General features: G+C 47.0%; 1 long non-coding RNA gene and 1 pseudogene across 1 annotated transcript; one reads left to right on the forward strand and one right to left on the reverse strand.

Moving 5' to 3' along the window:
• Positions 1-5,233: 5,233 nt before the first annotated feature.
• On the reverse strand, positions 5,234-15,875 carry LOC128117682 (malignant T-cell-amplified sequence 1-like; annotated as a pseudogene).
• A 390-nt stretch (positions 15,876-16,265) lies between these two features.
• LOC128116001 (uncharacterized) lies at positions 16,266-18,450 on the forward strand. The gene is made up of 2 exons (XR_008220342.1): positions 16,266-16,446; positions 16,737-18,450. It is a non-coding gene; the product is annotated as an uncharacterized LOC128116001 (long non-coding RNA).
• Positions 18,451-70,099: the final 51,649 nt, after the last annotated feature.

The following is a 70,099-nucleotide window of genomic DNA, read 5'->3' on the forward strand; positions in this document are numbered from 1 at the left end:
CAGAGATTAGAAACTGGGCAGTGGTGTTATTCCCTTTGTGCCAATGAGAAAAAGGAAGTGTGAGTCTCAGGCCATTGAACCGAGTCAAACAAGGCCACATGGTAAATGTCTGAGAGAAATGGTTGTTCTTGGAGTCAAGTCCAGCTGCTGGGTGCATGGCAGACCAAATATGTCTAGGTGCTGTGGTAAGGAAGATGATTTTATTTGAAAAGCCAGCGGAACTAGAAAATGGAGACCTCTTTTTCAAAGTCCATTATGTTCCTTCAAGGCAGTGAAGAGGTTTTTTTAATTATTGTTTTTATTTTAAGTCCATTTGTGTTTTGCCTTTGTGTATGACTGTGCAGCATATGCATGCCTGGTGCCTGTGGAGGCCAGCAGAAGGTGTTGTAGCCCTTGAAACTGGAGTTATAAGTGGTTGTGAGCCACTATGTGGGTGCTGGGAATCAAACCCAGGTCCTCTGGATGACCAACAAGTGCTCTTAATCTCTGAGCCATCTCTCCAGACTCAAATGGCTTTTGTAAAAATGGTTTACAAAATGGTTACAGTTTAAGGAAGCGGGATCACATGGGTGGAAGTTTTAAACTGTAGGCCAAGGGCACTATAAAGGGCAGCTATATATGTTGGATGCCTTTTAGACTTTCTAAAGTTTCTATAACTCAGAACACATTCATGTGATTATAGATGGTCATCTCTTCTAGTCTCATTCTGTTGCTGTGATAAAATACTCTGACAAAAAGCAACTTGGGGAGGAAAGGAATTATTTGGCCTATAGTTTGAGGCTGCAGCATTTCAATAAACAGCATTTCTTCATGGTTTCTGCTTCAAGCTCCTGTCTTGACCTCCTGCCTCCACGTTCCTTGATGATGTACTCCAAATGTACTGTATGATGAAATGGACCCTTTCCTCCCCAAGTTGCTTGGTTATGCTGTGGAGCACACCAGCAGACACCTAACTAGGACAGAAGGCTACAGGAGCAGGCACTAGAGGAGGCCATGGGGTCACAAGCAGCCTCCTATGAGAAGAGGATTGGCTGTCTTTGCAGAGCACAGCTTCAGCACAGGTCTCTCAGGGGGAAGGCTACGAAGGGGTACTCAAGACTAGAGAGAATTTTGAGGGTTATTCAGGGGGCTTGTAGGTGTTACTCTCCCACTCTTTTGGGGTGTCCCTGAATTCAGAAACACAAGATTAATGTTATTTCACCAGGAGTGAGGCTAGAGGCCTGAACTTCTTAAGGAGGGAGTCCCAGCCCGTGGTCCAGGGGAACACTCCAGCTGAGCTGCCCAATAGCTCCTCACTGATGCCCATGGGAGAATGTGGCTAGGAACAGAGCCTCCAACTTCCACTAATGCCCACTTCAGTAGCCACATGGGGCCAGTGCCTGACCTATGGAAAGGACAGGCCCAGGGAGTCTGTGGAGGGCGGCACTCTGTAACGCTTTTGGCAGCTGGGTGCAGAGCTGGACGTGTACGTTTATGTTTCTGAGAAGAGTGCGCACCTTTGGTTAGATTCTGAAAAGCTGAAGGGCAGCGATGACACCCTCTTGTCACCAGTGCTCTGTCTCCTTTCTCATGGAGTCCCCTCCTCGCTGCAGGTGGCTTCCCTGTTGAATGCCCAGCCAAACAGCGGAGACCTGAGACCTCAGGCCCAAGAGCAGCTGTGAGCAGCCAGCCAAGGGGCACAATGGCTGCACCCAGGAAATCTGCCATGGAGGCCCCCTCCTTGTGCCCCCAGGACCCTCAGCCGCAAGAGTACAACACACGGTGGAAAGCCTCCCACCAGCGCTTCATGCAGTTCCAGTACGAAGAAGCAGCTGGGCCTCGAGAAGCCTTCTGCCAACTCTGGGAGCTTTGCTCTCAATGGCTGAGGCCACAGACACGGTCTGTGGAACAGATCCTGGCGGTGTTCGTGTTGGAGAAATTCCTGAAAATTCTACCCGCAGACACAGAGACCGGCAGGAGCATGCTCAGCCTGGAGACTAAAGAACGACTTTTCACCCTGGTAGAAAACCTGCCAAAAGACAACGGGGAGCCAGAGAACAAGGTGAGAACCGTGCTGGGGTTCGTTGTTCTCAGCCCGGAAGAAGTGCCCAGGCAGCTGGGTCAAGATGAGACATTCTGTCCCTGCGTCGATCCACAGCCCCTAGCCTTTCCCAGAGTCCTTTTCAACATTCTTCTTTTGTGGGAGTCAGCTGGAGTCGGCATAGGGGTCATAGGTTAGGGGTCATAGGTTCCCTGCTGTACCTGACCCCGTGCCCTCTCTCTAACACACAAATGACAACGCCTAGTTTATTATCAGTAAACGAAATTCTAGGCAGCATAACTTCTCCATATATATACTAATAAAAACATCACTACATTGCTCCAGGGCTTGCAGGACAATTCTGTCTGTGGGGTGTCTTTGTCTCAGGAGCTCACAATAGTTTTAACCCTGCCAATACTGGTTAGCTGGATGTACAGGCACATTCCTGTAGTTCTGATGCCCTGGTGGGTAAGACAGGAAGATCACTTGAGACTTGGAGTTTGAGATCAACCTGGGCAACAAGGTAAGCGTGCACATGGGAAAAATTGCTTTACATAAGAGGAGGAGAAGCAGAGCAACAGCAAATGTGACCTTTGAAACCAAAAATATTCACTATGTCACTTTACAGAAGAAGCTTGCCATCTTTGAGCCAACTGGAATCTAGGAGGGATATAAAGTGACACGCAGCATTTGTTATATTCTAGTAGTTGATTACGTATATGCACGGGTGGCGTGGGCTGCATTAACAGAAATCATGTCACCAGACATGTGCATCTGTGCTTAGAATCCTTCCCTGTTAATATGATGATCAAAATTCAGATTGATTCTGATGATGGAGCCACTAGCTACAGGTAGATACTGAATACCTAAAATGGAGCTCATGTCATCAAGAAAACTAATTTGGATCTGATGTAATTTTAAGTAATTTTAACTACACTTTATTTTCAATGTTAAGCAGGATGCTACTGACTACCATACTATACAGCACAGCTGGAGGTGTTGAGAGGTGGGATCCGTTTCTGAACCTTTGGTTATGACAGCTAGAAGATCCACAGAACCATAGCAGAAAGAAGAGGGTTACACTGTCCATTCTTTATCATTTCTACCCGAAATGAGACACTAGGACATCATGTTCTAAGACTTTCTCTTCATGTAGTGCAGTGGTTCTCAACCTTCCTAATGCTGTGACCCTTTAATACAATTGTTCCTCATGCTGTGCTGACTCCCAACCATAAAATTATTTTCATTGCTACTTTATAACTGCAATTTTGCTATGTTATGAATCATAATGTACATATCTGATATGCAGGCAATCTGATATGCAACCCCTGTGAAAGGGTTGTTCTAACCCACGGGGGATCGTGACCCACAGGTTGAGAACTACTGATTTAGACGCTTTAAGGAAGGGAAAGGGACAGCAAACTGTTCTTTTGTGAATGTGAAACACTTTTTTGTAAGTTCTCTTTTTCTTCTTATTTACCTCAAGGCAATGGATATAAAGTAGGAGGAACATGTGGCCTGGACCACACAAATATAAGCAACCTCCCACATCCTTCATTCCCTCCCACTCTAAATGTCTTGTTATTATGAAAAACACAAAACTTGTCCCTTTGCTCACTTATCCATGCATTCATTCTACCATTCATTCTTGCTTATCCCGAGTTAGGAAGAGACACTAGCAGTAACTCCTCTACATCAAATCTCAGCAAAGGTCTCTGTGTTCTTCCAAGTTGGGGTGAACCTGTATAATGGGAGCTAGCTGAATGGGCAACCCATACCTTAGTATTAGACAATGGTGATAGCAATATAAAGTGCCACCTTCTCCAGGAGAGCCAAAGCAAGTGGGAGCCTGGACTCAAATATTCAGCTGTCTTCTACTGCTGTATTCCCTCTGTCACCAGGCTGGCCCAGGCACAACTGACTTGGGCCTACATGCTTGCAGTGGCCTCCTTTGGGGGCTCTCTGGCTCCGTGCCAGAGTGTCTTTGAATTTTATGGACTGATGAACCCTTTGGGCAGAGAATAAGACCTATCAGCCTGGGTTCCTCTGGACAATATGACAAAGACAGACCTGCTGACGTGTGCTTTCAAGGTCGCCCTGAAATCCCAGGGAGAGACATGTTCAGCTTTGCAGTTGGTGTGTGCAGTCAGTACAGACTGCCACAGTCTTTTTCTCTGTAGCGCTGTATGACGTTTCAATGACCAGAAAACCAGAGCTTTCTTAAGAAACTTAGGAGGGTAAAGTAAGCTATAATCTTCCCTGAGACTGGTGTTCTAGGACCTAGTTATTAAGCACCATCGCTGCACACTGTGTGAGCAATGCCAAACTATACCAGGGATATGTAATTGTAGTGACCTGGAACTCACACACGGTCAGAAATATGTGTTGAATTGAAGGAACAGACAATGTGAAGAACCCGATTTGCCTCCTTTATTTGGGCATGCCAGGGCAGGTAGTGGGGTGTCAGAAACATCCCTAAAGACCAAGAGGCTGAAATTTTATACCAGATGGATTTGCCTCCTTTATTTGGGCATGCCAGGGCAGGTAGTGGGGTGTCAGAAACATCCCTAAAGACCAAGAGGCTGAAATTTTATACCAGATGGACCGGAAATTAAGGAGATGCTACTTGTCTCTTCTTCGGACCCCAGGATATCTGGAGAGCCTTGGCAGTCACTCCTCTGCCTCCCCATTACACGGAGCAGAAGACTTGGGACCACGTTCAAACCTCTATCATAGTCTTCCTGAAGTGCCCCAGAGAAATCCCTTCTGTGGGGGCATCAAATCACCTACAGCATTTCTAAGTTTAAGAAGAGACAATTTCGGGGCCATCAGGGTGGCTCAAACATGTTAAAGGCACTAGCTGCCAAGCCATGACCTGAGTTCAACCCCCAGGACCCACATAGTAGGAGAGAATTGAGTCCCCACAGGTTGTCCTCAGACTTCCACATGTGCTCATACATGCATGTGTGCACAGAAATAAATAAATACAATATAATGTAAAAAAGAAAGAAAGAGACAATTTCCATCTAAATGTGACTATCTGAAATTCTTTAGCACCCTCTGGCTGTCAGTGCATAGGATTATTTTTTAACATCCCAAACCATTTATTCAGCATAAGCACAAAGGCATTGTCTTCACACTGTCATACACAGACACAAGGACAGATATAGCACAATATTCATCATATTTAGCCCAAGCACATTCTTTTGAGGTTCACTTATATGTCTTCATATGCCACAGGCCATCATTTAAATAATGGATATGTTTTACTGTGTCACACTACAGCTTCCATGATGAGATTTTTCTTTTTCTTTTCTCTTAAATTTTATTTTATTTGTTTGTTTGAGGGGGTGTAAGGACAGAGGGGGAGATAAGAAGGAACTGGGAGATGAATGGGATCAGGATGCATGATGTGGATGGAATCCACAAAGAATAAATAAATAAATTTTAAATAGATATTTTTAATTCCAATTCCTTTGTTGATTTTCTCAGTATCTTCTGCAGACATCTCCATGACTCCAACACATAAATTAGCATGTTACTTCCCTTCTGCCGTGATTGCGACAATAGTATCTACAGCAGCCGGATAAAGCTTAGCTCCAGGAGAAGTTAAGCCAGGACATGTGATATTTGCTCCACTGAGTGCAAATTTGACGGCCCCTTTATCAACCTGCTAATATGGCAAGATAAGAGGATATTTATGAAATAATATTAGTGTTGGATAAAAAGGCTCTTCTCTCTGTCTAAACAAGGTCATTCTCCATCTACTCTAAGGATTTCTATGTGTTTGTGGCATTCAGCAATTTTCACAGTATCTTTCTCAGGCATGATTTGATTAAGCCATGGTTCAATACCAGAAATTGCTCTACCAATTGATTTTTAATACCCTTAATAAGCAAGGTTTTCAACTGGGCAGTTGGACAGATTTCATTTTTCAATACATTTCTTGAATGTGATCCAAGGTGAAGGAGGCAATGATAGTGAAGGGCCCAGGGTGACAAGGAAATTGAATTAGGAAGAGTCTGGCAGGGGCTCTTACACAGAGAAGGCTGGACCTGACAGTCAGGGATGCTGGCATTATCTGGAATGCACTGGATTACTGAAGTCACATTTCTCCCTGTAGTTCACGGTTGGATACACATGGAAGAGCAATGTCTTGGTTGGTTATGATTTTATTCATTGTCAGTAAGCTACTGTCCTTGTAGTCGTTTCTGCAAAAAAATAATTTTTATTCTAAGAAGACAATCACTTTTACAAGACAACATGAACAAGCAAATGTCTTGAGCAACAAAATTAGATTGCTCAAGGAAACTCAGTAGCTGTTGTGTTAAATACATTCAGTGCTAAAAACAGAAAGAAGCATTATAAAATGTAGCAAGTCTTTGGTCTTTACCAGATCAAAGAGAAGGAGGTGAAGGTCGAATGGAAAGATACCTACAGAGCAGTCCGATAGTTTGGCATTGCTGTTTGCCACCCACAGTACACACACACAGCACAGAAACTGTTGACATAGCCTCCTATGTGAAAATACAGGATCCCTCTTGTAAGCACAAATGCAAATCCTTCCGCTAAGGAACTCAGTGTCCAAGCTAACATCAGTCCCAAAGTCACAGCCCTAAGTGAGGAATCGGTTCATTCAATAAATAACTGAAATTGGAATAGCTATGTGGAGTTCATAGCTTCTGTACTTCTTTGATTTTGAGATTCAGAAACCCAAGGATTAAATTTAATCACCGTGAACACACAACATTACATACCAACTAAATCAATAAAAGAATCTCAGAAGCAAAAACAAAAAATGCTTGTCCAATATATCTGAAAGAATACTTCTTCCCCCTTGAGTCCCCAAATCTTAAAATACTGGAGGCGGGGAGGGAGCATTCATTTGGAATCACAGGATGATCATTGTTCAAGGTGAGATGATCCCAGATCCCCACAAGCATGTCTCCTGGGCCATGGGAGGAGGAGCATGATAATGCCTCCACCATAAAATCTCCTGGCCTGTCCCGAGGTTCAGCACCCAGCCCGAACAACCCGACTCCAGGCTCACAGCAGAGTACAGATTGTGACAGGCCTTCCCAGGGTTCTGTGAGTCATGTTTCACCTGCCTGACAGAGACGTTGAGAACTATTACCCATTGCTGTTCTTCTCTTAGGTCAGTGGTTCTCAACCTTCCTTATGCTGCGACTTTTAATACATTTCCTCATGTTGTGGTGACCCAACCACAAAACTATTTGTTGCTACTAAATTATTTAGTTGCTACTTCATACTATAATTCTGCTACTGTTTTAAATCATAATGTAAATATCTGATATGTAGGATAGTCTTAGGAGACCCTTGTGAAAGGGTCATTTGATCCCAGAGGGGTCTCGACCCACAGGTTGAGAACCACTGTTTTAAATGGATACGAAGCACACTTAGCTGTTGTATGGCTAAGAAGACCTACAACAAGCTCAGAAGGCCAAGATAAATCCCAAATGGTTAGGTGTGGGGATCTACAACAAGTGAGTAACTTTGCTGGCTAACTCTCTGTCAACACTGCCCGAGAGGAGGGAACCCCAAATGAGAAAACACGTCAGATGGGGCTCTAAGCAAGCCTGTAGGACATTTTCTTAGTTGGTGATTGATGGGGGGGGGGAGGGCGCAGAACATTTTGGGTGGTACCATCCCTGGGTTGGGTGTTCTTGGATTATACAAAAAAGCAAGCTAAGCAAACCATGGGGAGTAAGCCAGTAAGCAGCACCCATCCATGGCCTCTGCATCAGCTCCTGCCTCCAGGTTCCTGCCCTGTTTGAATTCCTGTCCTGACTTCCTTCAGTGATGAACAGTGATGTGGAAGTGTAAGCCAAAGAAGTCCTTTCCTCCCCAAGTTGCATTTTGGTCGTGGTATTTATTACAACGATAGAAACCCGACCGAGGACAGTAAAGTACAGTTTGTGTTACTGGAGTCTGTGCAATGTGCAGAAGGGCAGAGTTAAGTCCAAAGGGGCTCCGGATGACTTCAGTTGTTCACTAGGCACAATTGTATAGTATTTCTACCTTCTCTAAGAGAGCTGGGAATGAAGATTATGTACATATATATTTTTTTCAATAGGGCTCCATGTATCCCAGGCTAGCTTTGGTGTTGCTATGTAGCTGGACAATCTTGAACTTTTGATCTTCCTCCACCTCCTGAGTGCTGGGACTACAGTTATGTATGACCATACCTGGTTTGTGTCATGTTGGGTATAACAACCAATTTTTTTGTTGTTTTTAAATTTTCTATTTATTTATTTATTTTTCATTTTACATGCCAACCACAGCTCCCCCTCCCATTTTTTTAAGCATGCAACTCAAGTACTCTACCAACTGAACCGAGTCCTTAACCCCTGCATGAGTGTTCTTTAACATAGAATGCAAATACTGACCTTCTGTCAAATATACCATCAGGCCATGTGTATCAAGTCCCAGCCAATCAATCTTAGACGGTGAGAACAAACATCTGTTCATCCAGAGCAGTGGAGGACACTCGAAGCTGTGGCTCAGTCTGAGTGAAGGAGTGCTTGCCATGAGGGTGTAAGTCCTTGACTTCAATTCCAAAGAGGGAAAATGATCAGACACAGTATGGTGCATGTGTTAAGAAAGGCTTGGCATACGTGTGTTGATTTAAACTAGTGTGTCTAAGTGTGTGTGTGTGTGTGTGTGTGTGTGTGTGTGTGTGTGTGTGTGTCTGTGTGTGTCTAAAAATTTTATTGAGCCTAAAAATTCCATGTGTATAAAGTACATTCTGATTTGTGTAATCTCTATTCTCTGTAATTTCCCACACCTCTTCTTTCTACAAGTTTTTTCTTTAGGAAAATTTTATATTTTAGATTTATTTTTACATTTCAGTTAAAGCATCATTACATCCCTTCTCTTTCCTCCCTCTAACCCTTCTCTGTCTCCTCCCTCCATCTCTCTCTTATCCCCAACTCACTCAATAGACAATCTCACCCTAAATGATACACAGATCTACCCAGACAACAGAAGTCTGTGCATTGCATGCCAGACCACAGAAAGAGCAATTGATTATACTGGCTTCTTGTCCTGGGTGTTCCTTTTCAAAGTTACATTTGAGGAAATGCTCTGCATGTGTTTCACTTTGACCGGGAATCACCAGTTTTGAGGGGCAGAGAAAGCTATTAGATGAATGTGTATAATGAGTGGTACAAGGTAAAAGCAAATTCAAAGAAAATTCAGCAAGAAAGCCAATTCTTTCATTGAAAAGGGGATGCGATATACCCCTTGTCTTCCTTTAGAAAATTTGTAGTTGTAATTCTCTCTCTTCCTTCTTGCAAATAATGCAAATCTTTTTCAAACTCTAAGTACGTTTCTTTCGGGTTTTACAACCAGAAATATACAAAGACAGCTGCACACCCTACACATACCATGTCTCCTTTTATCTCGGAGGTTAAGCAGGGTTGGCCTGGTTAGTCCTTAGATGGGAAGACTGCATAAGGGTCATGCAGCAGAACTATGTAAGCTCTATGGGAACAAGGGAGAGAAAGAAGGAGCAACTTCAGCGATTGGAACCGGAACCTTAGCCAGATCCTTAGGCAGAGGGAACTCCCCCTTTTCACTGTGCTGTTATTGCTCTCCTCAGTGACATGAGAGCTGAGAGCACGGAGCACCTCTTGCTCCCCTGGCTTTTTGCACAGGACCAAGATTAGGCAAGGAATAAGGTTGACACAACACAGCCTCCACTAGCATAGGAGACCAGAATTCTCTGGAGAATGGGGAAATCAGGACTGTACCCATCATAAATGCTTCAGCTCTACAAGAGAGCCCTGTGTTCTCATAGCAGCCACAGCAGTACACAGTGCTATCTTCTGTCTCCCAACCTTGGTGACCCACAGGGACTGTAAAAGACAAGGAAGACAGGGACACTAACTTGAAGCCTAGTACTCCCTGAACCTTCTACCCCAAAGTTCCTTGAGCCAATTCTGCCTGAATTTTTCTTGTCCTGTGGAACAGCCTTACAATATTACTTGAACACGCAGGACTGCGGAGAATGGAAAGAACCATTGTGCTACTTATATAGCTTATTGTAGCTCCATCAACCACTGTCATAGCTCAGCAGCTGCACACTAAGGGGGAAATGGGGGAACTTAAATGGAGAGGGGGAAGGAGGGTAATACAGAGAATGAGGAAGCAGAGGTAAACAACACTAAGGATGTTTGGGAAAAGCCATAGAGAATCATCTTATTTTATAAGCTCATTTTAAAGTGTGTGTGTGTGTGTGTGTGTGTGTGTGTGTGTGTGTGTACTATAGACATATTGCTAAATGGAGTTATTTCATACAATAACTTGTGGTGGCCATACACCACAAGTTCTTAGTTTGTGAATCACGATCCCTCAGGGGTCACATATCAGATATTTACATTACAATTCGTAACACTAGCAAAATTACAGTTACGAAGTAGCAAAAAATAACTTTATGGTTAGGGGTCAGCACAATATGAAGAACTGTATTAAAGGGTCACAGCATTCAGAAGGTTGAGAACCACTGCTGTAGACTAACAAAAAAAAACAAAAACCAGTGCCAGACACAGGAAGCCTCCTGCTGAGCAGCTGGGGAGTGGCCCAAGAGACTCACACAATAATATATAGGCCATTGTCTTTGCCCATAGTTGACTCCCAGAACTTGAAGGCAAGACCCTAGTGCTAAGACATCACACAGGTCAGACAGAGGACTTAACAGAACCAAGCTGGTAATCTAGAAGTGAACTCCCAAAGGGTTCTTTATATAGCTTAAGAGCTTGTATAGCTCTTAATAATATGGGAAGGCACTATGCAAGCTACTAAAGGGGAAGAGTAATAAATATTCCTATCTACCTGAAAACTGTAAATCCTATGAACCACAACAGTGACTAGTCCAGCAAGATTACCTAATTTTGAAATAGTGGCACTGATATATCCTAGGGATAACCGACAGCTATCTAATTGTCCTAAGGCCCACTCAATAGAAGGGAATTAGTGCTATTTCTGTAAACTTAGTCAGCCACCCACAATTGGAGAGATCATAAGCACCAGAAGAGCGCTTACTACTGTCATTTTCCTAAATCATCATAGCTCACAACTCTATTCTAAATGCTTATCCTTATACCCACAGATTAAGTGTAGCTCAGACCCCTCATCAAGGAAGCTTCTTTTTATAGCAGACAGAGGCTGCTACAAAGATACGTAACTGGGTCAAAATGCATAGAATAAGTGACTGAGAATTGATGAACAGTTGGTACTTCTGCAATGCAACCCCTACACTTAAGGCTCAGGGAACATCATGGAAGAGGGGCAGAAAGACTGTAAGAGCCAGGGACGATGAATGCCTACAACGAAGCAGTGTTTTCTAGACACATCAGGGCAGTTGCACGCATGAACTAACAGTGCCTATGACCACATGGACAAGCTATACAAAATCAAGCCAGACAAGTTTCCAGCATGGAGAGGGGGAGGTGGTCAGAGCTTCCCGACCCTATGTGATGAGCTATTGGCAGCCGATGGCTTCTGTAAGTTTTCTTGAGGAATGCAGCTCCGGAGAGGTTACCCATGCTCTACCTCCATGCACATGTTGGCAGTACTAAAGGGGACTGTGTGTAAGGGCACTGTGTGTGTCTTCTTAAAGAGAACACATGACACTGAAAGAGAACAGCTCTGGTGGGGGAAGAGGAAGAGTTGGAGGGATCAGATTGGGGGTGAACTTGATCCAAACACATTATATGTGTGTATGAAATTCTCAATCAATAAAAAAAAGGCTAGCTGGGCAGTGGCGGCACACACCTTTAATGCTAGCACTCTGGAGGCAGATAAAGGTGGATCTCTATGAGTTTGAGGCCAGCCTGGTCTACAGTGTGAGTTCCAGGTCAGCCAGGGCTACACAGAGAAATCCTGTCTCAAACAATCAAAATCAATCAAACAAACAAACAAAAGCTAGGAGTGCCTATCATCTGAGCACTAGGGAGGTGGAGAGAGAAGGAGTCCTGTGGCTTCCTAGTCAACCAGTCTAGCCAAAATAGTGAGCTCCAGGTTCAGTGAGAGACCACCTCAAAAAAATAAGGTGAAGAATAATTAAGGACAACACCCATCAACCTTTGGCATCCACACCTATGTACACATATTTGCATGTGTACAAATATGTACACATCATATATATGGAAGAATTAATCAGCATACTGGCCAATAAGCAAACAATATATGCATATTCATAAATGAGAAATATGTTTTTTCTGGGACTAAGTATCAGGTTACTCTCTGGGATTTTTAAAGAGAGGCAAGAGTTTTCCTATAATTCTGTCCCTTGGGCACACAATATATGTCATACAATGTATGTATGAATATAAAGAGATGGGCATTGTCCATTTCTTATTCCTATATGCATGCATTTGAGTAATTAATGAACAGCCATCTGGAAGTGCTGAGGATAGTCTATGATGTAATATGTGAGGAGTAGCCTATTCAACCCTACCCCTCTCCTGGTGTGTCTAGAATACTTCTTTTTATTGTTTGTGCATACAGAAACCACACAGGTCCAAGAACACTTGGAAACAGACACCAAAGGCAAATTAAAACAAAAGCAATGTGTTAAAAATGCAATCATGCTTCAACAATAAAACTCTGGACTGTAGTTATATCTAGGTGGTATAGCATAAACCCAGCATATATAAGGCTCCAGGCTTGAATTCCAGTATGCAAAGAAAGTTAAAATAAATAAAACTGAAAATGTGATATGGGTGTCATTCACTTCCCAAGAGAGCAAAGCTGTGTGTTTCCTTCCTTTTAAATTGAAAAGTGCACATTATTTTCAAGGAAACTTAGTTTTAAAATTAGGACAGAAGTTGATTACATAATATGAATTTCAGCATGCAATTCAACTGAGAAATGAAATTTTAAACAATGACCAGTACTTCTGGGAATTTGCGGACATAGAACTGCTTTAGTTTTTGGTAAAGTTATGAAATCGTTTGTATAAGGACTAAAACTTCCATTTGGGGCTCATAACTCTCATTAAGCAATAATCACAAAGCCTATTACAACTATTTTTTTCTTTAGTTGGGCACTGAAGATAGCAAATCCTTTTTTTTTAATCACAAACTCCTAAAAGATCCAGGATCACATTTAATTGGATACCATTGTCGTAAATACACAAATCATTCATAAAATAAAAGCCCTCAGCTTAACACCCCAGTGCTGACAGATGGTTAAGAGCACCCACTGTTGTGAGGATCAGGACAAGTAAGTTCTACATTCGCAAATTAAAACGCCATCCAAACATTTGCTTCCAATGGCATTTAGGGAGCAGAAACAACACAAGTCGTCAGAGAAAACTGTGTCAAATGAAAACTCGAAATGTTAAATTAGAGACACTCAAATAAATACTAATTTCCTTTTGGCAAATGAACTTTGCACAAAGACTTTCCAAAAGCACTTCATGGAGGCCCAGGCGATACATAACTGAATGTAATGAAGATGAGCAGGTAAAATTAAAAGCCAGACTGGGCTCAGTCTTGGCTGGAGAAAGCCGTTAGGGGACGCGGATGGTGACCATAAAACTTCAAGTGGCCAGGCAAATAACTCATTTGAGATTATACACTCAGTAAACACTGGAAGGGACATTGATAAAAACAAGACCAAATCTAAATTAAACACATTCAAATGACTACAGTGTCACACACCCCCAAATGCCATTTTATTACAAAATAACATGAGCAATTAGACCTCTGTATACTTCCTCCCCTTCAGGGTCTTAAAGTCGCCAGCCCTTGCCAAGCAGTTCACTGTGTTCCATGTTCATAAAGTATAAGTAACAACAAACTTGTTCAAGAGCACTCTTGGCTGAAGACACAGACATTAAATATACAAGAACATTAAAATAAAAATTCAGGACTGCAGAGATGGCTTGTTGGTTAGCACTGGCCACTCTTCCTGACGATCTGGGTTTGATTCCCAAGATCTACACTCACAACACTCACAAATGGCTCTAACTCCAGGATATCAGGAGGTCTGATGCCCTCTTTTGGCCTCTGTGGACAATGCAGGCATGTGGTCCACAGACGTAAATGCAGGCATGTGGTCCACAGACGTAAATGCAGGTAAAACGTTCATTCACATAAAATCATAAAAATAAAATAAATCTTAAAAAATAAAATAAAAACAAAGATGAGAAATCACAAAGAATTCAATGATGTCTGCCAAGGCACTTGTACTTTTTGGAGCATGAGATGGGTGCCTGTTTCCTTATCTTCATATTGAAATTATAAGGAAACTTTTCTCTTAGAGAACCTTGCCAGGCGGTGGCGTATGCCCTTAATCCCAGCAAACGGGAGGCAGAGGCAGGTGGATCTCTGTGAGTTCGAGGCCAGCCTGGGCTACAGAGTGAGTTCCAGGACAGGCTCCAAAGCTACACAGAGAAACTCTGTCTCGAAAAACCAAGAGAGAGAGAGAGAGAGAGAGAGAGAGAGAGAGAGAGAGAGAGAGAGAGAGAGAGAGAGAGAGAGAGAGCAAGAGAGAGAGAGAGAACTTCATACTGTAAGAATTTAGCTGACCTTAACACCTAGAGAAACTTTATTGAATTCCAGGGAGGTGGCATTTCAAGTTCTGGCCAAACTATAATCGGGGCACAGGACCCAGTCACTCAGTGACCTGAGCTCAAAAGAATGAAGATTATATGTTTCAAGCTGGGGATAGGGAAGGAGGAAGGGAATTTGCTTGGGGCAGAATGGGGGAATTAGCTGTTTTCCTTAGACAAGCTGTTTTTCGAGTGAGGGTCTGTTGTTTATTTTTCCACACTGGGTGTCTCAGATCAAGGTTAGCAGCTTTTCCTCTGCAGTTTCCAAACAGCTGGCTTCCAGAACTTTGAGCTCTAGGACTTCGGTGTGTGTGTGTGGTTTTTTCTTTTTTTCTTTTTTTCTTTTTTTTGTGGGGACAGGGCGTGTTCTTTTGCAGGTTACTATCAAACACATGATCCTCTTGCCTTTGCCATCCAACAACTGGGATGTTGCAAGCTTTAAGAGGAAGGCTGGAGATCCAGAGGCTCTTAGAATGCTCCAAGAGGACATAAGCACAGATACAAGGCAGGGGTCTGGGGAAGGCAGTGATGGGAGGCTCAGGAAAAGCACGGAAGTCTGGGGAGAAGACAGGAGGCTTAGGGTGAAGGGAGCAGGCTACAGGAAGATCTGCAGTTCATGGGAGGGTAAAAGACATCAGGAGAAGACATACAAGAAGGCAAGAGGTTAGGAATGAGGATACCAGGCTCGGAGCAGGAAGGATGGCAGCTGGGAAGGAGGAGGAATCTGGGCAGCAGGGTAAGATGCCTCGAAGAAAGGTAGGAGGCTCCGAGCACTGAAGGCTGGTGAGATCACATGGCTAAAGGAGATGGTTAGAGGCTAGAGAAAGACAGAAGTCATGGGAGCAGGGCAAGAAGATAAGGCAGAGGAATGCAGGGGACAGATGAGATAAGTTGGGAAGGAATGCAGGCATCCAGGGGAGAACAGGGGAATCAGGGAATAGGGCAGGAGACTAAAGGCTGAGTCATTGATGAGCAAAAGGTCACAGAGCTGGGAGAAGGCATAAGGACAGTGGGAAGATGAGGTGGTTAAGGTAGATGTGAAGAGGCTGAAGAAAGGCAAAAGGCTGGAGACGAAGACCAGAGGATGGGTGAAAGCAGGAGAGTCAGGGGAAATGGAGAACAATAAGTTTGGAGAGGTAAGAAGGGTAGAGGGTTTTAGAAGGTGCTAGCACCCTGGCCCACCTGCTGCTTAGCCAAGCTTGGAAACTGAAAAGGTAGGCGAGGCTCTCCCGTGTTCCCTGCTGGTGGTTCCATGATTGGGTATTGGGCGGCCATGACATCTTGGAGGGCCAGCTCATCACCAACACACAGACAGGAAGCCCCTCCCACGCACCTTCCAGGTCTCAAGTCCGTTTTGTTTTTTTTTTTTGTAAAAGCCATCTGAGATGTAACCTGAACCCTGAATGGGAGAGGATTGGGCCAGTGAGCCACCAGGAAGGTCCCATGAGGGGTAAAGATTTGTCCATTGATCCTTACCTGTTGGGTGGTCAGAAAAAAAGGACAGTTCTTTTCCGAACCAAACCTCAGGTCTGTCCCCTTCTTTGCATGGAGACCCAAGGATAGTCTCTGCAGCTCTGAACAGCCCTTCTCCAAACTGCTCCTGCACTGTTGGGGATCGGGCAGGGTCTGTCCTCTGCCTGCTCCTCCTGCCCTCCCTCTTGCTCCCCTAACCCCGTCTGAGGGCATTCCTCAGGCTCTGCATCTGCAGACAGGAAAGAACAGGAACTATTCCTCCCTGTCTGCCCAGGCTCCCTGCAGCACCTGCGATCACACTCTCCAGACCCAGAAGCCCATCTACCAGCCATGAGCAGCCTGGCAGCTGTGTACCACAGGATCTGGGGAAGTGGTAAGGACTCCAGGAGTTAGCCGGGCGGTGGTGGCACACGCCTTTAATCCCAGCACTCGGGAGGCAGAGCCAGGCAGATCTCTGTGAGTTCGAGGTCAGCCTGGTCTCCAAAGTGAGTTCCAGGACAGGCACCAAACTACACAGAGAAACCCTGTCTCAAAAAAACCAAAAAAACAAAAAACAAAACAAAACAAAAAAACCTCCAGGAGCAGGCAGCTGCTGTCAGGATAGGGTAGAGAAGGAGAGTGCACAGGAGGCCAGCTCTGAAGTCTCCCTCTTTTTTATTTCAGGTCTTGCTCTTCTAGGTGATGGCTCACCACTTCTGAGATCATTTCAAGATGGATCCCTACATAGAGATGCAGTTCCTGTAGCAGCCGGGGGAGCAGCCGAGTGAAGAGCCTACCTAGAAGAGGAAAGGCCCTTCTGGTAGAGGCCTAGAGGGGTGGCGTGGCTTGGGTCTTCTGGCCCTTCCATAGAAAAGATGCCAGTGTACCTTGGGCACTGATATCTCCTAGCAACACTGTGAGGGAGAGGTATTCTCCCACCTCAGGAACTCAGCAGGGCTCAATGCAAGGCGTGGGATTTGCCCTTGTTACACAGAATAGTGGGGAGCTCAGCCTGCCCTGGACCTCCATTCCCCCACCTCCTCTGCAGTCTTCTTTGTGACCTGGCAGGACATTGGGGTTGGGAGGGAGTAGAGAGCTGCCAGGGGACCTAGGGAGAAAGAGAGACCATGGGGTAGGGAAGCTGGGCATCTACCTTTCCTTGGAGTGGTCTAGAAGACAGGCCAGTAGTTGAGTTCATGAACAGAGAGGAAGGTTCGAGAACTTCCTGAAATGTCTAGTCCTCCCTGCCTCTCTGGTGCTTGACCAAGGGCTCCTGAGCAGTTGTGTGCTAGTGGACTGCAGATGTGGTTCATGGGAGGCTGAGGAACTACGGGCTGAAACCCATGGTTTATATGGCCCTGTTTCTCTGTTCCTAGGCTTGCAGCCCCATCCCTAGCATCACATGGGAAAAATCTCCTCCAGATAGGTGGAGGACAGTCTGTCCAGGAGGCCCTGCATAGGCTAGAGTCTCCAAATGCCCAAGGACAGCCCAAGGGATACTTTTACTACTTATCCAACACTCCCCCAGCTTTTCTGATGCTGGTATCTCAAAGTCTGTGCATTCCATTCCTGATGCAGAAACCTTCAGCATGCCAGCCAGCCCCAGGGACAGAGTGACTCATCTGCCTACTTGGAGTCAGAGACCCAAATGGAGATCTGTCTCAGCTGAAGGACACAAGCTGAAAAGTGGCTGCCACATGTTCTCCGCTCTTTGCCATAGCCCAGGACCCGATGGCTTCCTTCTGCCAAGTCTCGCTGAGTAGTCTGTATATGTATGTTTGAATGCATGTGTGCACGCCTGTGTGTAAACATGTGTGATGGAGATGGAGCTGTTGGGTAGCGACAAGAGCTCCTGGGAATCTCCTGTTTTCTGTGTACAGGAGGGATCATGGACTACTTGGAGAAATGGGTATGGAGTCTGAGGCCCTGCCTTCTTAGACCTCCCAGTCCAGGGACGTCCCTCCCTGCTCATGCTCAGGCATGGACTATGGTGTGAGGTCAGAGGCACTGGCATTGGACTGGATTCTGGGCCCAGTGGCGTCAGTCAGGAGACGGGGATAGAAGGAGGACTCAGCTTTGTGTTCCTGTCCCATTCTGGCCCTGAGTAGTCTGAGCTTCTGCGTCCCCCCCTCCCCCTGGGCTCCTTTTGTTCCTCCATGGTGCCCTCGCTGTGTGATGGGGTGGTGATGCACTTTATTTCCTTGCAGTCTGCATTGCAGGCTGCGGAGCTTCGATCAGTTCGGAGACTTGACCTGGATGAGCGTACATTTCCTTGTGTGATGAACTCCGCATTGCCAGTGTTGTCTGGTCAGAGATGCAGTTCCGATGTTGTCACTTGTTGTTGTCTCCCAAAGTTAGAAGAAAATCCTCGAGTTCAGTACACCAAATACTGCCTGCACGCCTCCTGTTTTTCTTGGGTGCCATACCGTACCTGGGTGGGGAAGTGGGTGGGGTACGGGACAGCAAGCTCCAAGCCCAGAGGGTCATCCAGAGCTGTGCAGGCAAAGTGCAGCTTCAGAGCTTCCGTCTAGACTGTCCTTGACAGGACCACCACCCTCTGCTCCCCCTGACCAAGGGGGGGTAACAGTCGAGCCGGCCCTGAAGGTGGCAGTTATTCCTGTCCAGTATTCAGGGAAAGAAGCTGAAGCAAAGGTTCTCTTTCTTTCCAGGTCTGGACTCAATGTGTTTAATTCCAGTTGAACCTCGAGAGTGAGGCGAAATGCAACAGCGCTCTGCAGGCCCCTCTGTGACGCCCAGAGACCGGTCCCTCTGCAGCAGCAGGCGGTAAAGCCCTCACTGCCTTTTAGGCAGCAGCTTGCTAGGGACTCATGAGAAGATGAACCACCCACCACATGCTGGAGCTGCATGCTGTCGAAACTGACATGTGAGCACTCCATGGTATGGGTAAGGTGACGGGTTTTTTTTTGTAGAAATGAGAGAGAACAGTCAGAGGCATCTGGAAGAGTCTGAGGCAGGAGAGAAAGAAGTAGACTGAACATGGCCAGCAGACTGTACCTGGTCAGGGCAAGAGAGGAAGAAAACTGGGGGATAGGGAATAGAGAAGGCTTAGCCAGAGAAGCAGGAACATACCATACAGACATAAAGAGAACACAGCAAGAACAGCAAGCCGCATTAAGAAAAGAATGGTGATGGGCCAGCGAAGCCATTGAACTGGAAGGAGTGTAAGCGAGGGGAGGCTGTGAGAAAGGCTTGGATGCTAGCATGGATTTAGAATGTGTATCAGGTACTTGTGATACCTGCGTGCACTTTGTGATACCAGCATACACTATTTAATATGCTGGTAGGAACTACAGGTAGCCACGTGTCCCTTCTGCCAGAGATAAGGGAAGGACTCCTTTCAGGGGAGGGGAACCGGCTTCACAAGTTCCTGAGGAATGCTGGATCTTATCTAACACCCAGAAATCCTCCTGTAGTCCAGGTTGAGCTCATTTCCAGACGTTTGGACTACCATGTGGAGTTTAGAGAATTCCCTTGGACCTGAAAGATGCCTGCTTTTCGCTCGTGGCTTTATCTCAATTCTCTCAGAGCTCCATTCTGAGGGGTCACCAGAGAACCCTAGAGCTGAGGTGAGGTGGGCCTTAGCAAGAAGACAGGAGGCTTAGTTGGGATGAGGCTGGGAGAGGTCCGACGGCAAGGCTGTAAGAGACTCCCCTGGGAGGGCTGGGAAAGAAGCAGTCAGGAGGCCAGGAAAGGAAATATGAAGCTCAGATGCACTGTGGGAGACTAGAGAAAGTCAGAAAGTTTTTCTGAGAAGGTTTAAAAAAAGCCAAAGAAGCAAAAGAGGGGACTCAGGGGTGCTGTAGAGCAGGACGGGGGTATCTGAAGTGTCGAGCAGGACAGGAGACTCTGGTGTGTTTAGAGCAGGACAGGGGGCTGTGGGGTGCTGTAGAGCAGGGCGGGGGGATCTGGGGTGTTGTAGAGAAGGAGAGGAGGCTTTGAGGGTACTGTAGAGCAGGATAGGTGACTGGAGTGCTGTAGAGCAGGACAGGGTGCTCTTAGGTGCTGTATAGCAGGACAGGAGAATCTGGGGTGCTGTAGAGCAGGACAGGGGCTCAGGGTGCTAGAGAGCAGGACAGGGGCTCTGGGGTGCTGGAGAGCAGGCCTAGGGGCTATGGGGTGCTGGAGAGCAGGACAGGGGGGCACAGGGGTGGTGTAAATCAAAACAGGAGATTCTTGGGTACTGTAGAGGAGGACAAAAGACTCTGGGGTGCTGTAGAGCAGGACATGGGTCTCTGGGGTGCTGTAGAGCAGGGCATGGGGCTCTGGGGTGCTGTAGAGTAGGACAGGGGTATCTGAAGTGTTGTAGAGCAGGACGGGGGTATCTGAAGTGTTGTAGAGCGGGACAGGAGACTCTGGTGTATTTAGAGCAGAACAGGGTGCTCTCGGGTGCTGGAGAGCAGGACAGGGGACTCTGGGGTGCTGGAGAGCAAGACGGGGGCTCTGGGGTGCTGGAGAGCAGGACAAGGGGCTCTGGGGTGCTGTAGAGCAGAACAGGAGGCTCTGGGGTGCTGTAGAGCAGGACGGGGGGCTCTGGGGTGTTGTAGAGCAGGACGGGGGGCTCTGGGGTGCTATAGAGCAGGACAGGGGCCTCTGGGGTCCTGGAGAGCAGGACGGAGCTCTGGGGTGCTGGAGAGCAAGACGGGTGTATCTGAAATGTTGTAGAGCAGGGCGGGCGGCTCCGGTGTGCTGTAGAGCAGGACAGGTGGTTCTGGGTTGCTGTAGAGCAGGACGGGGGCCTCTGGGGTGCTTTAGAGCAGGACATGGGGCTCAGGGGTGCTGTAGAGCAGGACAGGACAGTCCGGGGTGCTGTAGATCAGAATAGTAAACTTCAGGGTGCTGTAGAGCAGAACAGGGGATTCAGGGGTTCTGTAGAGCAGGACGGGGGTATCTGAAGTGTTGTAGAGTGGGACAGGAGACTCTGGTGTATTTAGAGCAGGACAGGGGGCTTTGGGGTGCTATAGAGCAGGATGGGGGCTCTGGGGTGTTGTAGAGAAGGATAGGGGCTTTGGGGTGTTGTAGAGGAGAGGGGGGTTTGGGGTACTGTAGAGCAGGATGGGGAGCTCTGGGGTGCTGTAGAGCAGGACATGGGGCTCACGGGTGATGTAGAGACAGGACAGGAGATTCTGGGATACTGTAGAGCAGGACAGGAGACTCTGGGGTGTTGTAGAGCAGGACAGGAGACTCACAGGTGATGGAGAGAAGGACACGAGACTCTGGGGTGTTGTAGAGGATGACAGGAAACTCTGGGGTGCTGGAGAGGAGGACAGGATACTCTGGAGTGCTGTAGAGATGGATAGAGGGCTCTGGGGTGCTCTAGAGCAGGCCAGGAGACTCTGTGGTGCTGTCAAGCAGGACAGGAGTCTTTTCGGAGCTGTGTAGCAGGACATGAGATTCTGGGGTTCTGTGGAGCAGTACAGAAGACTCTGGGGTGCTCTAGAACAGAACAGATACTCCAGACTGCTGTGAGGCAGGACTGGAGACTGCACAGTGCTGTAAAGCAGGACAGGAGACTCTGGGGTGCTGTAGAGCAGGGTAGTGGACTCATGGGTGATGTAGACCAGGCCGGGAGACTTTGGAATACTGTAGAGCAGGACAGGAGACTCACAGGTGATGGAGAGCAGGATAGGAGACTAGGGGTGCTGGAGAGGGAGACTGGAGACTATGGGATGCTGTAAAACAGGACAGGAGACTCCAGGTTGCTCTGTAGCTGGACAGGAGACTCTGTGGTGCTGTAGAACAGAAGAGATGGCTCTGGGGTGCTGTAGAGCAGGAGAGGAGACTCTTGGGTGCTATGAAGCAAGAAAGGAGGCTCTGGGGTGTTGTAGAGAAGGACAGGAGACTCTGGGATACTGTAGAGCAGGATGGAAGACTCTGGGGTGCTGTAGAGATGGACAGGAGTCTTTGGGGTGCTGTAGAGCAGGACAGGAGACTCGGGTGCTATGAAGCAAGAAAGGGAACTCTGGGGTTGTATAGAGCTGGACAGGAGACTGGGTAGTTGTAGAGCAGGATAGGAGCTCTTGGGTGCTGTCGAGATGAATAGCAGACTCTCTGGTGCTCTAGAGCAGGACAGGAGACTCTGGGGAGCTGTATAGCAGGAAAGGGGTTCATGGGTGCAGTAGAGCAGGATGGTGAGCTCTGGGGTACTGTAGAGCATGATGGGAGCTCTGGGGTGCTGTTGAGCAGGACAGGAGACTCATGGGGGTGTAGCGCTGGACAGAGGGCTCTGGGGTGCTATAGAGCAGGACAGTAAAGTCTTGGATGCTGTGAAGCAAGACAGGGGGCTCTTTGGTGCTCTAGAGCAGGATGGGAATGTCTGGAATACTGTAGAACAGGATAGGGGACTCTGGGTGCTATAGGGCAGGACAGGAGACTCTGGGGAGCTGTAGAGCAGGATAGAGGCTCTGGAGAGCTGTCAAGAAGGATAGGGCACTCTGGGGTGCTCTAGAGCAGGACAGGAGACTTTGGGATGATGTAGAGGAGGACAGGTGTCTCTGGGGTGCTGTAGAGCAGGACAGAAGTGTCTGGGGTGCCGTAAAGCAGGACAGGGGACTCCAGGGTGCTGTAGAGAAGGACAGGGCTCTGTGGTGCTGTAGAGCAGGATAGCGGGCTCTAGAGTGCTATGAAGCAAGATAGGGAGACCTGGGGTGCTATAGAGCAGGACAGGAGGCTCTGGGTAGTTTTTTTTTTTTAATTATATATACAGAAGAGGGTGCCAGATCTCATTTCAGATGGTTGTGAGCCACCATGTGGGTGCTGGGAATTGAACTCAGGACCTCTGGAATAACAGTCAGTTCTCCTAACCTCTGAGCCATCTCTCCAGCCCGACTCTTGGTAGTTTTAAAGTAGGATAGGAGCTCTGGGGTGCTGTCGAGTAGGAAATTGGGCTCTGTGGTGCTCTATAGCAGGACAGTAGATTCTGGGGTGCTGTCGAGCAGGATGGGGGGCTCTGTGGTGCTGTGCAACAGTACAGGAGACTCTGCGGTGCTATTAAGCAGGACTGGAGACTCCAGGGTGCTGTAAGCAGGACAGGAGACTCTGGGGTGTTGTAGAGCATGACAGGGGGCTCACAGGTGCTGTAGAGCTGGACAGGAGACTCTGGGGTGCTATAGAACAGGTCAGGAGACTCTGGGGTGCTGTTACAGCAGGACAGTGTGCTCATGGGTGATGTAGAGCAGGACAGGAGAATTAGGGTGCCGTAGAGGGAGTGTGGATACTCTGGGATGCTGTTAAAAAAAAAGGACAGCAGACTCTGGGGTGCTCTAGAGGAAGGCAGAAGTGTAGAGCAATGTCGGAGACTCTGGGGTTCTGTACAGCATCAAAGAAGGCTCAGGGGTGCTGTAGAGCAGGATGGGGGGCTCAGGGGTACTGTAGAACAGGGTAGGGCCTTTAGGAATGTTGTAGAGCAGGACAAGGACTCCGGAGTGTTGTTGAAAAGGACACGAACCTCTGGGGTGCTGTCGAGCAGGACAGGAACCTCTGAGGTGCTGTAGAGGAGGACTGGAGACTTTGGAGTGCTGTCGAGCAGGACAGAGGGCTCTGGGATGCTGTAGAGCAGGACAGGAGACTCTTTGGTGCTGTGAAACATGACAGGGGGCTCTGGGGTGCTTAGAGCAGGATAGGAGCCTCTGGGGTGCTGTAGAACAGGACAGAAGTCTCTGGGGTGCTGTGATGCAGGACTGGAGACTCCAGGATGCTGGAAATCAGGACAGGAGACTCTGGGGTGCTGTAGAGCAGGACAGGTTTCTTACGGCTGATGTAGAGCAGGACAGGAGACTCGGGGTTGTTGTAGAGCAGGAGAGGGGGCTCACAGGTGATGTAGAGCAGGATGGGAGACTCTGGGATACTGTAGAGCATAATAGGGGACTCTGGGGTGCTGTAGAGGGAGACTAGAGACTCTGGGATATTGTAAAATAGGACAGCAGACTCCAATGTATTGTAGAGCAGGACAGGAGACTCTGGGGTGCTGTAAAGCAGGACAGAAGTCTCTGAGTTACTATAAAGGAGGACAGGGGACTCCAGGATGCTATAGAGCAGGACAGGAGACTACGGGGTTTTGTAGAGCTGGACAGGGAAATCATAGGTGATGTAGAGGACAAGAGAGTAGGGATACTGAATAGGGAAACTGGAGACTCTGGGATGCTGTAAGACAGGACAGCAGAGCCCAGGGTGCTGTAGAGCAGGACAGGAGACTCTGGGGTGCTGTAGAGTAGGACAGAAGTGTCTGCGGTGCTGTAGAGCAAGATCGTGGGCTCTGGGGTACTGTAGAGCAGGATATTGTCCTCTGGAGTGCTGTAGAGCATGACTGAAGTCTCTGAGGTGCTATAAAGTATGACAGGGGACCTCAGGTTGCTGTAGAGCAAGACAGCAGACTCTAGGGTCCTGTAGAGCAGGACAGAAGACTCTGGGGTGCTGTAGAGCATGACAGGAGACTCTGGGGTGTTGTAGAGCAAGACAGGAGACTATGGGGTGCTGTTCAGCAGCACAAGAGGCTTTGGGGTGCTGTAGAACAGGTCGGGGGCTCTGGGGTACTGTAGAGCAGGACAGGGGACTCTGGGACACTTTAGAGCAAGACATCAGACTCTGGGGTGCTGTAGAGCAGGACAGGAGATTCTGGGGGTGCTGTAAAGGAGGACAGGGGTCTCTGGGGTGCTGTAGTGTAGTACAGGAGACTCTGTGGTGCTGCAGACCAGGACAGAGGACTCTGGGGTGCTGTGCACCAGGACAGAAGACTCATGGGTGCTGTTAAGCGAGACAGGGGCCTCTGGGGTGCTATAGAGCAGGACAGGAGACTCTGGGGTGTTGTAGAGCAGGATAGGGCTCTTGGGTGCTGTGAAGGAAGATAGCCAGCTCTGGGGTGCTCTAGAGCAGAACAGGAGACTCTAGGGTGCTGTTTAGCAGGATAGTGGGCTTTGGGGTGCTCTACAGCAGGACAAGAGAGTCTGAGGTACTGTAGAACAGGACAGGAGACTCTGGGGTGCTGTGAAACAGGACAGGAGACTCCAAGGTGATGTAGAGCAGGACAGGAGTCTCTGGGGTCTTACAGAGCGGGACAGGGCACTCTGGGATTCTTTAGAGCAGGGTAAGGGTCTCTGGGTTGCTGTAGAGGGAGACTGGAGATTCCGGGGAGCTGTATAAGAGGACAGCAGTCTCCAGGGTGCTGTAGAGCAGGACAGGAGACTCTGGGGTGCTGTAGAGCAGGGCAGGAGACTCTGGGGTGCTGTAGAGCAGGACAGGAGACTATGGGGTCCTGTAGAGCAGGACAGGGGGCTGTGGGATGCTGCATATCAGGACAGGATAGGCTAGGGTGCTGCAGAACCAGACAGAGGACTCTGGGGTACTGTAGAGCAGGATAGGAGACTCTTGGGTGCTATGAAGCAAGACAGGGAACTCTGGGGTCATATAGAGCAGAACAGGAGACTCTGGATAGTTGTAGAGCAGGATAGGGCCTGCTGTTGAGAAGGATAATAGGCTCTGTGGTGCTCCAGAGCAGAACAGGAGAATCTGGGGTACTGTAGAACAGTACAGGAGGCTCTGGGGTGCAGTCAAGCAAGACTGGAGAGTCTGGGGTGTTGTAGAGCAGGAGAGGAGACCCTGCTATTCTGTAGAGCAGAATAGGGGACTCTAGGTTGCTATAGAGGGAGACTGGAGACTCTGGGGTGCTGTAAAACAGGACAGCAGACTCCAGGGTGCTGTAGAGAGGACAGGAGACTGAGGTGCTGTACAGCAGGACAGGAGACTGGGGTGCTATACAGCAGGAGAGGGCACTCGGGTGCTATAGAGCAGGACAGATGGCTCTGGGGTATTGTAGAGCAGGACAAGAGACTCCTTGGTACTGTAGAGCGAAACAGGAGACTCTTGGGTGCTGTCAAGCAAGATTGGGTACTCTGGGGTGCTGTAGAGCAGGACAGGAGACTCTGGAGTGCTGTAGACCTTGGGGAATGTACAGGAATCCTGAGAAAGACAGAAAGTTCAAGAGATGCCCAAGAGTCTCTTGAGAACAGAAGGATGCTAGGGAGGCCTGAAGGCTGGGGAGGAGAGCAGAAGTCTGGAGTAGAAGGTAGGAAGCTCAGGGGATGTACAATTCTGGGAAGGGTAACAACAGACTGGGGAGATGGTAGGGTGGGGGATGATAGGTGGATTGGGGGATCCAGAAGACTGTACAATGGGCAGGAGTCTTGAGGAATGGTTGGGTTGTGAGGAGGGTCATAGAGAGGGTCTGAAGTCCAGAGAGGCAGGCAGGAGGCTGAAGGGAAAGCAGCAGGCCGAGCTAGGGGATAGTATGCTAGGGAGGGTAGAAGGCCTGGACTGAGGGCCATGCTCTTAAGGGAAGGTGGTGTCTGCAGAGCAACATGGAACACTGAGAAAGGTAAGCTGAAAGAAGCCAGCAGGGTCATTGGACTGGGCAGGGCAGAAGGCTGTGGGCTGCAGGACAGGCTGAAGGGGAGAGTGGGAAGCTGGGAGAGGGCAGAAGGGTTGGGAGGGTGGCAGGAAGCTGAGAAGGAACACAGTAGAGTAAGGGGAGTGGTGGGAGGCTAGTGAGGACAGCCTGGTGATGAGGAAGCCAGGTGTCATGGAGGCTATGAGGCTGGGTTGGGATAAGAAGAGGAGGGCTGGATGAAGGAGGGAAAAAGGCTGAAACTGAGGAGCAGGCTGACAGGACAGTTGGAAGCTGGGAAGGGCCTGGGGAGACTTGAACGGGGAGGGGCCAAGAGGCTGGGGGGAGAACAGAAGGTTATGGGGAGGGACAGGTGGGGAAGGAGGACAGAACAAGGAAGGATGTGAGAGGCAGAAGACTGGGTAGGGAAGGAGGAGACTTGGGAAGAGGCAAGGCCTCAGGCTGGTGAGGATAGTCAGAGGGTGGTAGAAGGGCAGAGGGTGGGTGGGGAGGGCAGGAGAAAGCTCTGGGAGAGCTGAAGGACACCAGGGGAAGAGAGAGGATTCGAGGGGATCTAGGAGCTAGGCAGGAGGCTGGTGTGTAGGGCAGGGGCTTCAGGGTGGAAGGTAGAGGGTAGGGGGACAGGACTCTGGGGAGGGGGAAAGGGGTTGGAGACAAAGAATGCTGGAGAAGAGAAGTGAGGACACAAGGGCTCTGGAAGACTGGGGAGGGTCACAGACAAAGCCAAATGGTAGGAAGTAGAGGGCCATGCCTGGAGAGGACAGTAGGAGGGAGACCGGGAAGTAGGATGAAGGTGGCCAGGGAGCAGGGCAGAAGACTGGGACAAACACTGGAGGATGAAGAGGAGGGCAGAGGAATGGAAAGACCATGAGTACTAGGAAGAGTCCAAGAGTCTGGGCAGAAGGACATCACCCTGGGGCAAAATGAAGAGGAGCCTGGGCAGTTTGGAAGGCTATAGGAGGATTAATATACATAGAGCAGACTGGAGAGGAGGGAGAGATGATGAGATGGATGGTTCCCCTCACTGGGGAAGAAGACAAGAGACTAGAATGAAGGTGAAGAAGAGAGAGAAGGAGGCACAGGAAGGGTATAATGGTGAGCAGGACAGCAAAAGGTTGAGGAAGAGAGCGGGAAGCTTGGGAAGTTCACTTCAGTAGAGGTGAAGGGAGGAGGCCAGAGATGAGGGTGGTGGGGATGCAGGTATCTTAGAAGGGAGTTAGAAGGTTGGGGAGGAAAGATGGGAGCTAAGGACAAGATGTTGGAGGGGAGAGGAGACTAGGGAGAAGGGACAAATGGAAATGTCCCGAGACATACCAACAGGTTACTATAGTGAGGAAAATGGACAGAGTATCCTAAGAGTAGAGGAGACTGGAAGGAAGTGAACTGCTTGCTACTTGACTAGTGAGTGGGACCCAGAGGCTCTGGAAACTGAGAAGCCTAGGGAAAAGAGGTTCATGGGAGAGAAGTGTGTTCCTGGGGAGAGTAGAATTCTGGGGAGCAGAAGCAGACCAGGGCACCTAGGTTCTGAGTACCAGGCCAGGAGGATCTAACTGAAACTGAGCAGATCGAGAACAGACAGATGGCAGCATGTCAGAATGCCAAGGACAGTGTAGACGACTGGGTAAAGCCCACTGTCTGGGTTGAGATGTCAAGAACTTGGTGGAAAGAGGGCAAATTATTGGGGAGGAAGGCAGGATTCTCAGGAATTTGGGGTTAGAGACTGGGGTAAATTAGAAATCTAGGTATCAGGGCTGTGTAGGGATACTGGAAAGGAGGGAGGAGTCTGAGGAGGATGGTGAGACTGAGCAGGAAGGCAGGAGGCTCAGGGTGTGCCTAGGAGAACAGAGGAAATCAGGAGTTTGGGAGGATGGGTGGTAGGCTAGGAAGAGGACATGATAGCCAGAGCGAGTCTATACTCCAGGAGTAGAGTGTCTGAGGTTTGGGATCGTCTGTGTGGAAGCACGGGACTTTGAGGTGAGTGTAGAAGCATGGGGTAATTCAGAGACTGCCCTGGGACACAGTGCTCTTGAGGAGGAGGGCAGGATACACGCCAAGAGAAAAAATACTTTGGGGTGTGGCAGGAGGTTCATGGAGACACAAGAAGGCTAGGAGGGCTTAGAAGGGCAGAGAGGACAGGACCCGGGAAGAGAACAGAAGGCTACGGAGACAGGAGGAGGCCGAGGAAGGAACAGAGTGAGGAAGAGGAAGGTCACATGCTTGGCAGGATAGCTGGACAGGGATGCAGCAGAGAGGAGAATCAAAAGGATTGGACAAATGACAACAGGAGAGTTCAAATCCTGCCCAAGGAGGTTGGGAGTGAGAGGAGGGCAAGCTGTGTGCTGCAGAGAGGCTCAGGTACCATAGAGGGTGGGCAATAGGCTGGGTTGTGTAAGAAGGGTGAAGACGAGGGGTGGAGAAGAAGGATGAAGACAGGGATACCTGTGTGCACCAAGAATCAATCAAAACCTGGCATCAGCAGGAAACATGGGATGCATCCAGCTTAATCTCTGCCAGAGCGGGACTGGCTCATATCTATGGCAAGATGGCTGGAAGGGGCAGAAAGCTAGGCAGGAGGACAGGACGATGTGCAGGCGATCAGGAGGCAATGTGTGAGGGAAGGAGAGTGAGGATGGAGGCAGGAGGATGAGGTTTGTGATAGGAGGCCTGGGTCTGACTGGAGGCTGAGGGAATCAGGTTGAACAGTGAAAAAGAAAATGCATCAGGCAGGGCCGTAGGCTCATAGAAAGGTGGGGCAGCTGTACAAGGGTGGGCTGGAAAACCGGCCTCAATTTCAGATAGGCCAGGAGAGTCGGGGGCTGAACAATCTGTCTCTGCACTCAGGACAAAGGTCTCCTCTTCCACAGTCCAGAGGTTCGATGCCACACTCCCACATGGGGTGCACAATGTCTGCAACTCCGTTCTTCTTCCCCATGCTGGGACCAGGGATGCAGTTGCTGCTCAGAACACACACACAGGCTTTCACAGAAAATTTGTAATGATTCTCGAGAGAGGGGTTTTACTAATAGGAAGAGTTTAGCCTACACCTGTGTTGGGTGGAGAACCGAGTACTGGGGGAGGTTCTGGTGAGGGTGGGATTCTAAATAGGGTTTAGAGGAGGATCTGGGGAGGTAGGAGTTGGAGTAGAGGGAAAGGAGTAAGGGGCAGGCTACAGTGCTATGGCAGGGGTAAAGGCTTAGACTAGGGAGGAGGGAAGGAGCCATAGAGCGGGCTTTCAGGGTCAGAGCATGAAGTGGAGTCTATGCAGTTGGGCAAAGAAGTCTTGTGTTGAGGTCAAGTTGTCTATTAGTAGGTCAAGAAGAAGTAGAGGGAGCTGGGATTGGTGGTGCATGTATTTTATCCCAGCATATTTGATGCAGAGGCAGGTGGATCTCTGAGTTACAGGCAGCTTGGTCTTCTGATCTAGTTTCATGGCAGCCAGGGCTGTTACACAAAGAAGCCCTCTCTAGATAAACAAAAGAAGAAAAAAGAAGAAGAGAGGAAAAGGGAAGAAGAAAAGGGGGGAGGCAAAATGGAGGAGGGAGAAAGGAGGACTAGGAAAGAGAAAGGACAAGAGAAGAGGAGGAAGGAGAAAAGAGAGAGGAGGTAAGGAGGAGGAGGAAAGAGAAGGGAGTCAGGAGAGGGAGAAAAGATGGAAGAGGAAGGAAGGAAGGGGATGGAGGAGAGAAGGAAAAGGAACAAATAGGAGGTAAGAAGGCGGAAGAGAGAGAGGAAGAGAGAAGAGGATGGAAGCAGAGATGAAGAAAGAAGATGGAAGGGGAAGAGGAGGAAGGGGAAGAAGGAAAAAGAAGGAGGAGTGAAGTATGGAAGAATGAGGCAGAGAGAAGAGGAAAGAGAGGAAAGAGGAAAGAGGATGGAAGGTGGAACAGGAGAAATGAGGGAAGAAAATGAAATAGGGAAGAGGTGGAAGACAAATGGTGTAGGATAGAAGAGGATGATGAGGCTGAAAGAAAAGAGGAGAGGAATGGTGGAAAGGAAGGTAGAAGAGAGGCAAGGGGATGGAGGAAGGGGAAAAGTAGGGAAGTGGAACGAAGAGGGGGATGGAACAGCATGGGGTAAGGAAGAGGATGGAGGAGAGAAGAAAAGGGGAAAGTTTTCAGGAGGGAGGAGGAAGGAAGAAGAGTATGGAAGGAAGGAAGAGGGAAGAGGATGGAGGAGAAAAGTTCAAGAGAATGTGAGAGTGGAAGGGAGAATGGGAGGAGTAAAGAGAGAAGAGCGGGAAATGTCGAGGGAAGAGGACGGAAGAAGGAAAGAGAAGAGGGGACTAAGAAAGAGTAAGAAGGCAGAAGGAAGGGTGAAATGTGGGGAGAGGATGATAAAGAAGAGAAAAGAGGAGGAAATGAGGGAAGGAGCAGTGAAAGGAAGAGTAGAGAGAAGAAAAGATGAGGGAAAGGGAAGAAAATGGTGGAGAAAAAAGGAAAAAGAATGGGAGAGGAGGAGAGAAGGAAAAGGATGGAGGAAGAAAGAAAGGAAGAGGAGAGAAGAGGAATAAGGAGAGAAGAGAATAGAAGAAAGTAAAAAAGAGGATATAAGAGAGAAGAGGAAAGAGGAGGGAAGAAGGATGAGGAGGACAGAGGAAAGAAGATGGAGGTGAGAGGAGGGAAGAGGGAGAAAGAGGGAAGACAGACAAGAAGGAAAGAGAGGGGAATAAGAGGGAAGAGGAGGATGAAGGAAAAGAGAGCTGAGAGAAGAGGAGGGGAGAGGAGAAAGTAGGGAGGAGCAAAGAGGAGGAAAGAAGGAAGAATGATGAGGGAAGAGGAGGAAAAGGGAATGGACAGAAGAGGTAAAAGAGAGGAGACAGAGGGAAGAAGAGGGATGAGAGATGATGAGGGAAGAGGAGGAAAGATGGAGTAGGGACAAAGAGGAGGAAGGACAGAGGGAAGAAGATGGAAGGAGGGAAGAATAGGGAGGATGGAGGAGGAGGGAAGATGATAGAGGAAGGAGGAGGAAATTGGATGGAGGAATGAACAGAAGGAAAGAAGAAAGGATGAGGAAGGAAGATGAGGAAAGATTAAGACAGAGGAGGGAAGATGGAAGCAAGCAGAGGAGGAAGGAGGGGAAGTTAATAGGATGAGGGATTGAGGAGAGTTAAAGGAAGAGAAAAGAGGAGTAGAAAAAGAAGTGAAAGGAGAGAAGTGGAAGGAAGAGGATGGAGAACAGAAGCAGGAAGAGGAGAGAGTAGGGCCGAAGAAGAAGTAGGGAAGAGGAGGGTGGAGGCACGAGGGGGAAAGGATGAGAAAGAGCAAGGAAGGAAGTGGAAGGAGGAGAGAAGAGGAGGGTGAAGAGAGGAGAGAAGAGGGAAGAAGAAAAGCAGAGGGGAGGGCTAGGAAGGAAGAGGAAGAGAGAGGGAAGGGTAGTAAAGAAGATGGAGGAGAGAATGGATGGTGAAGATGAGGGAAAAGGGAGTGAGAGGGAAGAAGAGGGAGAAGACTAGAGGAGTTAAAAGGAAGAGGAAAGGAAGGGAAAGTGGAAAGGAGGGAATAAAAGGGAAGAGGACTGAAGAGGATGGAAAAGGGAAGAGGAGGGAAGAAGGAAAGGAGGTAAGAGAATGGAAGCAGGGAGAGGGGGTACCGTGAAGGGAAAGGAGGAGGGAAGAAGCAAGAGCAGGGAGGAATAGAGGGAAGAGGAAGAAGGAGAGAAGAGGAAGAGGAAGGCAGAGGATAACAACAGGATGCGGAGGGAGGGGGAAGAGTTATAGGAAAAGGAGGGAAGAGGGAGGAGAAGAGAAAAGGAGAAGAAGGGAAGAATAGGAATAAATAAGATGAGAACAGGAGGGAGGAGAGAATGGAGGGCAGAGGAGGAAGGAGAGGAGGCAGGAATGAGGAGGAAACAGGAAGAGGAGGAAATAGAGAGGAGAAGAGAATAGAAAGACTAGAAGAGGATGGAGGAGGGAAGTGTAAGGAAGAGTAAAAAGGAAGAAAGAGGGAAAAGTGGAGGAAAAGAGGGGGAGGAAGGATAAAAACTAGAACAGAGAGAGGAGGAGAGAGAGGAAGAAAGAAAGATAGGGGAGATGGGAGTAGATAGAAGAGGAAAGAAAAGGAAGGAAAGAGGAGGGAACAGCATGGAGGTGAGAAGAGGAAGGGAGGGGGAAGAGGAAGGAGGGAGAAAGGAAGAGGGATGAGAGAAGAGGGGATAGGAAGGAGGAAGGGGAGAATTGGAGGTAGGGTGGAGGGGAACAGAGGAGGAAAGAGGAGGGTGGTGGGGAAATGAGGGTTTATGTAAAAGGAGGGAGGAGGGAATTGGAGGGAGATGGAAAGAGGGAAGAGGAGGGAGGAGGGAAGAAGATCAATGGGAAGAGAGAAAAGAAGGAAAACAGATGGAGTAAGTGTGTGGAGGAGAGTTGATGAAGGAGGGAGAAGGAGAGAGGCAGGAGAAAGGAAGGGAGGGGAAAGGAGAGAAGAGAGAAGAGGGAAAGAATAGAGGAGGGAGGAGTAGAGAAGAGGGAAAAGAGGGAAGAAGGGAAAAGAGGGAAGAGAGGGCAAGAAGGAAGAGGGGAAAGAGTAGAGTAAGGAAGTGGAAAGAGGAGGCAAGAGGGTGAGAAGGGCAGAGGGAGTAACAGGAAGAGAGAAGAAAAATGGAAGAGGAGGGAGGGGAAGATGTGGGAAGAGGAGGGAGAAAATATGAGATTGAGGGGAAGGGGATGGATGGGGAAGTGCAAAGAAAAGAAAGAAAAAGGAATGAAGAGAAAGAAGGGAAGAGCAGGAATGGGGAGGGAAGAGGGAAGTGAGAAGAGAAAAGGGTATGGAAGAGGGAGGAAGAAGGAAGAGGGAATCTGAGAAAAAGGAAAGAGGATGGAAGAAGAAAGACAGAAGAGGAAAGAGAAGGGAATGGGGGGAGGATGAAAGAAGAGGGAGAAGAGGGAAAAGGAGGGAGGAAGGAAGAGATAATAGGACAGAGAAGGGAAGAGGATGAAGGAGGGGGCTGGAAGAAGGAGGAGGAGAGAACAGAGGGGAGAGAACAAGAAGAAAAAGCATAGAGGAGAGAGGAGGAGGGCAGGAGAAAGAGAAGGGGGAGGGGAAAGAAGGGAAGTTGAAAGACAGCATGGAAAGATGAAGGAAGAGTAAAGAGGATGCAAGTTGGGGATGATGGAAATGGAGGGGAGAGTGAAGATGAGGGAAGAGGGATGGATATGGAAGAGGGAAGAAGAGAGGAAGGATGAGGGAGGGAAGGGGAGAGAAGAGAGATGAGGAAATAGAGTGGAACTGGGTAGAAGAGCAAGGAGGGAGGATTTGAGAAAGGGAGTAACAGAGAAGATGGAAGAGGAGGAGAGAGGGGCTAATAGGGACAGGAGTGGAAAGGAAAGAGGAGAAAGTAGGGAAAAGGAGGAAGGGGAAGAGGAGGGAAAAGGAGGGAGTTGGAGGGACTGGGGGTGGAAAGGAGGAAAGAGGGGCAAGGAGGGAAGAGTCAATCTGAGGAGAGAGGATTGTAGAGGAGAACAGAGGAAAAGAGCAGATAATCGGAAAGAGGAAGGAAGGGGGAAAGGAGCTAAGAGGGAAGGGGGAAGAGAGAAGAGGAGGGAAGTGGAAGATGGAGAGGACGAAGATTTACATGGAAAGAAGGACAGGAAGTAAGAGGGACAAGGTGGGGAAAGGGGAGACCAGGCCAGACAAGACAAGATGGAAGAGGAGGGGAGAAAGGAGAGAGAGGGGGATAAAGGGAAGAGGAGATAAGAGGGAAGGAGAGGGTTAAAGGAAGAGGACAGAGGAGGGAAGAAGGGAGAAAGGAATGTGGGAAGAAAGAAAGAGCAGGGAGGAATGAAGGGGAAGAGAAGAAGGGGAAGGAGGATGGGGGGATAAGGAAGAGGGAAGTAGATGTAAGAAGGAAGGGAAGGAGGAGGGAAGAAGACAGAGCAGGGAAGAGGGAAAGGGAGGGTCAAGGGAAGAGGAGGTATCTGGGAAGAAGGAAGGAGGAAGAGGAGAGCAGTGAGAAGAGAAGGGAGGGGGAACAGGAAACAAAGGAGGAGAGGGGAATAGGATGGAAGAGAAAGTGGAGGGAGGAGGGAACAGGATTGAGGAAGAAAGAGAAGGTAGAAGAACAAGGAGGGAATAAGAATGAGGATGGAAGAGTGAAGATGAGAAAAATGGAGGGGAGAGGGAAAAGAAAAGTCTTAAAGGAAAACTAGAAAGGAAAAGAGAAGAGTAAGGAAAAGGAGAGAGGAGAGAGGAAGGAATCAGAGGGAAGAGCATGGAAGAGGGAGGAAAGAACAGGAAAGGGGAAGGATGACAAGGAAGAAGAAAAGATGGACGAGAAAGGAGGAGGAAAGGGGGAGGAGGAAAGAGCAGGTAGGATGTAAGATGGGAGATGATGGAAGAAGAGCAAAAGGGGAAGAGGCTGAGGGAAGAGGTGGAAAAAAGAGGGGGAGGAAGGGAGGAAGAGGAGGGACACTAGAAGGGGAGGGGGAGGAAAGAGAAAAGAGGAGGGAATATGAGTGGGAAGGGATGAAGAGAAAAGGGGAAAGGTAGGGAAGAGGTGGGAAGAAAGCAGAGCAGAGAAAAGAGTAAGGAAGAAAGAATACGGAAAATAAAAGAGGAGGGAAGAGAAGAAATTCAGGAAGGGGAGAAAAGAAGAGTGAAGAAGAAGAAAGAAAAGAGAAGACAGAGGAGAAAAGGGGGAAGGGGAAAAAAGAGGGAGGAGGAAAGAGCAAGGAGGAGGGAAGGTGAGGGAAGAGGGCTGAAGAGGAAAAGGGAAGAATTTGGAGGGAAGAGTAAGGAGGGAGGAAGAGGGGAGGAGCAGAGAAGGGGAGGAAGAGGGGAGGAGCAGAGAAGGGGAGGAAGAGGGGAGAGTAGGGAAGAGGGGGAGAAAACAAGAGGTAAGAGGGAAGTGGATAAAATAGAGAAGAGAAGAGAGAACAGGATGGAGGGAAGACAGAGGATGGGTAAGGAAAAGAGAAAAGGGGAGAGAGGAGGGAAGAAGGAAGAGAACAGAAGAGGAGATGAAAGCCAGGAGAGAAATTGAGGGAAAGAAGAGGGAGGAGTGAAGGTGAAGGAGGGAAAGGGAAGAGGAAGGAGAAGACGACAGACAGTAGGAAGAGGAAGGAGAAGAAGACAGACAGTAGGAAGAGGAAGGAGAAGAAGACAGACAGTAGGAAGAGGAAGGAGAAGAAGACAGACAGTAGGAAGAGGAAGGAGAAGAAGACAGAGAGTAGGAAGAGGAAGGAGAAGAAGACAGACAGTAGGAAGAGGAAGGAGAAGAAGACAGACAGTAGGAAGAGGAAGGAGAAGAAGACAGACAGTAGGAAGAGGAAGGAGAAGAAGACAGACAGTAGGAAGAGGAAGGAGAAGAAGACAGAGAGTAGGAAGAGGAAGGAGAAGAAGACAGACAGTAGGAAGAGGAAGGAGAAGAAGACAGACAGTAGGAAGAGGAAGGAGAAGAAGACAGACAGTAGGAAGAGGAAGGAGAAGAAGACAGACAGTAGGAAGAGGAAGGAGAAGAAGACAGACAGTAGGAAGAGGAAGGAGAAGAAGACAGAGAGTAGGAAGAGGAAGGAGAAGAAGACAGACAGTAGGAAGAGGAAGGAGAAGAAGACAGACAGTAGGAAGAGGAAGGAGAAGAAGACAGAGAGTAGGAAGAGGAAGGAGAAGAAGACAGACAGTAGGAAGAGGAAGGAGAAGAAGACAGACAGTAGGAAGAGGAAGGAGAAGAAGACAGACAGTAGGAAGAGGAAGGAGAAGAAGACAGACAGTAGGAAGAGGAAGGAGAAGAAGACAGACAGTAGGAAGAGGAAGGAGAAGAAGACAGACAGTAGGAAGAGGAAGGAGAAGAAGACAGAGAGTAGGAAGAGGAAGGAGAAGAAGACAGACAGTAGGAAGAGGAAGGAGAAGAAGACAGACAGTAGGAAGAGGAAGGAGAAGACGACAGACAGTAGGAAGAGGAAGCAGTGAAGAAGAGGGAGAAAGATGGCAAGAAGAGGGAGGAGAGAAGGGGAGGAAATAGGGAAGAAGAGGGAGATTGGGGGAAGTGGGAAGAGTCCAGGGGCTGGAAAAGAAAGAAGGAAGGAAGTGAGGTATAGGGAAAAGGATGGTGTAGCTGTAGGAGAGAGGAGAGAGGAGAGGAGAGGGAGAAGTGTAGAGAAAGTTGGAAGTAAAGAGAGAAGATGTATGAGGTGAAGGAAGGAAAGAGGAGCAAACAGGGAAGAGGAGAGAGAAAATGAGGAAGGAGAAGAAAAGAGGGAACAGGAGAAAGGAGGAGGGAGTGAGGCAGAGGAGGGAGGAGGACAGGGAAGAGGAGTGTGGAGGAATGTTAGAGAGGAAAGGAGAAAGGATGGGAAAGAGAAAGGAGGGAAGAGGAGGAAGAAAGAGAGAAGGAAAAAGGAGGAGAGAGGCAAGAGGAGGGAAGGGGGCCAGGAGAGAAGATTAAGGAGAGAGGCAAAGGAAGGATCAGGGACGAGGGGGAGGGAGGAAGGGGAAAGGATAAAGGAGGGGAAAGGAGGGCCAAGGGGAGAAGATTGGGGGAAAAATGAAGAAGGGAAGAGGAAGGATGAGGGAGTTTAGGGAAGATGAGAAAGAAAAGAGGATGAAGAGGAGGTAAAGAGATGGGAAAGGGTATAGTAGGGAAGAGGTGAGAAAGAGGAATGCAAGGGAAGAGGAAGGAAGATGGCAGAGGGGGAAAGTGAGAAGAGGAGAAAGGAAAGAGGATGGAGAAGAGTAGAAAATGGGGGAAGACGATAGAGGTGGGAGGAAGAGGAAGGAGGGTGGAGAGAGAAAAGGGAAGTAAAGGGGCAGGGAAGAGGGCAGAAGGAGATCAGAGAAGACAAGAGGAAAGAGATGGTAAAGGGGACAGGGAAGAGGGCAGAACGAGATCAGAGAAGACAAGAGGAAAGAGATGGTAAAGGGGACAGGGAAGAGGGCAGAACGAGATCAGAGAAGACAAGAGGAAAGAGATGGTAAAGGGGACAGGGAAGAGGGCAGAACGAGATCAGAGAAGACAAGAGGAAAGAGATGGTAAAGGGGACAGGGAAGAGGGCAGAACGAGATCAGAGAAGACAAGAGGAAAGAGATGGTAAAGGGGCAGGGAAGAGGGCAGAACGAGATCAGAGAAGACAAGAGGAAAGAGATGGGAAAGGGGACAGGGAAGAGGGCAGAACGAGATCAGAGAAGACAAGAGGAAAGAGATGGTAAAGGGGACAGGGAAGAGGGAAGAGTGAGATCAGAGAAGACAAGAGGAAAGAGATGGTAAAGGGGACAGGGAAGAGGGCAGAACGAGATCAGAGAAGACAAGAGGAAAGAGATGGTAAAGGGGCAGGGAAGAGGGCAGAACGAGATCAGAGAAGACAAGAGGAAAGAGATGGTAAAGGGGACAGGGAAGAGGGCAGAAGGAGATCAGAGAAGACAAGAGGAAAGAGATGGTAAAGGGGACAGGGAAGAGGGCAGAACGAGATCAGAGAAGACAAGAGGAAAGAGATGGTAGAGGGGACAGGGAAGAGGGCAGAACGAGATCAGAGAAGACAAGAGGAAAGAGATGGTAAAGAGGACAGGGAAGAGGGCAGAAGGAGATCAGAGAAGACAAGAGGAAAGAGATGGTAAAGGGGACAGGGAAGAGGGCAGAACGAGATCAGAGAAGACAAGAGGAAAGAGATGGTAAAGGGGACAGGGAAGAGGGCAGAACGAGATCAGAGAAGACAAGAGGAAAGATATGGTAAAGGGGACAGGGAAGAGGGCAGAAGGAGATCAGAGAAGACAAGAGGAAAGAGATGGTAAAGGGGACAGGGAAGAGGGCAGAACGAGATCAGAGAAGACAAGAGGAAAGAGATGGTAAAGGGGACAGGGAAGAGGGCAGAAGGAGATCAGAGAAGACAAGAGGAAAGAGATGGTAAAGGGGACAGGGAAGAGGGCAGAGTGAGATCAGAGAAGACAAGAGGAAAGAGATGGTAAAGGGGACAGGGAAGAGGGCAGAAGGAGATCAGAGAAGACAAGAGGAAAGAGATGGTAAAGGGGACAGGGAAGAGGGCAGAACGAGATCAGAGAAGACAAGAGGAAAGAGATGGTAAAGGGGACAGGGAAGAGGGCAGAAGGAGATCAGAGAAGACAAGAGGAAAGAGATGGTAAAGGGGACAGGGAAGAGGGCAGAACGAGATCAGAGAAGACAAGAAGAAAGAGATGGTAAAGGGGACAGGGAAGAGGGCAGAAGGAGATCAGAGAAGACAAGAGGAAAGAGATGGTAAAGGGGACAGGGAAGAGGGCAGAACGAGATCAGAGAAGACAAGAGGAAAGAGATGGTAAAGGGGACAGGGAAGAGGGCAGAACGAGATCAGAGAAGACAAGAGGAAAGAGATGGTAAAGGGGACAGGGAAGAGGGCAGAACGAGATCAGAGAAGACAAGAGGAAAGAGATGGTAAAGGGGACAGGGAAGAGGGCAGAACGAGATCAGAGAAGACAAGAGGAAAGAGATGGTAAAGGGGCAGGGAAGAGGGCAGAACGAGATCAGAGAAGACAAGAGGAAAGAGATGGGAAAGGGGACAGGGAAGAGGGCAGAACGAGATCAGAGAAGACAAGAGGAAAGAGATGGTAAAGGGGACAGGGAAGAGGGAAGAGTGAGATCAGAGAAGACAAGAGGAAAGAGATGGTAAAGGGGACAGGGAAGAGGGCAGAACGAGATCAGAGAAGACAAGAGGAAAGAGATGGTAAAGGGGCAGGGAAGAGGGCAGAACGAGATCAGAGAAGACAAGAGGAAAGAGATGGTAAAGGGGACAGGGAAGAGGGCAGAAGGAGATCAGAGAAGACAAGAGGAAAGAGATGGTAAAGGGGACAGGGAAGAGGGCAGAACGAGATCAGAGAAGACAAGAGGAAAGAGATGGTAGAGGGGACAGGGAAGAGGGCAGAACGAGATCAGAGAAGACAAGAGGAAAGAGATGGTAAAGAGGACAGGGAAGAGGGCAGAACGAGATCAGAGAAGACAAGAGGAAAGAGATGGTAAAGGGGACAGGGAAGAGGGCAGAACGAGATCAGAGAAGACAAGAGGAAAGATATGGTAAAGGGGACAGGGAAGAGGGCAGAAGGAGATCAGAGAAGACAAGAGGAAAGATATGGTAAAGGGGACAGGGAAGAGGGCAGAAGGAGATCAGAGAAGACAAGAGGAAAGAGATGGTAAAGGGGACAGGGAAGAGGGCAGAACGAGATCAGAGAAGACAAGAGGAAAGAGATGGTAAAGGGGACAGGGAAGAGGGCAGAAGGAGATCAGAGAAGACAAGAGGAAAGAGATGGTAAAGGGGACAGGGAAGAGGGCAGAGTGAGATCAGAGAAGACAAGAGGAAAGAGATGGTAAAGGGGACAGGGAAGAGGGCAGAAGGAGATCAGAGAAGACAAGAGGAAAGAGATGGTAAAGGGGACAGGGAAGAGGGCAGAACGAGATCAGAGAAGACAAGAGGAAAGAGATGGTAAAGGGGACAGGGAAGAGGGCAGAAGGAGATCAGAGAAGACAAGAGGAAAGAGATGGTAAAGGGGACAGGGAAGAGGGCAGAACGAGATCAGAGAAGACAAGAAGAAAGAGATGGTAAAGGGGACAGGGAAGAGGGCAGAAGGAGATCAGAGAAGACAAGAGGAAAGAGATGGTAAAGGGGACAGGGAAGAGGGCAGAACTAGATCAGAGAAGACAAGAGGAAAGAGATGGTAAAGGGGACAGGGAAGGGGGCAGAACGAGATCAGAGAAGACAAGAGGAAAGAGATGGTAAAGGGGACAGGGAAGAGGGCAGAAGGAGATCAGAGAAGACAAGAAGAAAGAGATGGTAAAGGGGACAGGGAAGAGGGCAGAAGGAGATCAGAGAAGACAAGAGGAAAGAAATGGTAAAGGCGACAGGGAAGAGGGCAGAGTGAGATCAGAGAAGACAAGAGGAAAGAGATGGTAAAGGGGACAGGGAAGAGGGCAGAACGAGATCAGAGAAGACAAGAGGAAAGAGATGGTAAAGGGGACAGGGAAGAGGGCAGAAGGAGATCAGAGAAGACAAGAGGAAAGAGATGGTAGAGGGGACAGGGAAGAGGGCAGAGTGAGATCAGAGAAGACAAGAGGAAAGAGATGGTAGAGGGGACAGGGAAGAGGGCAGAACGAGATCAGAGAAGACAAGAGGAAAGAGATGGTAGAGGGGACAGGGAAGAGGGCAGAACGAGATCAGAGAAGACAAGAGGAAAGAGATGGTAAAGGGGACAGGGAAGAGGGCAGAACGAGATCAGAGAAGACAAGAGGAAAGAGATGGTAAAGGGGACAGGGAAGAGGGCAGAACGAGATCAGAGAAGACAAGAGGAAAGAGATGGTAAGGGGGACAGGGAAGAGGGCAGAACGAGATCAGAGAAGACAAGAGGAAAGAGATGGTAACGGGGACAGGGAAGAGGGCAGAACGAGATCAGAGAAGAAAAGAGGAAAGAGATGGTAAAGGGGACAGGGAAGAGGGCAGAACGAGATCAGAGAAGACAAGAGGAAAGAGATGGTAAGGGGGACAGGGAAGAGGGCAGAACGAGATCAGAGAAGACAAGAGGAAAGAGATGGTAAGGGGGACAGGGAAGAGGGCAGAAGGAGATCAGAGAAGACAAGAGGAAAGAGATGGTAAAGGGGACAGGGAAGAGGGCAGAACGAGATCAGAGAAGACAAGAGGAAAGAGATGGTAAAGGGGACAGGGAAGAGGGCAGAAGGAGATCAGAGAAGACAAGAGGAAAGAGATGGTAAAGGGGACAGGGAAGAGGGCAGAAGGAGATCAGAGAAGACAAGAGGAAAGATATGGTAAAGGGGACAGGGAAGAGGGCAGAACGAGATCAGAGAAGACAAGAGGAAAGAGATGGTAAAGGGGACAGGGAAGAGGGCAGAACGAGATCAGAAGACAAGAGGAAAGAGATGGTAAAGGGGACAGGGAAGAGGGCAGAACGAGATCAGAGAAGACAAGAGGAAAGAGATGGTAAAGGGGACAGGGAAGAGGGCAGAATGAGATCAGAGAAGACAAGAGGAAAGAGATGGTAGAGGGGACAGGGAAGAGGGCAGAACGAGATCAGAGAAGACAAGAGGAAAGAGATGGTAAAGGGGACAGGGAAGAGGGCAGAACGAGATCAGAGAAGACAAGAGGAAAGAGATGGTAAAGGGGCAGGGAAGAGGGCAGAACGAGATCAGAGAAGACAAGAGGAAAGAGATGGTAAAGGGGACAGGGAAGAGGGCAGAACGAGATCAGAGAAGACAAGAGGAAAGAGATGGTAAAGGGGACAGGGAAGAGGGCAGAAGGAGATCAGAGAAGACAAGAGGAAAGAGATGGTAAAGGGGACAGGGAAGAGGGCAGAACGAGATCAGAGAAGACAAGAGGAAAGAGATGGTAAAGGGGACAGGGAAGAGGGCAGAACGAGATCAGAGAAGACAAGAGGAAAGAGATGGTAAAGGGGACAGGGAAGAGGGCAGAAGGAGATCAGAGAAGACAAGAGGAAAGAGATGGTAAAGGGGACAGGGAAGAGGGCAGAAGGAGATCAGAGAAGACAAGAGGAAAGAGATGGTAAAGGGGACAGGGAAGAGGGCAGAGTGAGATCAGAGAAGACAAGAGGAAAGAGATGGTAAAGGGGACAGGGAAGAGGGCAGAACGAGATCAGAGAAGACAAGAGGAAAGAGATGGTAAAGGGGACAGGGAAGAGGGCAGAACGAGATCAGAGAAGACAAGAGGAAAGAGATGGTAAAGGGGACAGGGAAGAGGGCAGAAGGAGATCAGAGAAGACAAGAGGAAAGAGATGGTAAAGGGGACAGGGAAGAGGGCAGAAGGAGATCAGAGAAGACAAGAGGAAAGAAATGGTAAAGGCGACAGGGAAAGAGGGCAGAGTGAGATCAGAGAAGACAAGAGGAAAGAGATGGTAAAGGGGACAGGGAAGAGGGCAGAAGGAGAGCAGAGAAGACAAGAGGAAAGAAATGGTAAAGGCGACAGGGAAAGAGGGCAGAGTGAGATCAGAGAAGACAAGAGGAAAGAGATGGTAAAGGGGACAGGGAAGAGGGCAGAACGAGATCAGAGAAGACAAGAGGAAAGAGATGGTAAAGGGGACAGGGAAGAGGGCAGAAGGAGATCAGAGAAGACAAGAGGAAAGAGATGGTAGAGGGGACAGGGAAGAGGGCAGAGTGAGATCAGAGAAGACAAGAGGAAAGAGATGGTAGAGGGGACAGGGAAGAGGGCAGAACGAGATCAGAGAAGACAAGAGGAAAGAGATGGTAGAGGGGACAGGGAAGAGGGCAGAACGAGATCAGAGAAGACAAGAGGAAAGAGATGGGAAAGGGGACAGGGAAGAGGGCAGAACGAGATCAGAGAAGACAAGAGGAAAGAGATGGTAAAGGGGACAGGGAAGAGGGCAGAACGAGATCAGAGAAGACAAGAGGAAAGAGATGGTAAGGGGGACAGGGAAGAGGGCAGAACGAGATCAGAGAAGACAAGAGGAAAGAGATGGTAACGGGGACAGGGAAGAGGGCAGAAGGAGATCAGAGAAGACAAGAGGAAAGAGATGGTAAAGGGGACAGGGAAGAGGGCAGAACGAGATCAGAGAAGACAAGAGGAAAGAGATGGTAAGGGGGACAGGGAAGAGGGCAGAACGAGATCAGAGAAGACAAGAGGAAAGAGATGGTAAGGGGGACAGGGAAGAGGGCAGAAGGAGATCAGAGAAGACAAGAGGAAAGAGATGGTAAAGGGGACAGGGAAGAGGGCAGAGCGAGATCAGAGAAGACAAGAGGAAAGAGATGGTAAAGGGGACAGGGAAGAGGGCAGAAGGAGATCAGAGAAGACAAGAGGAAAGAGATGGTAAAGGGGACAGGGAAGAGGGCAGAACGAGATCAGAGAAGACAAGAGGAAAGAGATGGTAAAGGGGACAGGGAAGAGGGCAGAACGAGATCAGAGAAGACAAGAGGAAAGAGATGGTAAAGGGGACAGGGAAGAGGGCAGAAGGAGATCAGAGAAGACAAGAGGAAAGAGATGGTAAAGGGGACAGGGAAGAGGGCAGAGTGAGATCAGAGAAGACAAGAGGAAAGAGATGGTAAAGCGGACAGGGAAGAGGGCAGAAGGAGATCAGAGAAGACAAGAGGAAAGAGATGGTAAAGGGGACAGGGAAGAGGGCAGAACGAGATCAGAGAAGACAAGAGGAAAGAGATGGTAAAGGGGCAGGGAAGAGGGCAGAAGGAGATCAGAGAAGACAAGAGGAAAGAGATGGTAAAGGGGACAGGGAAGAGGGCAGAACGAGATCAGAGAAGACAAGAGGAAAGAGATGGTAAAGGGGACAGGGAAGAGGGCAGAACGAGATCAGAGAAGACAAGAGGAAAGAGATGGTAAAGGGGACAGGGAAGAGGGCAGAACGAGATCAGAGAAGACAAGAGGAAAGAGATGGTAAAGGGGACAGGGAAGAGGGCAGAAGGAGATCAGAGAAGACAAGAGGAAAGAGATGGTAAAGGGGACAGGGAAGAGGGCAGAACGAGATCAGAGAAGACAAGAGGAAAGAGATGGTAAAGGGGACAGGGAAGAGGGCAGAAGGAGATCAGAGAAGACAAGAGGAAAGAGATGGTAAAGGGGACAGGGAAGAGGGCAGAGTGAGATCAGAGAAGACAAGAGGAAAGAGATGGTAAAGGGGACAGGGAAGAGGGCAGAACGAGATCAGAGAAGACAAGAGGAAAGAGATGGTAAAGGGGACAGGAAGAGGGCAGAACGAGATCAGAGAAGACAAGAGGAAAGAGATGGTAAAGGGGACAGGGAAGAGGGCAGAAGGAGATCAGAGAAGACAAGAGGAAAGAGATGGTAAAGGGGACAGGGAAGAGGGCAGAAGGAGATCAGAGAAGACAAGAGGAAAGAAATGGTAAAGGCGACAGGGAAAGAGGGCAGAGTGAGATCAGAGAAGACAAGAGGAAAGAGATGGTAAAGCGGACAGGGAAGAGGGCAGAAGGAGATCAGAGAAGACAAGAGGAAAGAAATGGTAAAGGCGACAGGGAAAGAGGGCAGAGTGAGATCAGAGAAGACAAGAGGAAAGAGATGGTAAAGGGGATAGGGAAGAGGGCAGCACGAGATCAGAGAAGACAAGAGGAAAGAGATGGTAAAGGGGACAGGGAAGAGGGCAGAAGGAGATCAGAGAAGACAAGAGGAAAGAGATGGTAGAGGGGACAGGGAAGAGGGCAGAACGAGATCAGAGAAGACAAGAGGAAAGAGATGGGAAAGGGGACAGGGAAGAGGGCAGAACGAGATCAGAGAAGACAAGAGGAAAGAGATGGTAAAGGGGACAGGGAAGAGGGCAGAACGAGATCAGAGAAGACAAGAGGAAAGAGATGGTAAGGGGGACAGGGAAGAGGGCAGAAGGAGATCAGAGAAGACAAGAGGAAAGAGATGGTAACGGGGACAGGGAAGAGGGCAGAAGGAGATCAGAGAAGACAAGAGGAAAGAGATGGTAAAGGGGACAGGGAAGAGGGCAGAACGAGATCAGAGAAGACAAGAGGAAAGAGATGGTAAAGGGGACAGGGAAGAGGGCAGAACGAGATCAGAGAAGACAAGAGGAAAGAGATGGTAAGGGGGACAGGGAAGAGGGCAGAAGGAGATCAGAGAAGACAAGAGGAAAGAGATGGTAAAGGGGACTGGGAAGAGGGCAGAGCGAGATCAGAGAAGACAAGAGGAAAGAGATGGTAAAGGGGACAGGGAAGAGGGCAGAAGGAGATCAGAGAAGACAAGAGGAAAGAGATGGTAAAGGGGACAGGGAAGAGGGCAGAACGAGATCAGAGAAGACAAGAGGAAAGAGATGGTAAAGGGGACAGGGAAGAGGGCAGAACGAGATCAGAGAAGACAAGAGGAAAGAGATGGTAAAGGGGACAGGGAAGAGGGCAGAACGAGATCAGAGAAGACAAGAGGAAAGAGATGGTAAAGGGGACAGGGAAGAGGGCAGAACGAGATCAGAGAAAACAAGAGGAAAGAGATGGTAAAGGGGACAGGGAAGAGGGCAGAAGGAGATCAGAGAAGACAAGAGGAAAGAGATGGTAAAGGGGACAGGGAAGAGGGCAGAAGGAGATCAGAGAAGACAAGAGGAAAGAGATGGTAAAGGGGACAGGGAAGAGGGCAGAACGAGATCAGAGAAGACAAGAGGAAAGAGATGGTAAAGGGGACAGGGAAGAGGGCAGAAGGAGATCAGAGAAGACAAGAGGAAAGAGATGGTAAAGGGGACAGGGAAGAGGGCAGAAGGAGATCAGAGAAGACAAGAGGAAAGAGATGGTAAAGGGGACAGGGAAGAGGGCAGAACGAGATCAGAGAAGACAAGAGGAAAGAGATGGTAAAGGGGACAGGGAAGAGGGCAGAACGAGATCAGAGAAGACAAGAGGAAAGAGATGGTAAAGGGGACAGGGAAGAGGGCAGAACGAGATCAGAGAAGACAAGAGGAAAGAGATGGTAAAGGGGACAGGGAAGAGGGCAGAACGAGATCAGAGAAGACAAGAGGAAAGAGATGGTAAAGGGGACAGGGAAGAGGGCAGAACGAGATCAGAGAAGACAAGAGGAAAGAGATGGTAAAGGGGACAGGGAAGAGGGCAGAACGAGATCAGAGAAGACAAGAGGAAAGAGATGGTAAAGGGGACAGGGAAGAGGGCAGAACGAGATCAGAGAAGACAAGAGGAAAGAGATGGTAAAGGGGACAAAGAGGGAAGAGAGAAGTGGGAGGAAGAGAGAAGAGTAAGGAAGTGGAAAGGTGAAGGAGAGGCTAGAGCAAGAGAGAAGATAAGGGCAGCATACAGCAGAGGGAAGAGGAGTGACAAGAAGGGGGGAGAAGAGGAAAGGGGAGAAGGAGGAGGGAAGAAGAAGAAAAAGAAGGAAGATGGGGGAAGTGTGAGGACTAGGGAAGAGGAACAAAGAGGAAAGGGAAGAGGAGGAAAGAGGGACAAAATGAAAAGAAGAGAAAAGAATAAGAGCAGGAAAGGGAGAGAAGAGGGGAGACAAAAGTGGAAAGATAGGAGGGAAGAGGACCGGAAAAAGAAGAATGAAGGACAAGGTAAGAGCAGGGAGGAGGGAAGTGCAGGGGAGAAAGGCAAGCTGGATAAGAAGAGCAAGAGGGAGTAGGAAGGGAGAGGGAAGAGGAGGGAAAAGGGAAATGAGGAGGATGGAGCTAAAAAGAAAGAGAGGAGAGTGGGCAAGAGAAGGAAAGAAAGAAGAGGAGGGAAGAGGGAATAGGGAAGAAAGCGGAGGGGAAGTCAAGTGGATAAGATGGAAAGGAAGGAAAAAGAAAGAGGGGGAACAGGAAGAAATGGGGAGGAGAGGAGAGAGGAGAAGGGGAGGAAGGAGAGAAGACAGAAGAAGAGTTAATAAGAAGAAAGAGGGGAAGAGGGAGGAAGAGTTTACAGGGATGAAGAAGGAAGAGAGGCAATAGGGGAGGGAAAACAAGAAGGAAAAGGAGAGATGATAGAAGAGAGAAGACAAGGAAAGAGGAGGGAGAAGTTCAGAGGAGGAAAGGAGGGGAGATTAAGTGGGGGAAGAGGAAGAGCAGGAAGGAGGGGAGAGGAAGGAAGAAGAAGGAAGAGGGAAGAGTAGGTAATACGGAAGAGAAGGTAAGAGGTAAGGGTAGGAAGGGATGCAGACAGAGGAGGGAAAGAGAATAGAGAAGGAACAAGTGAAGAAGGGGTATGAGGGAAGAGCAGGGAAGAAGAAAGAAGAGGGGAGAGGAAAACCAGAAGGAAGACTAAACAGAAGGGAGGATGGAAGAGGAGGGAGATGGAAAAGTAGGGAATAGAAAAGTGACCGAAAAAAAGTGAAAAGGAAAGAGGGGGAGTGAAAAGAAGGAGGAGGGTGCTAGAAGAGGAAGCGAATATGAGGGAAGAGCTAGGAGCAGGTATGAGGAATGGAGAGGAGGAACAAAAAATAGAAGACAAAATGGAAGAGCAGGAAATAGGAAAAGTAGGGAAGACAGATGAGGAGGGAAGAAGGAAGAGGATAAAATAGGGAGGAAGAATAGAGGAGAAGAGAAAACAAGGGAGGAGGAGGAAGAATGGAAAATGAAAAGGAGGAAAGAAGGAGCAGTGAAATGAAGAAAAGAGAAGATAATAAAAAAAAGCAAGAGAGAAGAGGGGAGTGAAAAGTGGAGGGATGTGGAAAGGACAAAGAGAGAATATCATAGAGAAGAAACCAAGAAAGAAGTGGGGAGTAGAAAAAGGAGGGACATGGAAAGGTTAAAGAGAGAAGAACAGAGAGAAGAAAGCAAGATAGAAGAAGGGAGTGGAAGGTGGAGGGACACGGAAAAGACAAAGAGAGAAGATCAGAGAGAAGGCAAGAGAGAAGAGGGGAGTGGAAGATGGAAGGAGGGGGCAAGGAAAAAGAGAGAACATCATAGAGAAAGCAAGTGAAAAGAGGGAACAGGAAGGTGGAGGGAAGAGGAAAGGATAAATAGAGAAGATGATAGAGAAAAAAAAACAAGAGAAGAGGGAAGTGGAAAGTGGAGGAAAAAGAAAAAGATAAAGAGAAAAGATCATAGAAAAGAAAGAAAGAGAGAATTGGGGAGTGGAAAGTGGAGGATGTGGAAAGGACAAAGAGAGAAGATCATAGAGAAGAAAGCAAGAGTGAAGAGTTGAGTGGAAAGTACAGGGCCGTAGAAAGGATAAACAGAGAAGCCCATAGAGAAGAATACAAACAGAAGAGGGAATGGAAAGTGGAGGGACATTGAAAGGACAATGAGAGATCATAGAGAAGAAAGCAAGAAAGAAGAGGATAGGGGAATTAGGAGGGACTTGGAAGGACAAAGAGAGAAGATCATAGAGAAAAAACAAAGAGAAGAGGGGAGCGGAAAGTGGACGGACGTGGAAAGGACAAAGAGTGAAGTCATAGAAAAGAAAGCAAGAGGTAAGAGAGAGTGGAAGGTGGAGGGACATGGAAAGGATAAAGACAGAATATCATAGAGAAGAAAGCAAGAGAGAAGTGTGGAGTGGAAGATGGAGGGACATGGAAAAGATTAAGAGAGAAGATCATTCAGAAAAAAGGAAGAGAGAAGAGGGGAGGGGAAGGTGGAGGGTCATGGAAAGGACAAAGGGAGAAGAGCATGGAGAAGAAAATAAGAGAGAAGAATGGAGTGTAAGGGAGATGGCCATGGAAAGGATAAAGAAAGAAAATCATGGAGAAGAAATCAAGAGACAAGAGGGATGTAGAAGATGGAGGGGTCTGGAAAGGATAAAGAGAGAAGACTGTAGAGAAGAGAACAAGAGAGAAGAGGGGAGTAGAAAGTTGAGGAACGTGGAAAGTATAAAGAGAGATGATCATAGAAAAGAAAGCAAGAGAGAAGAGGAGTGTGGAAGGTGGAGAGACCTAAAAGGATTAAGAGAGAAGACAATAAAGAAGAGAGCAGGAGAGAATATGGGAGTAGAAAGAGGAGGAACATGGAAAGGATAAACAGAGAAGACCATAGAGAAGAAAGCAAGAGAGAAGAGGGGAGTGGAAGGTGGATGGAGATCACAAGGACAAAGAGAGTAGATCATAGAGAAGGCAAGTGAGAAGAGGTGAGAGGAAGTTGGAGGAACCTGGAAAGGATAAAGAGAGAAGATCATAGAGAAGAAAGCAAGTTAGAACAGGGGAGTGGAAGGTGGAGGGACATGGAAAGGAAAAAGAGGCACTATCATACAGAATGCAAGAGAGAAGTGGGGAGCGGAAAAATGAGGGATGTGGAAAGGATAAAGAGAGAAGATCATAGAGAAGAAAGCAAGAGAGAAGAGGGGAGTGGAAAGTTGAGGGACATGGAAAGGAACAGAGAGAAGATCATAGAGAAGAGAGCAAGATAGAAGAGGGTAGTGGAAAGTGGAGGTCCGTGAAAATGATCAACAGTGCAGTCCATAGAGAAGAATGCAAACCGAAGAGTTAGTGGAACATGGAGAGACTTTGACAGGAGGAAGAGAAGATCATAGAGAAGAAAGCAAGATAGAAGAGGGAGTGCAAAGTGGAAGGACATGGAAAGGATAAAGAGTGAAGATCATAGAGAAGAAAGGAAGAGAAAAGAGGTGAGTGGAAAGGGGAGGAACATGGAAAAGACAAAGAAAGAGGTTCATAGAAAAGAAAGCATGAAAAAAAAGGGAGAGGAAGGTGGATGGATGTGGAAAGGATAAAGAGAGAAGATCATAAAGAAGAAAGCAAGTAGAAGAGGGGAGTGGAAAGTGGAGGGATATGGAAAGGAAAAGAGGCAATATCATAGAGAAGGCAAGAGAGAAGTGGGGAGTGGAAAGAAGAGGGATGTAGAAAGGATAAAGAGAAGATCATAAGAAGAAAGCAAGAGAGAAGAGGGGAGTGTAATATGGAGGGACATTAAAAGGACAAAGAGAGAAGATCACAGAGAAGAAAGCAAGAGTGAAGAGGGGAGTAGAAAGTTGAAGAACATGGAAAGGAAATAAGACAAATTCAGAGAAGATGGCAAGAGAGAAGAGGGGAGAGGAAGGTGGAGGAACTTGGAAAGCACAAAGAGAGAAGATCATAGAGAAGAAAGCAAGAGAAGAGGGAAGTGGAAAGTGGAGGAACATGTAAAGGACAAAAAGAGACGATCATAGAGAAGAAAACAAGAGAGAAGAACGGATTGGAAGGTGGAGGGATGTGCAAAGGACAATAAGAGAAGATCATGGAAAAAAAACCAAGAGAGAAGAGGGGAGTGGAAAGTTGAGGGACATGGAAAGCATAAATTGAGAAGATCATAGAGAAGAAAGCAAGCAAGAAGAGGGTAGTGAAAACCTGAGCAAAGGGGGAAGGATAAAGAAATCAGATCATAGAGAAGAAAGCAAGAGGGAAGAGGGACTAGAAAATGGAGGGATGTGGAAAGGAAAAAGAGAGAAGATCATAGAAAAGAAAGCAAGAGAAGAGAGGGGATTGGAAAGTGTAGGAACTTGGAAAGGTTAAAGAGAAAAGATTTTGGAGAAGAAAGCAAGATAGAAGAGGGAAGTGGAAGTTGGATGGATGTGAAAAGGTCAAAGAGAGAAGATCATAGAGCAAAACTCAAGGGAGAAGACGGAAGTAGACAGTGGATAGACATGGAAAGGACAAAGAGAGAAGATCATAGAGAAGAAATCAAGAGAGAAGAGGGGAGTGGAAGGTGGAGGGACAATGAAAGGTAAATGAGGGAATATCATAGGGAAGGCAAGAGAGAAGAGAGGAATGGAAGGTGGAGGGAGGTGACAAGGACAAGCAGAGAAGATCATAGAAAAGGCAAGTGAGAAGATTGTAGAGGAAAGTGGAGGGACATGGAAAGGATTAAGAGGGAAGATCATAGAGAAGAAAGCAAGAGAGAAGAGAGCAGTGGAAGAAAGAAGGACATGGATAGGACAAAGAGAAAGGATCATAGAGAAGAAAACAATAGAGAAGAGGGGATTGGAAGGTGGAGGGATGTGGAAAGGTAAAGAGTGGTCATAGAGAAGAGAGCAAGAAAGAAGAGGGGAGTGGAAATTGGAGGGCCTTGGAAAGGATAAACAGAGAAGCCCATAGAGAAGACTACAAACAGAAGAGGGAATGGAAAGTGGAGGGACATTGAAAGGACAATGAGAGATCATAGAGAAGAAAGCAAGACAGAAGAGGAAAGGGGAATTTGGAGGGACTTGGAAAGGACAAAGAGAGAAGATCATAGAGAAAAAAGAAAGAGAAGAGGGGAGCGGAAAGTGGAGGGACATGGAAAGGACAAAGAGTGAAGTCATAGAAAAGAAAGCAAGAGGTAAGAGAGAGTGGAAGGTGGAGGGACATGGAAAGGATAAAGACAGAATATCATAGAGAAGAAAGCAAGAGAGAAGTGTGGAGTGAAAGATGGAGGGACATGGAAAGGATTAAGAGAGAAGATCATTCAGAAGAAAGGAAGAGAGAAGAGGGGAGGGGAAGGTGGAGGGTCGTGGAAAGGACAAAGGGAGAAGAGCATGGAGAAGAAAATAAGAGAGAAGAATGGAGTGTAAGGTGGATGGCCATGGAAAGGATAAAGAAAGAAAATCATGGAGAAGAAATCAAGAGACAAGAGGGGAGTAGAAGATGGAGGGATCTGGAAAGGATAAAGAGAGAAGACTATAGAGAAGAGAACAAGAGAGAAGAGGGGAGTAGAAAGTTGAGGAACGTGGAAAGGATAAAGAGAGATGATCATAGAAAAGAAAGCAAGAGAGAAGAGGTGAGTGGAAGGTGGAGAGACTTGGAAAGGATTAAGAGAGAAGACAATAGAGAAGAGAGCAGGAGAGAATATGGGAGCAGAAAGTGGAGGAACGTGGAAAGGATAAACAGAGAAGACCATAGAGAAGAAAGCAAGAGAGAAGAGGGGAGTGGAAGGCGGATGGAGGTCACAAGGACAAAGACAGTAGTTCATAGAAGAAGGCAAGTGTGAAGAGGGGAGAGGAAGGTGGAGGAACTTGGAAAAGCATAAAGAGAGAAGATCATAGAGAAGAAAGCAAGGTAGAAGAGGGGAGTGGAAAGTGGAGGGACATGTAAAGGAAAAAGAGAGCACGATCATAGAGAATGAAAACAAGAGAGAAGAACGGAGAGGAAAAACGAGGGATGTGGAAAGGACAAAGAGAGAAGATCATAGAGAAGAAAGCAAGAGAGAAGAGGGGAGTGGAAAGTTGAGGGACATGGAAAGCATAAATTGAGAAGATCATAGAGAAGAAAGCAAGCGAGAAGAGGGTAGTGGAAACCTGAGCAAAGGGGGAAGGACAAAGAAAGCAGATCATAGAGAAGAAAGCAAGAGGGAAGAGGGACTAGAAAATGGAGGGATGTGGAAAGGAAAAAGAGAGAAGATCATAGAAAAGAAAGCAAGAGAAGAGAGGGGATTGGAAAGTGTAGGAACTTGGAAAGGTTAAAGAGAAAAGATTTTAGAGAAGAAAGCAAGATAGAAGAGGGAAGTGGAAGTTGGATGGATGTGAAAAGGACAAAGAGAGAAGATCATAGAGCAAAACTCAAGGGAGAAGACGGAAGTAGAAAGTGGATAGACATGGAAAGGACAAAGAGAGAAGATCATAGAGAAGAAATCAAGAGAGAAGAGGGGAGTGGAAGGTGGAGGGACACTGAAAGGGAAATGAGGGAATATCATAGGGAAGGCAAGAGAGAAGAGAGGAATGGAAGGTGGAGGGATTGACAAGGACAAGCAGAGAAGATCATAGAAAAGGCAAGTGAGAAGATTGTAGAGGAAAGTGGAGGGACATGGAAAGGATTAAGAGGGAAGATCATAGAGAAGAAAGCAAGAGAGAAGAGTGGAATGGAAGAAAGAAGGACATGGATAGGACAAAGAGAGAGGATCATAGAGAAGAAAACAATAGAGAAGAGGGGATTGGAAGGTGGAGGGATGTGGAAAGGTAAAGAGAGGTCATAGAGAAGAGAGCAAGAAAGAAGAGGGGAGTGGAAAGTGGAGGGCCTTGGAAAGGATAAACAGAGAAGCCCATAGAGAAGACTACAAACAGAAGAGGGAATGGAAAGTGGAGGGACATTGAAAGGACAATGAGAGATCATAGAGAAGAAAGCAAGAAAGAAGAGGATAGGGGAATTTGGAGGGACTTGGAAGGACAAAGAGAGAAGATCATAGAGAAAAAAGAAAGAGAAGAGGGGAGCGGAAAGTGGAGGGATGTGGAAAAGACAAAGAGTGAAGTCATAGAAAAGAAAGCAAGAGGTAAGAGAGAGAGAAAGGTGGAGGGACATGGAAAGGATAAAGACAGAATATCATAGAGAAGAAAGCAAGAGAGAAGTGTGGAGTGGAAGATGGAGGGACATGGAAAGGCTTAAGAGAGAAGATCATTCAGAAGAAAGGAAGAGAGAAGAGGGGAGGGGAAGGTGGAGGGTCGTGGAAAGGACAAAGGGAGAAGAGCATGGAGAAGAAAATAAGAGAGAAGAATGGAGTGTAAGGTGGATGGCCATGGAAAGGATAAAGAAAGAAAATCATGGAGAAGAAATCAAGAGACCAGAGGGGAGTAGAAGATGGAGGGGTCTGGAAAGGATAAAGAAGAGAAGATTATAGAGAAGAGAACAAGAGAGGAGAGGGGAGTAGAAAGTTGAGGAACGTGGAAAGGATAAAGAGAGACGATCATAGAAAAGAAAGCAAGAGAGAAGAGGTTTGTGGAAGGTGGAGAGACCTGGAAAGGATTAAGAGAGAAGACAATAGAGAAGAGAGCAGGAGAGAATATGGGAGTAGAAAGTGGAGGAACGTGGAAAGGATAAACAGAGAAGACCATAGAGAAGAAAGCAAGAGAGAAGAGGGGTGTGGGAGGTGGATGGAGGTCACAAGGACAAAGAGAGTAGATCATAGAGAAGGCAAGTGAGAAGAGGTGAGAGGAAGTTGGAGGAACCTGGAAAGGATAAAGAGAGAAGATCATAGAGAAGAAAGCAAGGTAGAACGGGGGAGTGGAAGGTGGAGGGACATGGAAAGGAAAAAGAGGCACTATCATAGAGAATGCAAGAGAGAAGTGGGGAGCGGAAAAACGAGGGATGTGGAAAGGATAAAGAGAGAAGATCACAGAGAAGAAAGCAAGAGAGAAGAGGGGAGTGGATGGTGGAGGGATGTGGAAAGGTGAAAGGGAGAGTATCATAGATCAGAAAGCAAGAGAGAAGAGTGGAGTGGAAAGTAGAGGGTCATGGAAAGGAACAGAGAGAAGATCATAGAGAAGAGAGCAAGATAGAAGAGGGTAGTGGAAAGTGGAGGTCCGTGAAAATGATCAACAGTGCAGTCCATAGAGAAGAATGCAAACCGAAGAGTTAGTGGGACATGGAGAGACATTGACAGGAGGAAGAGAAGATCATAGAGAAGAAAGCAAGATAGAAGAGGGAGTGCAAAGTGGAAGGACATGGAAAGGATAAAGAGAGAAGATCATAGAGAAGAAAGGAAGAGAGAAGAGGTGAGTGGACAGGGGAGGAACATGGAAAAGACAAAGAAAGAGGTTCATAGAAAAGAAAGCATGAAAAAAGAAGGGAGAGGAAGGTGGATGGACGTGGAAAGGATAAAGAGAGAAGATCATAAAGAAGAAAGCAAGTAGAAGAGGGGAGTGGAAAGTGGAGGGATATGGAAAGGAAAAGAGGCAATATCATAGAGAAGGCAAGAGAGAAGTGGGGAGTGGAAAGAAGAGGGATGTAGAAAGGATAAAGAGAAGATCATAAGAAGAAAGCAAGAGAGAAGAGGGGAGTGTAATATGGAGGGACATTAAAAGGACAAAGAGAGAAGATCACAGAGAAGAAAGCAAGAGTGAAGAGGGGAGTAGAAAGTTGAAGAACATGGAAAGGAAATAAGACAAATTCAGAGAAGATGGCAAGAGAGAAGAGGGGAGAGGAAGGTGGAGGAACTTGGAAAGCACAAAGAGAGAAGACCATAGAGAAAAAAGCAAGAGAAGAGGGAAGTGGAAAGTGGAGGAACATGTAAAGGACAAAGAGAGACGATCATAGAGAAGAAAACAAGAGAGAAGAACGGATTGGAAGGTGGAGGGATGTGCAAAGGACAATAAGAGAAGATCATGGAAAAGAGACCAAGAGAGAAGAGGGGAGTGGAAAGTTGAGGGACATGGAAAGCATAAATTGAGAAGATCATAGAGAAGAAAGCAAGCGAGAAGAGGGTAGTGGAAACCTGAGCAAAGGGGGAAGGACAAAGAAAGCAGATCATAGAGAAGAAAGCAAGAGGGAAGAGGGACTAGAAAATGGAGGGATGTGGAAAGGAAAAAGAGAGAAGATCATAGAAAAGAAAGCAAGAGAAGAGAGGGGATTGGAAAGTGTAGGAACTTGGAAAGGTTAAAGAGAAAAGATTTTAGAGAAGAAAGCAAGATAGAAGAGGGAAGTGGAAGTTGGATGGATGTGAAAAGGACAAAGAGAGAAGATCATAGAGCAAAACTCAAGGGAGAAGACGGAAGTAGAAAGTGGATAGACATGGAAAGGACAAAGAGAGAAGATCATAGAGAAGAAATCAAGAGAGAAGAGGGGAGTGGAAGGTGGAGGGACACTGAAAGGGAAATGAGGGAATATCATAGGGAAGGCAAGAGAGAAGAGAGGAATGGAAGGTGGAGGGATTGACAAGGACAAGCAGAGAAGATCATAGAAAAGGCAAGTGAGAAGATTGTAGAGGAAAGTGGAGGGACATGGAAAGGATTAAGAGGGAAGATCATAGAGAAGAAAGCAAGAGAGAAGAGTGGAATGGAAGAAAGAAGGACATGGATAGGACAAAGAGAGAGGATCATAGAGAAGAAAACAATAGAGAAGAGGGGATTGGAAGGTGGAGGGATGTGGAAAGGTAAAGAGAGGTCATAGAGAAGAGAGCAAGAAAGAAGAGGGGAGTGGAAAGTGGAGGGCCTTGGAAAGGATAAACAGAGAAGCCCATAGAGAAGACTACAAACAGAAGAGGGAATGGAAAGTGGAGGGACATTGAAAGGACAATGAGAGATCATAGAGAAGAAAGCAAGAAAGAAGAGGATAGGGGAATTTGGAGGGACTTGGAAGGACAAAGAGAGAAGATCATAGAGAAAAAAGAAAGAGAAGAGGGGAGCGGAAAGTGGAGGGATGTGGAAAAGACAAAGAGTGAAGTCATAGAAAAGAAAGCAAGAGGTAAGAGAGAGAGAAAGGTGGAGGGACATGGAAAGGATAAAGACAGAATATCATAGAGAAGAAAGCAAGAGAGAAGTGTGGAGTGGAAGATGGAGGGACATGGAAAGGCTTAAGAGAGAAGATCATTCAGAAGAAAGGAAGAGAGAAGAGGGGAGGGGAAGGTGGAGGGTCGTGGAAAGGACAAAGGGAGAAGAGCATGGAGAAGAAAATAAGAGAGAAGAATGGAGTGTAAGGTGGATGGCCATGGAAAGGATAAAGAAAGAAAATCATGGAGAAGAAATCAAGAGACCAGAGGGGAGTAGAAGATGGAGGGGTCTGGAAAGGATAAAGAAGAGAAGATTATAGAGAAGAGAACAAGAGAGGAGAGGGGAGTAGAAAGTTGAGGAACGTGGAAAGGATAAAGAGAGACGATCATAGAAAAGAAAGCAAGAGAGAAGAGGTTTGTGGAAGGTGGAGAGACCTGGAAAGGATTAAGAGAGAAGACAATAGAGAAGAGAGCAGGAGAGAATATGGGAGTAGAAAGTGGAGGAACGTGGAAAGGATAAACAGAGAAGACCATAGAGAAGAAAGCAAGAGAGAAGAGGGGTGTGGGAGGTGGATGGAGGTCACAAGGACAAAGAGAGTAGATCATAGAGAAGGCAAGTGAGAAGAGGTGAGAGGAAGTTGGAGGAACCTGGAAAGGATAAAGAGAGAAGATCATAGAGAAGAAAGCAAGGTAGAACGGGGGAGTGGAAGGTGGAGGGACATGGAAAGGAAAAAGAGGCACTATCATAGAGAATGCAAGAGAGAAGTGGGGAGCGGAAAAACGAGGGATGTGGAAAGGATAAAGAGAGAAGATCACAGAGAAGAAAGCAAGAGAGAAGAGGGGAGTGGATGGTGGAGGGATGTGGAAAGGTGAAAGGGAGAGTATCATAGATCAGAAAGCAAGAGAGAAGAGTGGAGTGGAAAGTAGAGGGTCATGGAAAGGAACAGAGAGAAGATCATAGAGAAGAGAGCAAGATAGAAGAGGGTAGTGGAAAGTGGAGGTCCGTGAAAATGATCAACAGTGCAGTCCATAGAGAAGAATGCAAACCGAAGAGTTAGTGGGACATGGAGAGACATTGACAGGAGGAAGAGAAGATCATAGAGAAGAAAGCAAGATAGAAGAGGGAGTGCAAAGTGGAAGGACATGGAAAGGATAAAGAGAGAAGATCATAGAGAAGAAAGGAAGAGAGAAGAGGTGAGTGGACAGGGGAGGAACATGGAAAAGACAAAGAAAGAGGTTCATAGAAAAGAAAGCATGAAAAAAGAAGGGAGAGGAAGGTGGATGGACGTGGAAAGGATAAAGAGAGAAGATCATAAAGAAGAAAGCAAGTAGAAGAGGGGAGTGGAAAGTGGAGGGATATGGAAAGGAAAAGAGGCAATATCATAGAGAAGGCAAGAGAGAAGTGGGGAGTGGAAAGAAGAGGGATGTAGAAAGGATAAAGAGAAGATCATAAGAAGAAAGCAAGAGAGAAGAGGGGAGTGTAATATGGAGGGACATTAAAAGGACAAAGAGAGAAGATCACAGAGAAGAAAGCAAGAGTGAAGAGGGGAGTAGAAAGTTGAAGAACATGGAAAGGAAATAAGACAAATTCAGAGAAGATGGCAAGAGAGAAGAGGGGAGAGGAAGGTGGAGGAACTTGGAAAGCACAAAGAGAGAAGACCATAGAGAAAAAAGCAAGAGAAGAGGGAAGTGGAAAGTGGAGGAACATGTAAAGGACAAAGAGAGACGATCATAGAGAAGAAAACAAGAGAGAAGAACGGATTGGAAGGTGGAGGGATGTGCAAAGGACAATAAGAGAAGATCATGGAAAAGAGACCAAGAGAGAAGAGGGGAGTGGAAAGTTGAGGGACATGGAAAGCATAAATTGAGAAGATCATAGAGAAGAAAGCAAGCGAGAAGAGGGTAGTGGAAACCTGAGCAAAGGGGGAAGGACAAAGAAAGCAGATCATAGAGAAGAAAGCAAGAGGGAAGAGGGACTAGAAAATGGAGGGATGTGGAAAGGAAAAAGAGAGAAGATCATAGAAAAGAAAGCAAGAGAAGAGAGGGGATTGGAAAGTGTAGGAACTTGGAAAGGTTAAAGAGAAAAGATTTTAGAGAAGAAAGCAAGATAGAAGAGGGAAGTGGAAGTTGGATGGATGTGAAAAGGACAAAGAGAGAAGATCATAGAGCAAAACTCAAGGGAGAAGACGGAAGTAGAAAGTGGATAGACATGGAAAGGACAAAGAGAGAAGATCATAGAGAAGAAATCAAGAGAGAAGAGGGGAGTGGAAGGTGGAGGGACACTGAAAGGGAAATGAGGGAATATCATAGGGAAGGCAAGAGAGAAGAGAGGAATGGAAGGTGGAGGGATTGACAAGGACAAGCAGAGAAGATCATAGAAAAGGCAAGTGAGAAGATTGTAGAGGAAAGTGGAGGGACATGGAAAGGATTAAGAGGGAAGATCATAGAGAAGAAAGCAAGAGAGAAGAGTGGAATGGAAGAAAGAAGGACATGGATAGGACAAAGAGAGAGGATCATAGAGAAGAAAACAATAGAGAAGAGGGGATTGGAAGGTGGAGGGATGTGGAAAGGTAAAGAGAGGTCATAGAGAAGAGAGCAAGAAAGAAGAGGGGAGTGGAAAGTGGAGGGCCTTGGAAAGGATAAACAGAGAAGCCCATAGAGAAGACTACAAACAGAAGAGGGAATGGAAAGTGGAGGGACATTGAAAGGACAATGAGAGATCATAGAGAAGAAAGCAAGAAAGAAGAGGATAGGGGAATTTGGAGGGACTTGGAAGGACAAAGAGAGAAGATCATAGAGAAAAAAGAAAGAGAAGAGGGGAGCGGAAAGTGGAGGGATGTGGAAAAGACAAAGAGTGAAGTCATAGAAAAGAAAGCAAGAGGTAAGAGAGAGAGAAAGGTGGAGGGACATGGAAAGGATAAAGACAGAATATCATAGAGAAGAAAGCAAGAGAGAAGTGTGGAGTGGAAGATGGAGGGACATGGAAAGGCTTAAGAGAGAAGATCATTCAGAAGAAAGGAAGAGAGAAGAGGGGAGGGGAAGGTGGAGGGTCGTGGAAAGGACAAAGGGAGAAGAGCATGGAGAAGAAAATAAGAGAGAAGAATGGAGTGTAAGGTGGATGGCCATGGAAAGGATAAAGAAAGAAAATCATGGAGAAGAAATCAAGAGACCAGAGGGGAGTAGAAGATGGAGGGGTCTGGAAAGGATAAAGAAGAGAAGATTATAGAGAAGAGAACAAGAGAGGAGAGGGGAGTAGAAAGTTGAGGAACGTGGAAAGGATAAAGAGAGACGATCATAGAAAAGAAAGCAAGAGAGAAGAGGTTTGTGGAAGGTGGAGAGACCTGGAAAGGATTAAGAGAGAAGACAATAGAGAAGAGAGCAGGAGAGAATATGGGAGTAGAAAGTGGAGGAACGTGGAAAGGATAAACAGAGAAGACCATAGAGAAGAAAGCAAGAGAGAAGAGGGGTGTGGGAGGTGGATGGAGGTCACAAGGACAAAGAGAGTAGATCATAGAGAAGGCAAGTGAGAAGAGGTGAGAGGAAGTTGGAGGAACCTGGAAAGGATAAAGAGAGAAGATCATAGAGAAGAAAGCAAGGTAGAACGGGGGAGTGGAAGGTGGAGGGACATGGAAAGGAAAAAGAGGCACTATCATAGAGAATGCAAGAGAGAAGTGGGGAGCGGAAAAACGAGGGATGTGGAAAGGATAAAGAGAGAAGATCACAGAGAAGAAAGCAAGAGAGAAGAGGGGAGTGGATGGTGGAGGGATGTGGAAAGGTGAAAGGGAGAGTATCATAGATCAGAAAGCAAGAGAGAAGAGTGGAGTGGAAAGTAGAGGGTCATGGAAAGGAACAGAGAGAAGATCATAGAGAAGAGAGCAAGATAGAAGAGGGTAGTGGAAAGTGGAGGTCCGTGAAAATGATCAACAGTGCAGTCCATAGAGAAGAATGCAAACCGAAGAGTTAGTGGGACATGGAGAGACATTGACAGGAGGAAGAGAAGATCATAGAGAAGAAAGCAAGATAGAAGAGGGAGTGCAAAGTGGAAGGACATGGAAAGGATAAAGAGAGAAGATCATAGAGAAGAAAGGAAGAGAGAAGAGGTGAGTGGACAGGGGAGGAACATGGAAAAGACAAAGAAAGAGGTTCATAGAAAAGAAAGCATGAAAAAAGAAGGGAGAGGAAGGTGGATGGACGTGGAAAGGATAAAGAGAGAAGATCATAAAGAAGAAAGCAAGTAGAAGAGGGGAGTGGAAAGTGGAGGGATATGGAAAGGAAAAGAGGCAATATCATAGAGAAGGCAAGAGAGAAGTGGGGAGTGGAAAGAAGAGGGATGTAGAAAGGATAAAGAGAAGATCATAAGAAGAAAGCAAGAGAGAAGAGGGGAGTGTAATATGGAGGGACATTAAAAGGACAAAGAGAGAAGATCACAGAGAAGAAAGCAAGAGTGAAGAGGGGAGTAGAAAGTTGAAGAACATGGAAAGGAAATAAGACAAATTCAGAGAAGATGGCAAGAGAGAAGAGGGGAGAGGAAGGTGGAGGAACTTGGAAAGCACAAAGAGAGAAGACCATAGAGAAAAAAGCAAGAGAAGAGGGAAGTGGAAAGTGGAGGAACATGTAAAGGACAAAGAGAGACGATCATAGAGAAGAAAACAAGAGAGAAGAACGGATTGGAAGGTGGAGGGATGTGCAAAGGACAATAAGAGAAGATCATGGAAAAGAGACCAAGAGAGAAGAGGGGAGTGGAAAGTTGAGGGACATGGAAAGCATAAATTGAGAAGATCATAGAGAAGAAAGCAAGCGAGAAGAGGGTAGTGGAAACCTGAGCAAAGGGGGAAGGACAAAGAAAGCAGATCATAGAGAAGAAAGCAAGAGGGAAGAGGGACTAGAAAATGGAGGGATGTGGAAAGGAAAAAGAGAGAAGATCATAGAAAAGAAAGCAAGAGAAGAGAGGGGATTGGAAAGTGTAGGAACTTGGAAAGGTTAAAGAGAAAAGATTTTAGAGAAGAAAGCAAGATAGAAGAGGGAAGTGGAAGTTGGATGGATGTGAAAAGGACAAAGAGAGAAGATCATAGAGCAAAACTCAAGGGAGAAGACGGAAGTAGAAAGTGGATAGACATGGAAAGGACAAAGAGAGAAGATCATAGAGAAGAAATCAAGAGAGAAGAGGGGAGTGGAAGGTGGAGGGACACTGAAAGGGAAATGAGGGAATATCATAGGGAAGGCAAGAGAGAAGAGAGGAATGGAAGGTGGAGGGATTGACAAGGACAAGCAGAGAAGATCATAGAAAAGGCAAGTGAGAAGATTGTAGAGGAAAGTGGAGGGACATGGAAAGGATTAAGAGGGAAGATCATAGAGAAGAAAGCAAGAGAGAAGAGTGGAATGGAAGAAAGAAGGACATGGATAGGACAAAGAGAGAGGATCATAGAGAAGAAAACAATAGAGAAGAGGGGATTGGAAGGTGGAGGGATGTGGAAAGGTAAAGAGAGGTCATAGAGAAGAGAGCAAGAAAGAAGAGGGGAGTGGAAAGTGGAGGGCCTTGGAAAGGATAAACAGAGAAGCCCATAGAGAAGACTACAAACAGAAGAGGGAATGGAAAGTGGAGGGACATTGAAAGGACAATGAGAGATCATAGAGAAGAAAGCAAGAAAGAAGAGGATAGGGGAATTTGGAGGGACTTGGAAGGACAAAGAGAGAAGATCATAGAGAAAAAAGAAAGAGAAGAGGGGAGCGGAAAGTGGAGGGATGTGGAAAAGACAAAGAGTGAAGTCATAGAAAAGAAAGCAAGAGGTAAGAGAGAGAGAAAGGTGGAGGGACATGGAAAGGATAAAGACAGAATATCATAGAGAAGAAAGCAAGAGAGAAGTGTGGAGTGGAAGATGGAGGGACATGGAAAGGCTTAAGAGAGAAGATCATTCAGAAGAAAGGAAGAGAGAAGAGGGGAGGGGAAGGTGGAGGGTCGTGGAAAGGACAAAGGGAGAAGAGCATGGAGAAGAAAATAAGAGAGAAGAATGGAGTGTAAGGTGGATGGCCATGGAAAGGATAAAGAAAGAAAATCATGGAGAAGAAATCAAGAGACCAGAGGGGAGTAGAAGATGGAGGGGTCTGGAAAGGATAAAGAAGAGAAGATTATAGAGAAGAGAACAAGAGAGGAGAGGGGAGTAGAAAGTTGAGGAACGTGGAAAGGATAAAGAGAGACGATCATAGAAAAGAAAGCAAGAGAGAAGAGGTTTGTGGAAGGTGGAGAGACCTGGAAAGGATTAAGAGAGAAGACAATAGAGAAGAGAGCAGGAGAGAATATGGGAGTAGAAAGTGGAGGAACGTGGAAAGGATAAACAGAGAAGACCATAGAGAAGAAAGCAAGAGAGAAGAGGGGTGTGGGAGGTGGATGGAGGTCACAAGGACAAAGAGAGTAGATCATAGAGAAGGCAAGTGAGAAGAGGTGAGAGGAAGTTGGAGGAACCTGGAAAGGATAAAGAGAGAAGATCATAGAGAAGAAAGCAAGGTAGAACGGGGGAGTGGAAGGTGGAGGGACATGGAAAGGAAAAAGAGGCACTATCATAGAGAATGCAAGAGAGAAGTGGGGAGCGGAAAAACGAGGGATGTGGAAAGGATAAAGAGAGAAGATCACAGAGAAGAAAGCAAGAGAGAAGAGGGGAGTGGATGGTGGAGGGATGTGGAAAGGTGAAAGGGAGAGTATCATAGATCAGAAAGCAAGAGAGAAGAGTGGAGTGGAAAGTAGAGGGTCATGGAAAGGAACAGAGAGAAGATCATAGAGAAGAGAGCAAGATAGAAGAGGGTAGTGGAAAGTGGAGGTCCGTGAAAATGATCAACAGTGCAGTCCATAGAGAAGAATGCAAACCGAAGAGTTAGTGGGACATGGAGAGACATTGACAGGAGGAAGAGAAGATCATAGAGAAGAAAGCAAGATAGAAGAGGGAGTGCAAAGTGGAAGGACATGGAAAGGATAAAGAGAGAAGATCATAGAGAAGAAAGGAAGAGAGAAGAGGTGAGTGGACAGGGGAGGAACATGGAAAAGACAAAGAAAGAGGTTCATAGAAAAGAAAGCATGAAAAAAGAAGGGAGAGGAAGGTGGATGGACGTGGAAAGGATAAAGAGAGAAGATCATAAAGAAGAAAGCAAGTAGAAGAGGGGAGTGGAAAGTGGAGGGATATGGAAAGGAAAAGAGGCAATATCATAGAGAAGGCAAGAGAGAAGTGGGGAGTGGAAAGAAGAGGGATGTAGAAAGGATAAAGAGAAGATCATAAGAAGAAAGCAAGAGAGAAGAGGGGAGTGTAATATGGAGGGACATTAAAAGGACAAAGAGAGAAGATCACAGAGAAGAAAGCAAGAGTGAAGAGGGGAGTAGAAAGTTGAAGAACATGGAAAGGAAATAAGACAAATTCAGAGAAGATGGCAAGAGAGAAGAGGGGAGAGGAAGGTGGAGGAACTTGGAAAGCACAAAGAGAGAAGACCATAGAGAAAAAAGCAAGAGAAGAGGGAAGTGGAAAGTGGAGGAACATGTAAAGGACAAAGAGAGACGATCATAGAGAAGAAAACAAGAGAGAAGAACGGATTGGAAGGTGGAGGGATGTGCAAAGGACAATAAGAGAAGATCATGGAAAAGAGACCAAGAGAGAAGAGGGGAGTGGAAAGTTGAGGGACATGGAAAGCATAAATTGAGAAGATCATAGAGAAGAAAGCAAGCGAGAAGAGGGTAGTGGAAACCTGAGCAAAGGGGGAAGGACAAAGAAAGCAGATCATAGAGAAGAAAGCAAGAGGGAAGAGGGACTAGAAAATGGAGGGATGTGGAAAGGAAAAAGAGAGAAGATCATAGAAAAGAAAGCAAGAGAAGAGAGGGGATTGGAAAGTGTAGGAACTTGGAAAGGTTAAAGAGAAAAGATTTTAGAGAAGAAAGCAAGATAGAAGAGGGAAGTGGAAGTTGGATGGATGTGAAAAGGACAAAGAGAGAAGATCATAGAGCAAAACTCAAGGGAGAAGACGGAAGTAGAAAGTGGATAGACATGGAAAGGACAAAGAGAGAAGATCATAGAGAAGAAATCAAGAGAGAAGAGGGGAGTGGAAGGTGGAGGGACACTGAAAGGGAAATGAGGGAATATCATAGGGAAGGCAAGAGAGAAGAGAGGAATGGAAGGTGGAGGGATTGACAAGGACAAGCAGAGAAGATCATAGAAAAGGCAAGTGAGAAGATTGTAGAGGAAAGTGGAGGGACATGGAAAGGATTAAGAGGGAAGATCATAGAGAAGAAAGCAAGAGAGAAGAGTGGAATGGAAGAAAGAAGGACATGGATAGGACAAAGAGAGAGGATCATAGAGAAGAAAACAATAGAGAAGAGGGGATTGGAAGGTGGAGGGATGTGGAAAGGTAAAGAGAGGTCATAGAGAAGAGAGCAAGAAAGAAGAGGGGAGTGGAAAGTGGAGGGCCTTGGAAAGGATAAACAGAGAAGCCCATAGAGAAGACTACAAACAGAAGAGGGAATGGAAAGTGGAGGGACATTGAAAGGACAATGAGAGATCATAGAGAAGAAAGCAAGAAAGAAGAGGATAGGGGAATTTGGAGGGACTTGGAAGGACAAAGAGAGAAGATCATAGAGAAAAAAGAAAGAGAAGAGGGGAGCGGAAAGTGGAGGGATGTGGAAAAGACAAAGAGTGAAGTCATAGAAAAGAAAGCAAGAGGTAAGAGAGAGAGAAAGGTGGAGGGACATGGAAAGGATAAAGACAGAATATCATAGAGAAGAAAGCAAGAGAGAAGTGTGGAGTGGAAGATGGAGGGACATGGAAAGGCTTAAGAGAGAAGATCATTCAGAAGAAAGGAAGAGAGAAGAGGGGAGGGGAAGGTGGAGGGTCGTGGAAAGGACAAAGGGAGAAGAGCATGGAGAAGAAAATAAGAGAGAAGAATGGAGTGTAAGGTGGATGGCCATGGAAAGGATAAAGAAAGAAAATCATGGAGAAGAAATCAAGAGACCAGAGGGGAGTAGAAGATGGAGGGGTCTGGAAAGGATAAAGAAGAGAAGATTATAGAGAAGAGAACAAGAGAGGAGAGGGGAGTAGAAAGTTGAGGAACGTGGAAAGGATAAAGAGAGACGATCATAGAAAAGAAAGCAAGAGAGAAGAGGTTTGTGGAAGGTGGAGAGACCTGGAAAGGATTAAGAGAGAAGACAATAGAGAAGAGAGCAGGAGAGAATATGGGAGTAGAAAGTGGAGGAACGTGGAAAGGATAAACAGAGAAGACCATAGAGAAGAAAGCAAGAGAGAAGAGGGGTGTGGGAGGTGGATGGAGGTCACAAGGACAAAGAGAGTAGATCATAGAGAAGGCAAGTGAGAAGAGGTGAGAGGAAGTTGGAGGAACCTGGAAAGGATAAAGAGAGAAGATCATAGAGAAGAAAGCAAGGTAGAACGGGGGAGTGGAAGGTGGAGGGACATGGAAAGGAAAAAGAGGCACTATCATAGAGAATGCAAGAGAGAAGTGGGGAGCGGAAAAACGAGGGATGTGGAAAGGATAAAGAGAGAAGATCACAGAGAAGAAAGCAAGAGAGAAGAGGGGAGTGGATGGTGGAGGGATGTGGAAAGGTGAAAGGGAGAGTATCATAGATCAGAAAGCAAGAGAGAAGAGTGGAGTGGAAAGTAGAGGGTCATGGAAAGGAACAGAGAGAAGATCATAGAGAAGAGAGCAAGATAGAAGAGGGTAGTGGAAAGTGGAGGTCCGTGAAAATGATCAACAGTGCAGTCCATAGAGAAGAATGCAAACCGAAGAGTTAGTGGGACATGGAGAGACATTGACAGGAGGAAGAGAAGATCATAGAGAAGAAAGCAAGATAGAAGAGGGAGTGCAAAGTGGAAGGACATGGAAAGGATAAAGAGAGAAGATCATAGAGAAGAAAGGAAGAGAGAAGAGGTGAGTGGACAGGGGAGGAACATGGAAAAGACAAAGAAAGAGGTTCATAGAAAAGAAAGCATGAAAAAAGAAGGGAGAGGAAGGTGGATGGACGTGGAAAGGATAAAGAGAGAAGATCATAAAGAAGAAAGCAAGTAGAAGAGGGGAGTGGAAAGTGGAGGGATATGGAAAGGAAAAGAGGCAATATCATAGAGAAGGCAAGAGAGAAGTGGGGAGTGGAAAGAAGAGGGATGTAGAAAGGATAAAGAGAAGATCATAAGAAGAAAGCAAGAGAGAAGAGGGGAGTGTAATATGGAGGGACATTAAAAGGACAAAGAGAGAAGATCACAGAGAAGAAAGCAAGAGTGAAGAGGGGAGTAGAAAGTTGAAGAACATGGAAAGGAAATAAGACAAATTCAGAGAAGATGGCAAGAGAGAAGAGGGGAGAGGAAGGTGGAGGAACTTGGAAAGCACAAAGAGAGAAGACCATAGAGAAAAAAGCAAGAGAAGAGGGAAGTGGAAAGTGGAGGAACATGTAAAGGACAAAGAGAGACGATCATAGAGAAGAAAACAAGAGAGAAGAACGGATTGGAAGGTGGAGGGATGTGCAAAGGACAATAAGAGAAGATCATGGAAAAGAGACCAAGAGAGAAGAGGGGAGTGGAAAGTTGAGGGACATGGAAAGCATAAATTGAGAAGATCATAGAGAAGAAAGCAAGCGAGAAGAGGGTAGTGGAAACCTGAGCAAAGGGGGAAGGACAAAGAAAGCAGATCATAGAGAAGAAAGCAAGAGGGAAGAGGGACTAGAAAATGGAGGGATGTGGAAAGGAAAAAGAGAGAAGATCATAGAAAAGAAAGCAAGAGAAGAGAGGGGATTGGAAAGTGTAGGAACTTGGAAAGGTTAAAGAGAAAAGATTTTAGAGAAGAAAGCAAGATAGAAGAGGGAAGTGGAAGTTGGATGGATGTGAAAAGGACAAAGAGAGAAGATCATAGAGCAAAACTCAAGGGAGAAGACGGAAGTAGAAAGTGGATAGACATGGAAAGGACAAAGAGAGAAGATCATAGAGAAGAAATCAAGAGAGAAGAGGGGAGTGGAAGGTGGAGGGACACTGAAAGGGAAATGAGGGAATATCATAGGGAAGGCAAGAGAGAAGAGAGGAATGGAAGGTGGAGGGATTGACAAGGACAAGCAGAGAAGATCATAGAAAAGGCAAGTGAGAAGATTGTAGAGGAAAGTGGAGGGACATGGAAAGGATTAAGAGGGAAGATCATAGAGAAGAAAGCAAGAGAGAAGAGTGGAATGGAAGAAAGAAGGACATGGATAGGACAAAGAGAGAGGATCATAGAGAAGAAAACAATAGAGAAGAGGGGATTGGAAGGTGGAGGGATGTGGAAAGGTAAAGAGAGGTCATAGAGAAGAGAGCAAGAAAGAAGAGGGGAGTGGAAAGTGGAGGGCCTTGGAAAGGATAAACAGAGAAGCCCATAGAGAAGACTACAAACAGAAGAGGGAATGGAAAGTGGAGGGACATTGAAAGGACAATGAGAGATCATAGAGAAGAAAGCAAGAAAGAAGAGGATAGGGGAATTTGGAGGGACTTGGAAGGACAAAGAGAGAAGATCATAGAGAAAAAAGAAAGAGAAGAGGGGAGCGGAAAGTGGAGGGATGTGGAAAAGACAAAGAGTGAAGTCATAGAAAAGAAAGCAAGAGGTAAGAGAGAGAGAAAGGTGGAGGGACATGGAAAGGATAAAGACAGAATATCATAGAGAAGAAAGCAAGAGAGAAGTGTGGAGTGGAAGATGGAGGGACATGGAAAGGCTTAAGAGAGAAGATCATTCAGAAGAAAGGAAGAGAGAAGAGGGGAGGGGAAGGTGGAGGGTCGTGGAAAGGACAAAGGGAGAAGAGCATGGAGAAGAAAATAAGAGAGAAGAATGGAGTGTAAGGTGGATGGCCATGGAAAGGATAAAGAAAGAAAATCATGGAGAAGAAATCAAGAGACCAGAGGGGAGTAGAAGATGGAGGGGTCTGGAAAGGATAAAGAAGAGAAGATTATAGAGAAGAGAACAAGAGAGGAGAGGGGAGTAGAAAGTTGAGGAACGTGGAAAGGATAAAGAGAGACGATCATAGAAAAGAAAGCAAGAGAGAAGAGGTTTGTGGAAGGTGGAGAGACCTGGAAAGGATTAAGAGAGAAGACAATAGAGAAGAGAGCAGGAGAGAATATGGGAGTAGAAAGTGGAGGAACGTGGAAAGGATAAACAGAGAAGACCATAGAGAAGAAAGCAAGAGAGAAGAGGGGTGTGGGAGGTGGATGGAGGTCACAAGGACAAAGAGAGTAGATCATAGAGAAGGCAAGTGAGAAGAGGTGAGAGGAAGTTGGAGGAACCTGGAAAGGATAAAGAGAGAAGATCATAGAGAAGAAAGCAAGGTAGAACGGGGGAGTGGAAGGTGGAGGGACATGGAAAGGAAAAAGAGGCACTATCATAGAGAATGCAAGAGAGAAGTGGGGAGCGGAAAAACGAGGGATGTGGAAAGGATAAAGAGAGAAGATCACAGAGAAGAAAGCAAGAGAGAAGAGGGGAGTGGATGGTGGAGGGATGTGGAAAGGTGAAAGGGAGAGTATCATAGATCAGAAAGCAAGAGAGAAGAGTGGAGTGGAAAGTAGAGGGTCATGGAAAGGAACAGAGAGAAGATCATAGAGAAGAGAGCAAGATAGAAGAGGGTAGTGGAAAGTGGAGGTCCGTGAAAATGATCAACAGTGCAGTCCATAGAGAAGAATGCAAACCGAAGAGTTAGTGGGACATGGAGAGACATTGACAGGAGGAAGAGAAGATCATAGAGAAGAAAGCAAGATAGAAGAGGGAGTGCAAAGTGGAAGGACATGGAAAGGATAAAGAGAGAAGATCATAGAGAAGAAAGGAAGAGAGAAGAGGTGAGTGGACAGGGGAGGAACATGGAAAAGACAAAGAAAGAGGTTCATAGAAAAGAAAGCATGAAAAAAGAAGGGAGAGGAAGGTGGATGGACGTGGAAAGGATAAAGAGAGAAGATCATAAAGAAGAAAGCAAGTAGAAGAGGGGAGTGGAAAGTGGAGGGATATGGAAAGGAAAAGAGGCAATATCATAGAGAAGGCAAGAGAGAAGTGGGGAGTGGAAAGAAGAGGGATGTAGAAAGGATAAAGAGAAGATCATAAGAAGAAAGCAAGAGAGAAGAGGGGAGTGTAATATGGAGGGACATTAAAAGGACAAAGAGAGAAGATCACAGAGAAGAAAGCAAGAGTGAAGAGGGGAGTAGAAAGTTGAAGAACATGGAAAGGAAATAAGACAAATTCAGAGAAGATGGCAAGAGAGAAGAGGGGAGAGGAAGGTGGAGGAACTTGGAAAGCACAAAGAGAGAAGACCATAGAGAAAAAAGCAAGAGAAGAGGGAAGTGGAAAGTGGAGGAACATGTAAAGGACAAAGAGAGACGATCATAGAGAAGAAAACAAGAGAGAAGAACGGATTGGAAGGTGGAGGGATGTGCAAAGGACAATAAGAGAAGATCATGGAAAAGAGACCAAGAGAGAAGAGGGGAGTGGAAAGTTGAGGGACATGGAAAGCATAAATTGAGAAGATCATAGAGAAGAAAGCAAGCGAGAAGAGGGTAGTGGAAACCTGAGCAAAGGGGGAAGGACAAAGAAAGCAGATCATAGAGAAGAAAGCAAGAGGGAAGAGGGACTAGAAAATGGAGGGATGTGGAAAGGAAAAAGAGAGAAGATCATAGAAAAGAAAGCAAGAGAAGAGAGGGGATTGGAAAGTGTAGGAACTTGGAAAGGTTAAAGAGAAAAGATTTTAGAGAAGAAAGCAAGATAGAAGAGGGAAGTGGAAGTTGGATGGATGTGAAAAGGACAAAGAGAGAAGATCATAGAGCAAAACTCAAGGGAGAAGACGGAAGTAGAAAGTGGATAGACATGGAAAGGACAAAGAGAGAAGATCATAGAGAAGAAATCAAGAGAGAAGAGGGGAGTGGAAGGTGGAGGGACACTGAAAGGGAAATGAGGGAATATCATAGGGAAGGCAAGAGAGAAGAGAGGAATGGAAGGTGGAGGGATTGACAAGGACAAGCAGAGAAGATCATAGAAAAGGCAAGTGAGAAGATTGTAGAGGAAAGTGGAGGGACATGGAAAGGATTAAGAGGGAAGATCATAGAGAAGAAAGCAAGAGAGAAGAGTGGAATGGAAGAAAGAAGGACATGGATAGGACAAAGAGAGAGGATCATAGAGAA

Source organism: Peromyscus californicus, unplaced genomic scaffold (genome assembly GCF_007827085.1).
Source record: "Peromyscus californicus insignis strain IS unplaced genomic scaffold, ASM782708v3 Scaffold_10__1_contigs__length_136768540, whole genome shotgun sequence".
Taxonomy (NCBI): domain Eukaryota; kingdom Metazoa; phylum Chordata; class Mammalia; order Rodentia; family Cricetidae; genus Peromyscus; species Peromyscus californicus.